Genomic DNA, 62,557 nt, shown 5'->3' with positions numbered 1-62,557 from the left:
GAGAGGGAGGGAGAGAGGGAGAGAGAGGGAGAGAGATAAGGAGGGAGAGAGGGAGAGAGATAAGGAGGGAGAGAGGGAGAGAGAAGCTGCAGGGTCTCTTAAGGGCCTGCCCAGAACTAGCACGAGGTTGCTTCTACCACATTCTATTGACCAAAGCAACACCCAAGGCCAACCCATCTTTGAGGGAAATAAAATCTACTTTTTGAATGGAGGAGCTAGGTCAAAGTCACATTGCAAAGGGGCGTAGGAACAGTGAGGGATGGAGAATTGGGCCCACTTTCCTAACCAGTCTCTCAAAAAGACCTTGCTTCCCTTGCAAGGGAAGCTGGGAAAGGTAGGCCAGCTGCAAGTCCAGAAAGAAGAAGCGGGTCACCGGTTCTGCCGTACCCGCCCCCTCCTCTGCTGGTGCATTTCTAGGCACCTGCCTACCGTGCTCAGCCCAGCAGGGTGGCTTAGCGAGAGCCTCTATTCTCAGATATGGATATTCTCAGCCTCTATTCTCCTGACTTCCCATTTGTGTGACCACACACTTCTGCTCTCAGGAGCTCCATTTTCTCATCTGGAAAATAGGAATATAACAATAATAATTGCCTCCCATTGACATGAGGATGATGAAAGCACTCTTCAATTCATGAAAGCCTCAGACTTTGCAAAGAACCGGCTGACACTGTGCTTTCAAAAGTGTTAGGTAACTAGAGGACACACGAAATCAAGATATGTGTGCAGACCTGGGGAGATGTGTTAACAGTGGGGGTGGGGGGAGCAATCAGAGGAGCTGTGGCAGGAGAGGTTCCTGCAGCCAAACTTTGACAGGTGATGAGCAAAATCGGAATAGACCCAGGAGACAGGGAAAAGCACGGTAGGGAGAAAGAATAGCACATGCAAAGGTGTGGAGGCTGGAACACACGTGGCATGTTGAAAGGTCCCATGCCTCACTATTTAAAGCAGAAATTCCCCAAGGGTGGGATGCTGGCTGGGCTAGGGGCTGGCGCACACTAACATGCTTGTTCCTTGGCAGGGCAGGTTCTAAAAAGGGGGGGGGGTGAAGAATGAGAAATTGAAAACAGATCATTGGGGAGAAAAGTATTTCAGGCTCGAGACAACTGTCTTTGCAGCCTCTGGCTCCTATCCCACCCATTCCCTGGCCCTGACGCAAGGCTGGCTGGAAGAAGGTGTTTCTCCTGGGATTGTTCAAGCTGAGGGCCTCGTCGGCAGGAGGCTAAAGCCTACCCCGTTCCTGTCTGGGTGCCAAACTCTACACCAGGCTTAAATGGACCCACAGCCTGACAGCATACCTGAAGCCATGTGAAATGCTCCCTTGATTCTCCCCTCAAGATACGTTCTGTTATTGTCCCCATTTCCCAGATGAGTAAACTGAGGCTTAGAGAAGTTAACTGGCTTACCCACAGCCACATGCCCAGCCAAGGGTGAATCTGACCGATTCCATTGCCTTATCCTGGGCCTAGGGTGCAGGTAGAGTAGGGAGATGTTTAGAACAGCAAGGAAGAGCATTCCATGGGGTACAGGATTTAGTGTGTGAGGTGGTACAGTGCAGGGAGCAAGTGTTTGACTCAGAAGTCAGATTTTGGGGGCTGTTTGTTACAGCAGTATGACTTAGCCTATCCTGACTGATACAAGTCATGAGAAACAAAGTTACACGTCCTTTAAAAGGTTACAGCTTACTGTCTTCCTCTCAGAAGCAGCAATTAAAAAAAAAATAGCAACTAATTTTAAACTTTGACAAAGTACATGTAACATAAAATTTGCCACCTTAACATTTGAAAATGTACAGCTCTGTGGCATTAAGCCCATTCACATGGTTATGCTGCCATCACCACCATCCATCCCCAGAGCTCTTGTCATCCTGTGAGGTTCAAACTCTGTTTTGAATCTGTTTCCATCAAACATGAACTTCTCCTTCCCCTTCCCCAGCCCCAGGCCACCACGCTTGTACTTTCTGTCTCTATGCACCTGATTACTCCAAGTACCTGAACGTCCTCATGGTTCATCCATGTTGTAGCCTGGGTCAAAACGTCCTTCCTTATCAAGGCTGAGTAATATTCCGTTGCACGTACATTTGTCATTCACTCACTCAACCATCTCCCATGGACACCTGGGTTACTTCCACCTTTTGACTGTTGGGAATAATGTTATACATAGGGGAGCACAAAAATCCAGAGCCGCATTATAAAGCAAAGTTGTCGGGGGAGATACGTGCACTGACCAAGACGCCAGGAGACTCCAGGCCTCCGGATCCACCACTAACTTGCCGTGTCGCTTTGGGCACATGGCTTTCTGCATCCGATTCAAACTCTCCTTGCTTCGCTGCCTACCTCACGGTAGCGTGCGGAGACCCAGTGGGACCGTGCCGTATGAACGCTCCCTGCAAAGAGAAGCCACGAGAGACTGTTATTGCTGTTACTTAGTGGGCTGAGGGTGATGATTTCCCAAAGGCATGAGTCACTAATGGTGGAATTCTAGGCATCAGGAGACACAGTTCTGGGCAACAGAGACCAGATTCCACACAGAGCAGTGACCCTGACCCTGAGCCTGCTAGGGAGCCACACCCTCTCTCCTTGGCCACTGGCTGTTGTGAAGAAGCAGTCAGTGAATGTCATATCACATGGTCCTTAGGGTGGAGCCTGCAGCTCTTATTGCCTCACATGATTGTTAAGGAGGCCCAGAAAGGGTGATACACTTGCCTGGAGCCACACAGCCAGAGAGCAGTGGAAGCCAGACTAGAACTCAAAGCTCCAGACTCCCAGACCTGCACCACCCTGCCTACCATGCAACTCTAGGAAGAGGGTCTAGGGACTGAGCTCTGGAAGAGCAGTTGGGGCAGGGAGAGAATGGGGGCCCAAGTGGCCTCACAGGGAAGGGGGAACTTTCTTCTTTGGTATCATGGAGATTGACCTAAGAACCTCTCAACTTACAGCCCTCTCCGTACTTTCCAAAATCCCGAGAGCACTCGTGATAACAATACTTGCTACTATTAATTGAACCCTTCCTAAGTCCCAGGCTTAGAGCTGAGTACCTCACGTGCTGGTCTCCTTCATCCCTCCAGTGAGCTAGGAACCAGTGTTATACCATCCAAAAGCCCCCAAACCTGAATTCAATGGCATTTTCCAGGTCATAAAATGCGAAAAGCCCAGAGCTGGCTTTGAACCCAGGGCAGCGTGCCTGTGGTATCTGTGTACTGAAGCGCAATGATTTACTGCTTCGGCTGAATTCTGTAACAGTTGTGAGGTCAGGGGTGGGGGTGGGGGAGGGCTGACTTCACCCATTGCTCAAGCGGGAAAACTGAGGCTTGGAGCAGATTAGTGGCATGTGGACAAGAGGAGGAGTCAGGGCTGGGTCAGGGCAGGCTTCTGTCCAGCACATCTGCTCCGGGGAGGACAAAGCTCTTCTAGGAGTGCTGCGGCCCCTGTCAGACCTAAGCAGGATGGGGAGGGGGTAGCGATGGAACCTATGTGGGCCCCCTCAACCCAGCAATAACGACAGCCAGCACTTAAGGAGCGCTAACCAGGCTCACGGTCTTCAGCTTGACACCTCCTCTGGATTATTTCATTTCGTCTCCACCCACGTTGAAGGAACTCACCTTCCTCTCCTCCCTTTGTAGATGGGAACGTTCAGGTTCAGGGAGGTGATCTCACTTGTCCAGCTGGCCAGGCTAGAAGGTTGTGGAACTGATATGTGAAAGTCTGGCCTTTTACCCACCCTGCAAGATCCCCTCCCCAAGGAGAGGAGAGAACAGCAGCCCGAGTAAGCCCTGCACAGCCCGCCAGGACTGAGGCTCGGGAGATTCCATTTGCCAAGGGTCCCCAGGTACGCTGTTCTCAGAAACCCATATTCCTCAAGCGGAGCTATCATGCATGGTGATTCAACAGCCCCCCTTCCCCGCTGATTCTCCGCCGTCCACAGGATAGAGGATCCACGGGGTGTGGGCCCGAGGGCTGAGCCAACAGAGGGGCTGGTGACAGCAGGTCGGCCCAGGCAAATTTGGCTACCTACAGAAGCCTTCCCCTCCCTGTATGTGCCGCTCTCAGCACTGGCCAGGGAGGAAGGCAGCGTCTCCCAGGCCCCATCCTTTCGGGGCCCTTGATCCAGCTCAGATCCAGAAACGACTGCCCATTCTCTTTCCTGCCTCCGGCCTTCTCTCTAGAGCCTTGCCTTTGCTCTGGGATAGGGGTGGGCAATGTGTTCAAGAAGTCTCTTCTCCAGCCCCAGGGGCTAAGCCATTCAAGATTCTCCAGTCCCCGTGGCTCGTTTTCAGGGACGGGCTTGTGTATCGGCTGGGTTAAGTCATGCTAGCCGCTGTAACAAATACCTCCAAGATTTCAGTGGCTTTCCACCATGTTTGGTTCTTTCTCACATGCCCGTATGGGAAGTCTTAACAGAAACATTTGATCTGTACAGCCATTTAGGGACAGAGACCCTCCCTTCCTAGCTTGTGATTTGGCCTTCCTCGTCCTTATTCAGCAGGCAGATGGGGAAAGACGGCAAGGATCGTAGGCCAGACCTGAAAACGATGCATTTATTTCTGCTCATATCCCATTGGCCAGACTCGGTCACATGGCCACACCTAACTGCACAGGGGGCTGGGAACTGTAGCCTGGCCGTGCACCTAGAAAGATGGCTATCAGTGAGCCCTAGCGGACTTCCATGGGAATATGACCCCGTTCTCATGGAGGAGACACAAAGTCTGCCAGGGGGTTCTGAGGAGGGCTTGCCTCGATTATAAGAAGCCGTGTAGGGAGACGTTCCTCTCTTCTTCCCTTTAGGTGGTTGCATGAGGGTATGATGTCTGAAACTTTGGCAGCCATGTTGAGACCATGGGGAGCCATGCCTGAGCCCTAAAGCCAACACATGGAAGACGCTGGCGCTGAAGTACGGGTCCCGGATGACATCACTGAGCCTCTGAACTAACCACTCCTGGAACGACCCAGCCTGCAGAGTGCTTGACCACAGAGGTCTCTACTGTGGAATTCAGGAGCATCAGGGTATTCTACTATTTGCAGTCAAACCTCCTGACTGACACTCAGGAGTGAATGCTGGAAACAGCCGGCCCGTCGCACAGGCTGTTGTGCTTATTTTAGGGGAAAGGGTGGGGAAGGTGCGGCAGTTTGAACACAAAATGAGCAACTACTTATGTGCCAGGACCCTGACATATGTAGGGTCTATGTGGGGATAAACTGCCCGGATTCAAATCTTGGCTCCATCACCTCAGCAGCCCGTGACCTTGAGTAAGTCACTGAACCTCTCTGCCACAGTTACTCCATTCCTAACATTGGGGTGCTTCTAAATATTCCACCTACTCGGTAGAGGATTAAATGTCCAGTTCATGTAACCAGTCTAGCACATTATCAGTAAACGTGAGCTTAAAAATCCTGACCAGACCCTGAGGGGTATGAGGAATATTAACCCCATTTAAGAGATGGGGAATCTGAAGTTCAAGGAAGTGAAGTCTAAGAGCATACAAATAAGGAGAGACAGAACCTGGATTTGAACCCAGGTCGAGTTGAGCACCTACAATGTGCCAGGCATTGTGGCAGGTGTTTAGTTACATTAGCCCATCGGATTTGCACAGCAGCCCTGCATAGGAGGTGGTGCTGTTATTATTTATTCCTACTATTTATTCCCATATCACAGAGGTAATGAAAGTTGCCTACAAGTAGGGTCAGGATGTCAGCATTTGAACCTAGGCCTGGGTCCAAGCCCTTATTCTCTCTACCTTTTATCAACCTCCCTCACAGGGACCCACAGACTATGATAGTAGACCCTCAGGCATCGGAGGAATAAGACACTTGGCCCCCACGGCTGTTCAGGGTCTCCTGAACTCATTCCCCAAAGCTGGCTGCCAGTTCAGCCTATCTCCAAGGTTGTCCCAGTGATGGCTATACCCTTGCTCTGCCAGGAAAACCAGGACCTGAAGCAGAAAATCCTGAGAGAGGCAATGCTTGGCTCAGTTTATAAAGCAGAACTTTAGGAGCTGAACCGTAACGGAGTAGGCTGCCTTGGGGTGAGCTCCTTGGTCCTGGGAGAATACAAGGAAAGATTGGTGGTCAGTCTTCTCCTGTGAAGGTTTTAGAGGCAGTTCCTGCATGGAAAGATACTGATTCGAAGACCTTCCAGTTTTGAAAATCTGTGATCGTGAGACTCCCAGATTCTGATCTAAGACCACACAATACTCAGAATCTAGGGATCTAAGATTGTGTGCCTTTGCCCCCCTGCGTTTTCTGTCCCCACTTCAGGCTGTTGGACTGTGACTCAGGGAAGGGATATTCCAGTGAAAGCAGAGAATAACAACTTTTTAGGTTTCAAAAGCCCCCCTTCCTCCCCAAAAGACCATTCCTAAAGGGACTTGGGGCATAGTGAGTACATCATGAGTCAGAGAAGGGCAGGCTTCCCTGCTTTCTCCAACCTTTGGGATGGTGGCTGTTCCATCCATCTGGGTCCTGGAGTGAGGGGACATGAAGCCGGCGGCCGGGGGCCTGAGTGCAAACAAAACCTGAGAAACAAGGTTTTGGGGGTGGTTGTTACTGCACTGTGACCTGGCTGACCCTGACCGATGCACATTCCTTCCCCTCCCCCTTCGCCTCCTCCCAAATAAGAGAGCTGGGAAGGGAGCCAGAGAAAAAGCTACGAGTGAACATTTTTTTAATTTCTTGGGTCAACGTGACCCCAGACGGTTCTGAGGAATCCAAAAGTAGAGCGAGGAAGGTATCAAAAGATGAAACGATCACGTGGCCTGTGTAAGCCAAGGGGGCCTGAGACACCCTCACACTGAGACACAACCACAGGGAAAATGCACACACACGTGTGTGTGTGTGTGTGTGTGTGAGAGAGAGAAGAGCTGGGGAAGAAAACAAACGGATCAAGATTGATTTTCTGCCCACTTGTGAAGTGGGATGTCCTAACAAACATTCAGGATAGATTAATTTCCTGCTCATCTGAATTAACTGAGATTTGTACCTGCTACCCATACTCCTAAAATTTCATAATCCCCAGAGTCTTGGATTCTGGGCTTTTACCATGACTCCTTCCCCAGGTGGGAGGTTGTAGGTACATGGACAGGACAGCAGCCAGAAGACCTGAGATCTGCTCTCAAACGTCACCCTCCCAGGGATGCCTCCTCCGGCTCAAAAACGGAACTCTCTCTGACACCTGGGCATTCCCCATGCTGCTTCCTTTTTCTCCAAAGCACTAGCATCAACTGACACACTGTATATTTTACTTATTCGTTTATTGTCTATTTCCTCCACTTGACTGTAAGTTTCAAAAGGGCAGAGAGATTCCTTCCTTCCTTCTGTTCTTTTTTCTATCTTTCTTTTTTTCTTTCTCTCCTCCTTCCTATGTGTCTATAAAATACTTCAAACCTACAGAAAAGCATAGAAAACATATCATGAACACTCATTTGCTATTTGCCCATCCCCTAGGTTTAACAACTGTTAAAATTTTACTCTATTTGCCTCATTTTTGTTTTGGTACCAGCGTTTCCTAAGTAAACACTATTCATCATGATACTTCCTTTTTAAAAGCTTGAAACCAGAGGGTTTTTTCTCTTGTATTCATTGCTTTATGATTTACTGCCTGGAAGTTGGTAGGCCTTCAGTAAATAGCTGTTGAATCCTCATGCAAGGAGGTATTATTATCTCCATTTTTGGAAGAGGAAACAGGCACAGAGAAGTCAAATAACTTGTCCAAGGCCACACAGCTAGGAGGCGGTGAAAGGGGAACGAGAGTTCAGGCAGGCTGAGGCTAGAACCCAGGCATTTCCTGCACTAGAGTCCTCTAGGAGACTTCTTCAACTGGGATGTTCCTTCATCTTCTCTGCCCACCTGTCCCATCCCACCACCATCCAAGAGGAGACCCAGGGCAGGGAGACGGTTCACAGGCTAGCCAGAAGCAGGCCATGCCCTATCTGGGCACCTGGGTGGTCTCTATAAAAGCTGGGGCCCTCTCTCTTGCCCAGGGGTGGAGACAGAACGCTCCTTTCCAGTTGAGTGACCTTTGGGGTTTGTTATGAGTAGAGATTCCTTCTGGGGAACGTGATGGCTGATGCTGGAAGGCCGAGTCCCCAGACTTAACCCACAGGAATGTGGGGAGGAATCTCCAGGCCTCTGCCCTGCAGGCCAGCTCTCTGGGCCGCCTTGGGCCAGCCAGAGGAGGGCGGTTCTAGGCAGCTGTCCCGGTTGCTGGGCCTTCTGGGGAGGCAGATTGGGACCTTTTATTCCTGGACTGGGAGGCAGCTCCATAAAAAGAGGTCCAGGTTTCAAAACCAAAGAATCCTGAGGTCTGCATCTTCCTAGCCATGTGATGCTGGACAGGTGCCCAGGCTGGCAAAGCCTCGGTTTGCACATCTATCAAATGGGGAGAATTATCGTCCCAACTCACAGCAGATCTGGGACTAGGACGGGGCAGGCCAGGTGCCCAAGACACAACATTTAAGGAGGCGCTGGCTCTCAGGCAGGAGAGAGTACGTACCCCTTAAATTATGTACCCGTCACCTCACTGCTAACCCTGGTCCCCGCCCTTCTTCCCAGGGTTGTTGTAGGCAAGAAATGAGATATTTTGTGCAGGGCACATTAACACAGTGCCTGGCACATGCCTCACTCTTTGGGAAAGGCTGTTGTTGTTATTCTTACCGACTGCTTTTCAGAAGTAGGCCGGGCCCTTGCCCAGCCACGGTCCCATTTCCGGTCTCTCTCATTGGCCTGCGTCTCTTCCACCTGGGTAGACTGCGCCGTTTTCATGATTTATCCCCTTCTCGCAGGATTTGACCCCTACAAATTTCATGACTTTCCTTGGCCTATGGCTCCTGCTCCACATTGACGGCACACGAACAGGGATTGCCCATATTGACCGTGGGCTTTGAGTGTGCCGGGCACTGTGCTAAGCACGTAGCTGCCACCTCCCATCTAATCCTTACCGTGACCCTATGAGGTAGGAACTATGATGTGCCCATTTTGCAAATGAGGAAACTGAGACACTGAAACAGTAAGTGACTTGTCCTATGATGGGAGGGCCAGAGCTCAGGGCAGGCCAAGGTGGTCTGACCCCACAGCCCGCATGATGGAGCCCAGACATGGCTCCTTCTGCCTTTCACCGGCCTGTGCCCCACAAGGTGCAGACACAGGACTCAAGGCAGGGGCCCCAATGCCAATTGGAGAAGACTGACCTCCCTGAGCTAAATCAGGTGCCAGGCACCTGGGGACAGGGGGATGGCCCAGATGCCCTGTGGGCATTTCCAGGCCACAGCGGGTGGTTTCTGAGTTCTTCCCAGACCAGACAGCTTTCTGCTTTCAGGCTCTGGCGGTAATGACATTGAGCTCTTATTTGTGGAGCATTCACCCTGAACAAGCCCCATGCTCCGTGCCCCACATTCAAAACCCCAAGCAATCCTCACAGTGTTCCTCTCGTTCATGATTGTCTATGTTATGAATGAGGGAGACCTCAAGGCACCCAGCGGGGGGCACGGCCCAAGTATAGGACAGGTCCAACGTCTGAACTCCCATTTGTCTGAATGCCAGGTGGGCTGGGGGTGAAGACGGAGCTGCTGAGGGCCTTGTGGGCACCTCCCCACCCCCACCCCGCCCGTCTCTGCTACCTTCTGTGTCTCCTCCTGCTGCTGGCAGCCACTGTGGTCAAAATGGGATCCACCCCCAAAGTAGGTCACTGAGGGGACTGGGGCTGAGGAAGAAGGCACGTTTCTGGGCTCCAAGGACTCCAAGCCTGGCCACTCCATGACCACGCCCTGTGCCCCAAAGGCACACATACATTGCTTTGGATGAAGTGGAATCTGGGGCAGGTAAATTTCGATCTGGGGGAGATAGCTCAGCGCCAGGAGCCACGCTGGGGTTTGTCATTTATACAAATTGGTCCGGTCTCATACAAACACTGCTCGGGATTGTTCAGGGCTTCTGTACCCCACAGGACAGTCTAAGCCTTTTCTTGGCATTCAAGGCTGTTTGCAGACGTCCCTCAGTCTTGCCACCTGTCACTCTCATCACTCATGCACCTCAGCCCTGCAGGCCGCAGCCCTTGCTATTCCACAAACAGGTCGTGCTGCTGAGACTAGGAGGTGGCCTGGCTCTCTGTCTTTGCCTTTCCACAGGCGAGGCTCTCTGCCTAGAGGGTCTTCCCTCCCCCAAGATCCTTCTGGATCTTCTCAAGCAGGGCTGGGCACAACTCTGAACTCCCAGGGTTGCTGGCAAAAAACCTACATGGACAATGGGTAGCTTAGTGGTTAAAAATGCAGGCTTTGAACTGAGGCATGGGTTCAGTCCTGGCTTCGCCACTCACCAGCTGGGAGACGTCGGGCTGGCCTCTCTGAGCCTCGGTTTGCTTCTCTGAACACAGAAAGAATGACACGACCGACTCCATGCTGGGGAATCAGAAGGATGTCATGCACTTGAAGCATTGCGCTCAGTGCCCATGGCCTCTCTGCGTTCAGAAAGCATCGGGTGTTCCTCTGCTGGCCCCGCCCCCAGGTTTAAACCCTGAGTTGCTGGCAGTCTCCTTGCTGGGTGCTGGGATAGAGCAGTGACTGGGATCGTGTGGCCCCTGCTCCCACAGAGACACTGGAGAGCCACATGTTCACCAATTCATTTCCATTGTGACTACAGTAATTAGGTACATCACAGCCCGACCTCCTAACCCCCCAAACCCTCACCTTGATCTTGAAGCTCCCTGGGGCAGGAACCAAATCTGATTTATCTGCATAACCTCAGCTCCTCAGTCATGGTGTGGATGCCCCGCAAATATTTCAGTTGAAAAGATTTCCATAGCAAACAGGGCACTGAGTATGTGAGAGCAACTCTGTGGTACATTTTACACGAATGAGATCATTTCATTATATCAATGTCTCCTTGTAGTGGGTACTATTATCATCACCCTCATTTTACAGACGGGGAAACCAAGGCACAGAAAAACTGAGCAAACTATCCAGAGTTATACAGCCAGTGAGGGGCGATGTCAGGATTTGAACCCAGGCAGCCTAGCTCCAGAATCCACTGGCTACTTGCTTCTTGTGAGTTGATGCCATTTTCCAGGGTGTCCAGAAAGGGCCTTGTCCCCTGACCCAGCTCAGGAAGCTCGACCAGGGGGCCCAGAGCCAGCCTGAAGACCTCACCCATCTCTACCACCCCCTGTTCTCTGGGGGGTGGGGGGGTGGGTCCTCTGCTCTCCACTCTCCAGGTGGGCCATGAGGAAAACAAGGCTTCAGCTGCAGCTTTGATGTCCTCTGCCAAGCTGGCACTTGGAGGCCTGGGGGGCCTCAGGGGATCCCAGCCCGGCAGCTGGGCCGGCCTCAGGGCCAGGGTTTCCGTAAACACCCCCAGTGAGCCAGCCCCATGTGGCCAGTCCGTGGGCTGCTGCTGGCCTCGAAGGCCGAGGTTTGGCTGACCCTGTGAGGCTTCCTGTAGCACAACCACTTCCAGCCCCTCTGCCTGGCTGGGCTTCCAGTAATGAAGTGTTTTCTGTGGGGCAGGCTGGATGGGGCACTGGGGGCCTCTCTGTCCCACGTGCTGCACTGGGCTCCTGGAAGCCGGTCTGGGTGCCCCTTGCTGCAGCCCGGACGGCCCATCTGGTGTCTGAGGGTGAAATCACCTCTACGGAGGCAGGTCTTGGGTTCCTGAGAGTGGGGGCTATGCCCAGAGGGAGGGTGTGGCTGGTCCTTTTGGAAGGGCTGTGGGGTGAGAGAAACTGCCAGGCAGCTTGGAGATGGAAGGGCAAGTCTCAGCTGTGGCTACGGCCTCCTCGCCGCCCGGAACAAGCAGCTGCGAGGGGCTGTGGGGCAGGGGGCAGAGACTGAGGGGGCACGAGTCACAAGGAGCGTGCCATCTCCTGAATGCCGCTATGCCCAGCCCTTTAATTCTCATGACAGCTCTGCTTGGAAACTGAGGCCCAGAGAGGTGAAGTGACTCACCCAAGGTCACGCAGTGAGTGACAGAGCCAGGACGTGATCGGGTCTCTCCCTGCCCCCTGAATCGCTTCTATCTTATTGTCTGAATCCCAGACAGTAGGAGCTGGGAGATGCTTCCAGGCCATCTTTTAAGAGGAAGTAAATCACAGTGGTCAGGACTTGGGGACTGCTGGTGGGTGGGAGAGGGCCCGGAGCCCCAGCTGAGGGCCCCCTCCCTCTGCTTCATCCCAAACCATCTTCCCTGGGCCGGTTTTAAAAATGTTAGTTTTAGGGCGCCTGGGTGGCGCAGTCGGTTGAGCGTCCGACTTCAGCCAGGTCACGATCTCGCGGTCCGTGAGTTCGAGCCCCGCATCAGGCTCTGGGCTGATGGCTCGGATCCTGGAGCCTGTTTCCGATTCTGTGTCTCCCTCTCTCTCTGACCCTCCCCCGTTCATGCTCTGTCTCTCTCTGTCCCAAAAATAAAAAAAAATAAAATAAAATAAAAAAAAAACGTTAAAAATGTTAGTTTTGTGTGGGAGTTTGTTCTGAACAGGGGTCTGCTGTCTTGAGAAGGGGGTTCTGAGGCAACTAGGAGTCAGGAGTGGGGCTCCCCTCCCCCTACCTGGGGACCCTGGGGCCCAAACTGACGCCTGGCTGGTGACTCACTCCCTTCTTAGCACATCCTCCTGTCCCATGACTGAGAGCCCTGTGGGGGCGGCTCCCAACCAGGGTCCCCCTAACAAATGCCCTCCCCACCCCCAACACACATAAGGACTGGGAACAATTAACTCATGGCTCAGGCCAGGCCAGATGTTCACGTGGGTATTGGGTTTGCTAACCACATGCGACTCAAGGGCTCCCTCAGAGCTGGAAGTCTCCCAAGAGGCCACAGAGGGCCACCTTGTCATGTCACAGCAGGGGAACTAAGGCCCAGAGAGGGCAGGTGACTGCCCTACGGCCACTTAGGGGTAGAGAGGAGGAAGGAAGCTGGCATCCTGATGCCTGATCCAGAGCTTTTCTGCATCTCCAGACAGTCCCTGGATTTCCCAAGGCAATCCCTCTTCCCAGCCCCAGCCACAAACGTCCCCCGCCAACCGACACAGGGCCCTCCATGACCATGACCCACAATGTCCCCCCGAACTGACACAGGGCCCTCCATGACCAGGCCTCTCCAGCTGCATTTCGGCCTGCCCCTCACTTAGCCCTCCAGGATTTATCCAGGCTCAGCCACTCACAGCTCCTGCCCTCGTGCTACTCCCAGGCCTTTGTTCTCTCCCAGCCTCTATTTTAATGGACTTTTTGCCTGGACAACTCCTACTCTTGCCTCAAGACTCGGCTCAGATGTCACCTCCTCCAGTAAGACTTCCAAAGCCACCTCTCCCACCTCCCAGACTGGGCTGGGTCCTCTTCTCTCATTGCCTTCCCAGTTACTGTGCTTTAATCACCTCTGCTCGTCTCTCTCTTCCCCTATAATCTGTGAGCCCACTGGACAGAGACCTTATTTAAACATTTTTTTTTAATGTTTATTTACTTTTGAGAGACAGAGTGTGAGTGGGGGAGGGGCAGAGAGAGAGAAAGAGAAAGACACAGAATCTGAAGAGGTTCCAGGCTCTGTGCTGTCAGCACAGAGCCCGATGTGGGGCTCGAACTCACAAGTCGTGAAATCATAACCTGAGCCGAAGTCGGACGCTTAGCCAACTGAGCCACCCAGGCACCCCTTAATTAAAGTTTTCCTTTTAAGTTTATTTTGACAAAGAACAGAGCACATGAGTGGGGGAGGGGCAGAGAGCAAGAGGGAGAGAGAGAATCTCAAAGCAGGCTTTGCCTGCTGTCAGCACACTGCCTGATGTGGGGCTCGAACTCACAAACCGTGAGATCACGATCTGAGCCGAAGTCAAGAGCTGACGCTTAACTGACTGAGCCACCCAGGCGCCCCTTGAGACCTTATTTTAATTCTTTATGTACTCATAGGGCATGGCCCACTACATTCAGTGCTTGTTGAATGAATGCATGGGTGGATGGATATACAGATGAACAGCTGGACTGAAGGACAAATGGATGGATGGATTAGGTATGGATATGAACATGTAATGCCACCTTTAGGGACTCAGTGAGAGGTAAGTCCCTGGAGACCGAACGTCCTGAAGGATGGAGGGGCTCTTTGATGGGGAGGGAATAACCTATTATCTGCATCCTCCAAGAGATGTCTAGCAAAGAGCAAATCCACCTGTCCTGGCACCCAGTCCCTCGTGAACAACGACTGGTTCCAACTCAACGTGGTCTCCTGAACTCTGACTAGTCAGACATCAGTGAGTCTACAGGAACCACCTCTGCCTCCTGACATTCTAGAATTCTATACTCCTGAGGTCCCTCCCTCCATGCTTCCCTCTGGATCAGACCTGACACTCATGCTTCCAGACACAGAAACAGATTCCTAGAGCCAAGAGGCCCTAGAAAATATGGAGTTTGCCCCAGTCCCATTTAACAAATGAGGAAACTAAGGCCAAGCAAGGGCAAGGAATTTTCCCAAGAATGTCTAGCCATAGAGCTGGCATTAGAGCTTGGGTCCCCCAATTCACTCATGCTTGCAACAAATATGTAAGCAGCACCTAACATATGCCAGGTTCAGTGCCTTCTCCCTGGCAGACTAGGTCTGTAAATAAACCCTCATGCCAATTTCCAAAGCCCTTTCCATGTCCCATCATGACTTCCTCCCAGCTCCCCAGCAGGCTTATCAATGCTTCACCAGCTGCACCCTTGGCACAGCCCCGGGTGCCAACCCCCTCACCCAGCAAGTGAGGACCAGTTCACTGCCAGGCCTCCCAGTTCACACTGCTGCATGAGGCCGTGTGCAGAGGCGGTCACGTGCGTGGGCTGAGAGCTCCGCATTCCAGCCCCTTTGGACCCTGTGTGTCCCTGCACACAGAACCTTGCCAGCTCAGACTGAAGCCAAGTGTTAAACTGTTCAAGCCCCACAGCTGTCCTAAGGGGTGGGAGAAGGAGCTCATCATGGCACCTGGGATCTCAGGCCAGAAGCACACCTCTGAACTCCGGCCCAGACCGGGGAGTGTGTGGAAGGAGAGGCCGGGAGAGGTGCCTGGGGGCTGGGTATTTGCGGACCAGCTGAACTGGCAGGAGGCAGAAATTCCATTGGCACACAAATCACCTGTGGGTCTCATTAAAATGCAGGTTGATTCTGGGCGGGGCTTGGGATTCCTCCTTTCAAACAAGCACCGGGGCGCTGCTGATCTCGGAGCACACACGTGGGGAGGGAAGGGCCAGACAATCAGGCCCAAGATGAAGAAGACCTACCTGACTCCATTGGACTCTTCGTGAGCAAAGATAAACCTTCGTTGGGTCAAGCCACTGAGCTTTAGGGATTTGTGACGTCAGCATAGCCTAATGTCCCCGAGTGACACATTAGGATAGGGGACTGTCCTATGTAGTCAGGCCACCAATATTTACTGAGTTGCTGCCATAAACTCATTTTGTGCCCCAGGGGCCTCCCTCTTCAAGAGGCGCCCACTCTCCGGTGACGCAGTGCAAGGCGGGCACCTGAGAGGGAGAGTCCCTTAAAGTTTGCTCCCTTGGGGCATCTAGGAGCACCCCTTAGTGCACCTTAATCCCAGCACTGTGAGTCATGGGGGAGCCGGATTTGAAGCCAGGACCTTTTGACTTACGAGGCTATGTTTCCTTCCGGTAACGCAAAGGGGAGACTGGCTCATTCTGGGATCTTATCTAGGGGGGTGGCTACAGCAGCAGCCAAGAGACTCATGGGTTCCTTGGACTGTCCCATCCCTCCAGCACCAAACTCAGCGGTTTGGAGCCCAGCCCACTCGCACCCGGTCAGCAAAGTGGCAGTTCCCGCCGCAGGCTTTCAACACTCTGAACTGCGTGTGGAAGGCTGGTCTCTGACACTTTCATCACCAAATGCCCCGATGCCAGCCTGCGTGCTTCCAGAACTGGCCAGGCCCCAGGGCCTCCCCTCCCTGTCCACATGCTGCCATCCTCAGTTATTAGAATAAGTTCCAAGCAAACAGCCACACTTTGACTCAGAGGGGCCCGCCGGGGGAGGGGTGGGTGGCAGGATTTCCACTCATCTCTTGTCGCCTACCTGGCTGGCGCTGGCCCATGCCTTCTTCACTCCCCCAGGACCCCACGGCGGCCTCACCTCCCCACTGCCTGTGGAGGCTCCCCCTCAGATGTTGCCATGAGCAGCTCCTCCCCACACGGAAATCCTCCCGTCTTCCTTCTTGCCTCAACGAGAGAAGTGGTTCCACGCCGCTCCTCCCAGGGAAAACTAATCAATGCTGATAGAGGTCAGAATAGTGAGTACCTGGAAGGGGCATGAGGAACCTTCTGGAAATGTATCTTGCTCTGGGTGGTGGTTACATGGGCGTGCACACATGCAAAGAGTTGTCGAGATGTACACTTCACACTAGCACGTTGCCCCTCGATCTAAAAAACATATGCCACAGAGAGCTCTAGGAGCCGTAGCCAAAATAAATAACACAAACCACAACGGAAGGTTCTGGAGTCAGATGGACCAGTAACTGAAAACCTGGCTCTAGTGTCTAGCTGTGTAACCTTAGAGAAGTTACTTATCCTCTCTGAACCTCACCTTTCTTACTGAGGCATACATTGTGAGGATTAGAAACACTACTTTTTATAAAAAAAAAAAAAATACTTAGCACCCAGCTGGCTCCCTCTGAGGGCCCTTTTCTTTCATTGTTGTTAAAACCAGTGGTCTCAGCAAAGACAGAGCATGGGAGTGGTCTTCCCTGGGTGCAGGCAATAAGAGGGGCACATCGTCTGAGAGAATTTAAAGGTAAAATTGATGAGGGGCACCTGGGTGGCTCAGGTGGTTGTGTTCAACTCGTGATTTCGGCTCAGATCCCGATCTCATGGTTCGTGAGATCAAGCCCCAAATCGGACTCTGTGCTGACAGGGCAGAGCCTGCCTGGGATTCTCTCTCTTCCTCTCTCTGCCCCTCCCCACACTTGGGTGCTCTCTCTCTCTCTCAAAATAAATAAAATAAACATTAGAAAAAGATAAAATTGATGAGAAGTCAGTATATAAATATAAATCACATCAATCATAAATTCATGATAAAGTACTTTGTCCTGAAAATATCTTTTTTTTGGTCCAAGTTCTAAACAATTGATGCCGTAGCTGTTGAATTTTAATAATGCGTATGTAAGCTTCAAATTAGCACATTTTAATTTCTTATCCTTTAAAAAACCTACGTGGAAGTGAACTTGGAGAAGTCTAGGAAGACAGTTGCCCAGTGCACATGAGCCCAGGAGCACACGTTCACCGAGAGCAGAAGTGCCTGACAGTTTGGAATCTTGCGCAGCACCTGTCTCTAACCCTGGGGGGTGACAGTTCTGCACCCCGACAGTAGATGAAAAGCATCAGTGGATGCTGAGTGACAGTGAAGACGGAGATAGAGGTCTTTCAATTCTCTCATTCTATGTGACTCCTTGGAATTTGGGTCTGTGCTAAAAATTTAAAACGGTGAGGGGTGCCTGGGTTGTTCAGTCGGTTAAGCATCTGACTTCAGCTTATGTCATGATCTCAGGGTCCATGAGTTTGAGCCCTGCGCTGGGCTCTGTGCTGACAGCTCAGAGCCTGGAGCCTGCTTCAGGTTCTGTCTTCCTCTCTCTCTACTCCTCCCCTGCCCACATTCTCTCTGTCTGTCGCTCTCTCTCTCTCTCAAAAATAAATAAACATTAAAACTGTGACACAGTGTGAGCTGTGGAGGGTGGTGTTTTTGTTTGGTAAGTGCAAACCTTAGGTCATACATGAAAAGTATTTGTTTCATTTTATGATTATTATGGAAAATAATTCTGTCGTGCGAAGGAGGGGGTGCTCAGCAAGGATCCGCTCCGTGTGTAGAGTCCCCTAGGCATGCCTCTGACTGAAATAGAAGCATTTATAAACAAAGACCGCATCCCCTTCCCTGCAGGCCAAGGGACCCCCTGCCCTCGCCCTCCAGCCAGAACCCACAGAGACGAGCTGGGGTCGTGCATTTCAACCTTTATCTCCCCTCCCCATCGCCTCCTTCCCCAGGACCGCAGCCGGGAGGGCGTTTCCCCCTAGGAAATCCACTCAGTCTGACCCCTATATCAGCTCACTCTTCTTCCTCACCAACCACCCATTCTGGAACCCAGCGCCTTCACTTCAAGTTTTGGGGTACTGGTGGAGATTATGGGGGCCAAAGCCCTCCACAGCCCCCCCTTGACACCACCGGTGATTATCTTTGCCAAATGCCACAACCCAAGCACTTGCCCACGTCCGGCAGCCCCGGTGGCTGGATTGTTGGAGATGCCCCCAGACACTGGCGGTATGAATTTGGTGTCCTGCTCCCCATGTAGAACACCCCTCCCCACCTCCGCCAGCTCCGGCCACACCTTTGGCTCCTAGAGTAGGCATGTTATCACGCTCACTCCTGCTGTGTTTGCCTCTGCCTGCAACATTCTCCTCACACCTCCTTTTCCTGTGGTTCTCTGTGAAGGCGCCTCCCCCAGGCAGCCACCCCTTCCCTTCCGTCTGAACAAGGACCCCCTCCTCAGTATGCCCAGAAATTCCACCTGTTTTCCCTCTGTCGTCACCCACTCAGGGCTTTGTCCCAAGGTCACTCTTGTGTCTCCAGCTCCTACAGAGGGGGCCTCAGAGATGGCTGAATTAAACGAAATGGATTTGCTTCTTCTAGATCATCTGGCAGGGGCCCGGCAAGCACCGGCACACAATAGGTCCAGCCTGCATGGGCTCACCCACTGTGGGCCACCTCCCGGAGCCCGGGGAAGCAGGCATTGGGGAGGCCCCTTGTTGCCAAAAGCAAACAGGCCGCCCAGGGAAGTTTTGCTCTGGGTCACACCCGCCTCTGGATGGCCGCCAATCTTCCTGCCAGAAACCACAGGCCCAGCTAAAACTGCCCAGAGTCCGGGCCACGGGGCTTCGGAGGATTTGGGTCGGCGCGGCAAAGGGGGTATCTGCTGAGCTCTTTCTGGATCCACAGCCCCCAGGGGGGCGGGCGGGGGGCGGGCCAGGGCTCATCAGCAAGAGCAGCAGCCCAGGAAGGTCCCCTTCCCTTCCTGGGCTGGGAGGAGCCAGAGAGGCCCCTGCCAGCCTGTCACAGGCTCCTGGCACTGGCATTGGCTCTGGCTTTCACACACGGGGGTGTGCACGCACGCACACACACACACACACACACGCTCACACTGGTAGGCACCTTCTTGGTGGCCTCGCCGTCTCATCCTCAGGTAAATGGGCTCATCAGTGGGAGCATGAGGATGGGGAGAGGAGCAGGAATGCAGAGACCAGCGTGCGTGTGCAACTGTGTGTGCGTGTGCATCTGTGTGTGTGTGTGTGAGCCTGTGTGCCTGGCAGTGACCTCACAGCTGCCGGAACATAAAGACTTACAGGTCCTGCCTCCCAGGCTGAAAGCCGGCTCCGTGGGGGACACAGTGACATGAGAGTCACACTACAGACCCACCTTCTGGCCTTCTCCCTCCTCTGCCTCCTCTCAAAGGTAAGGGGGCCCTGGGCCCCAAAACATCCTGCTGACTTCCTTGGTGTGTTGGGGAGGTGTGAAATCACTGCCAAGGACCCCCTAAAAGAATTCCTGCAGGTCTTCTATGTTGGGCACAGCCGGGCTTCCCTCCCTGGCACCCAGAGAGTTGCCCCTGGCCAGCTCTGCTGTGTGATCTCAGGCAAGTCCCTTCTCCTCTCCGAGCCTCAGCTGCTTCCTTGGATAAATGCGCATAATGATCATGAGGCTTTTGTGAAGATCATTTATGGTAATTCATCAAAAGTACTCAGCGCAGCACCTGGAACGTGGCAGGTGTTCAGAAGCAGAGGGTCGTGACTATTAGCAGTCCCCAGAGCCCTACAAAGCTGAAGTGGGCGTCCTCATTACAAATAAGGAGATGCCACATATACCCTGCTTTGCCTGATTGTGAGCCAAGGTTTGAAAGGATGTTGGTGTCTAACTGATCGGAAAAGTTCATGCTGCAAGGGCGTTAATGTCGTTGGCAGTGAGTGACCTAGTGACCTGCAGACCTGGCTGAAAGGGGACAGGGAGACACCTTGTGGAATGATGATCTTCTCTTATGGGACATTTTTTCAGAAGGTCTGTGAAACATCTACCTTGCGTAACATATCCAACAACCTCGTAAGGATTTATTATCCTCTGTTTTTAGTCAAGCAGGACTCAGAGAGGGCAAGCAACTTGACTAACATCACACAGCAAAGAAACATCAGAGCAATAGAGGAAGTGGAGCCCAGGATAGGCTTGAGTGTGTGGAGGGTGGGGAAGGGGCGCTTCTACTTGTGCCTCTCCTGCCTGGGCCTCTCCCCTACCTGGACCGAGGCCACAGCTGCTGATCCCTGTGATTCCCTCAGCAAATGCTGAGTTCCCGACGCCTTGGAGATTGGCCCCACCGCGAGCCATGATCTCACTGGGCTTTCATGCTCCGCTGAGGAGCACAGCAGAAGTTTTGCTCTCCTGGGTCCTGAGCAGCAGTGGGGCAAGGCCCAGAACTCTGCCAGCGTCCCAGTCCCACTGTTTGTTCTCCCGAAGGCGCCCGGCAGAACATCATGCTTAGGTGGGTGGCTTGGGGGCTTGGGGTTCTGGGCCCAGGATTATATAAAAGACCAAAATGAAGCCATCCTGGGCTCACTGTCCTCACCTCCATTCTTCCTGGTCCCAGGGAGCCAGGCAGCATCCTGCACAGGACTCAGGGACCTGGTCATCATGAACACGGAAAGCTACAACAATCCTCAGAACGAGAATCCCGAGCCTTCCGGCGGGCTGTGGGCTCCTGGGCTCAGGCCTGTGAACAGGGGCAGGTGGCAGAGACCTGGAAACAGACAGAGTCACGGTGATCGAGAGCTGGCAGTGACCTTTTATCCCTGTCACAATTTCAAGATAGGTGGTCTCTACCCTGTTTTACTGAGAAGGAAACAGCTCCCTCCCCGACAAAGCGGTTCAGCGGCGTGGTGTTGAAAGTCACACAGCCAGTCAGTGGTAGAACTTGGATTTCAACTCTTCCTAGAATATTCTGTGTCCGGGGCTCTTCCCCCTTGGTGACCGCAGCAAGGGTCTGGAAAAACCGTGTGTGCAGGGGGTGGTTTGGAAGGGCATGGAGATAGAGGGAGACCAGAGAGGGCCTACCTCCCCTTGGTGTGCTCCCTTGACCTGTCACTGACCGTCCTGAACAAATGGGTAAACTGAGGCAGAGGCTAAGCTGGCAAACAGCTCCCCAAGGTAGGTGTGATAATTACGACCTGGGCCTTGGATTCACGTGAACCCAGATTCCGGTCCTGGCTCTGCCTCTTACTGGTGACGTGGCCACACTGTTTTGAGCTTCTACAGTGGGCACAGTGCTGGCACCTCACCTCGCAGGGCTAAGTCAGATGACGCATTACGGCTGCCCGTGGTAACTGTTAGCCATAATCACTGATATTATTAGCGGCCCCTCCTGCGTATCAGGACCTGCACGTCTGGCCCTGGCCACGCTTGCTCATGGAGAGCCAAAGTGGGAGCCTGGGTGCAAGCCAGACGGTCTGTGGCCTGGCACCCCGGCTTTCAGGTGGGAGGGACCCGAGAGCCAGTTCTGGTCAGAGTCCCCACTTCCCACTCACCGAGGGAGCCCACCCTCTGGTTTGAAAGGGAACCCCAGAGTCCGGCTGATTGCTCGCTGGGTCAATTCCATGAGAATAATTTCTAGGTTTGTCAAAAGGCAGAGTCAGACTCATAAAGCGGGGCCCCAGATACTGCAACAGACTTCCGGGTGACTCTGCTCCTGCTGCTGGTCCAGACCACGCTTTGAGGAGCGAGCCTAGGCCATCTTCTCTAGAATCTCTTTGGTATCACCCAGTCTCCTGCTTGGAATTCCTGCAGAGGCGGGAACTCTCTCCCCTGTGAGGCTGCACGCTTGAACCTGTTACCAGTGCTGTCCTAGCCTGGAACCTGGGAGTACCTCCTGGTCTGTGACACCCCCTCCCACCCAAGGCTGGTTGGCCAGTTTGGGGCGGCCCCTGGTGGCCAGGGTGTGAGCTGCAGGCCACTGAAGGCAGGTTTGCAGGACTGGAGGGTGGTAGGATTGGGGCAAAGTGGGGATTAGGGCAAAGAGGTCATTGCCTGCTTTGGGGCCACACCAAAGATAGGAGGTTATTAGTTCGATCTCTGTAAACTGTAAGTCTTCCATTCTCCAGGTAAAACCCTCTGGTCCTCCAAGGATCCTACTGAACTAAAGATTGGTCCCTCACGGAGGGGGCCACTGGGAACATCTTGAGTTACGCCTGCCTCTTGGTCCCCACCTCCAAATGGACGTATGGGGAGACCATGGCATCCGGTTTCTGGTTTGGTTGTTTCTCTGTCCTGAGTGGGAAGAAACAGCCAGGACACTTGGGTCGATACCCACCTGGGGGGTGGGTCCCTGGCTCAGGCTTTTCCCTACTATAGCATCCTTAAGGAGGAAGCAGGCTCCCAGCTCTGTGGCTAACACACTGTGACTTTTGGCAAGACCCTTGTTCTCTCTGGAGCCGAGGGTCCCCATCTCTCCATGGCCAGGGGCTGGGGGTTAGAACTGGAGCAGAGGTGCCAAAATCCTAGCTGTGTATCAGAAGCTCCTGTACAAATACAGATTCCGGGGCCCTGCCTCTGGAGGTTCTATTTGGTAAGTCCCAGGGGAGGTCTGGGGTTCAGTATTTTCCCAAGTTTCCTGGCTGATTTAATAAGTATCCAGAAATATATTCTGGGTTATTCCAACAATCAAAAACATCTATGATACTGTTTGATTTATTCAGCTGTCGAGATAAAGATTTGCAATCTATGTGCTAGAAAACATATAGTGCCCTGTTATTTTATTTTTTATTAAAAAAAATTTTAATGTTTATTTATTTTTAACAGAGAGAGAGAGACAGAGACAGAGACAGAGCATGAGCAGGGGAGGGGCAGAGAGAGGGGGGGGGGACACAGAATCTGAAGCAGGTTTCAGTCTCTGAGCTGTCAGCACAGAGCCAGACACGGTGCTCGAACTCATGAATCGCGAGATCATGACCTGAGCCGAAGTCAGACTCTCAACCGACTGAGCCACCCAGGCGCCCCAGTGCCCCGTCATTGTAATCCTTTGTTTTGTGGCGTTTGCCTTACTATAGTGTCTAAAGGGCGGGGCCTCAGCCCTTCCTTGTCATTCCCAACAGTGATCATCATTTGCTAAATGCACTGAGCACCTACCCCATGCCTGGCTGCCTGCTCAGGGTTTAACATGCATCACTTTATGTACTCTTCAAAACAATCCTCTGAGCTAAACACTGCTATTGCCCCCTTTTTACAGATAGGGAAACTGAGGCTAAGAGAGCTTAAGTAACTTGCCCAAGGTCACTCAGCTAATAAGAGGCAGAGTCAGGACTGGAGTTCTAGTCCAAAGTTCTAGCTCATGACCACAATGCCAACTGTCTCTTAGGGAGGAGTGTCACGAGGTTCAAGGCCAGGTCTGTGTGACCCTGGGGCCAAAGTGTGGATCTCTCACTGCCCCCCTTGAACGGCCATGGCTGAGTGACGTCTCTGTCTCTGCAGGTATGTGCCCAGCTGTGCCCAACACCATGTGTCTGCCCCTGGCCGCCACCCCGATGCCCACCGGGGGCGCCCCTGGTGCTGGACGGCTGCAACTGTTGCCGGGTATGTGCACGGCGGCTGGGGGAGCCCTGCGACCATCTCCACGTCTGCGACCCCAGCCAGGGCCTGATCTGCCAGCCCAGGGCGGGCCCTGGTGGCCGAGGGGCCATGTGCCTCTGTAAGCAGGTTTGCGGGACTGACGGTGGATGTATTTGGGAGGGTCAAGGCTGAGGGGACCTGAGTCAAAGAGAAGCTCTTCTCTCTCTACCTCCTTACATCAGGTGCACCATCCGTTCCAGCCAAACCCGGTGACCCGCGGTTCCCTGGGCCCTCCCTCTGCCCGCCCCCCCACCTTGTCTTTGATCCAACCATGCCCTCCACCTGAGCAGCCTCCCCCCATTCCTACCTGTCCAAATCACAACCCACTGTCAAAGGTGAGCTCAAACACTCCTCCCCTGGAAGTCCTCCCAGATTATTCAAACCAGATGTTACTATCCTTTCTTGGGACCTTCACACCTTTTTGGGAAAATAAAAGCATTGCTGCTTATTTAGGGCATAATACGTCTCAGGCAGTGTGCTGAAACTTGCCACATAATCCTCACAACGATCCTATGTGGCAAGTACTTTCAGACCCACTTTATAGATGAGCAAACTGAGCCTTAGTAACAGTAATGGGCATGATTACTCTTACACAGCTTGGGACCAGATCACACAGATTCTAAAGCAACGTTTTGTTCTGTCTTCCTCCTAGATTGGGAGCCTTGGGCTATCGTTTGAGTCCTGAGTCTGCCATTTACTAGTGACCTTGAGCATGTTATATCTCTCAGCATTTTAGGCCTTGGTGCCTTCTGGCACTTTAGATCAGGGTTTCTCAACTTTACTCTTTGGGGCCAGATAATTGTTGTAATTCTTTGTAGGGGGGCTGTCCTACACACGGTAGGACTTTTAGCAGCATCCCTGGTCTCTACTCACTGGATGCAGTAGCATGACTCAGGTCATGACAATCTGTCTCAGACATTGCCACGTGTCCCCTGGGGGAGCAAAATCATCTCTATTTGAGGACCACTGCCTTAGAGAAACAGCAAAATGTGACAGTGTTCTCTTTTTTCTTTTTTAAATGAGTCTTGTAGAGCAATCTACCTCTTTCATCTATTTGCATGTGTCATTTTAAGAAAATAAGAACAAGAGAGGGGCTCATGAATCATTGACAATGAATCCGCTTATAGAAAAAAACAAGGCTTAAAGACTAATAACAACAAGACTAATAGACATAAGGTTATCAACACTAAATCCTTGTTAAATGTTTTTTTTATGATCAGGGGAGTATAATCATGAGAAAGTAGTGATTTGTTTTATAAACTCATAGATGATTGCTAAAGGGAAAAATGAGAGAAGTAACATTTAGCTCACCAGGCCATTGTTTTAATTAGCCAGAACACATGTAAAGCACACGGCAAAGCTTTATTTGTTGAACACTTGCATGGCACTTACTGCATGCGAGGCACTAAGGGTTTCACAAATATTATCTCATTTAATCTCACAACACCGTGGGGCGCCTGGGTGGCTCAGTCGGTTAAGCGGCCTACTTCGGCTCAGGTCATGATCTCGCGGTCCGTGAGTTCGAGCCCCACGTCGGGCTCTGTGCTGACAGCTCGGAGCCTGGAGCCTGTTTCAGATTCTGTGTCTCCCTCTCTCTCTGACCCTCCCCCGTTCATGCTCTGTCTCTCTCTGTCTCAAAAATAAATAAACATTAAAAAAAATTAAAAAAAAAAACAAAAACAACCTTATGAGGTTGGTCCTGATGTCATTCGCATTTTATAAATGGGAAAAAACAAAAAGAGGCACAGAGAGGTTAGGCAACTTGCCCAGGGTCACACAGCTCATAAGGAGCTGGGCTGGGATTTGAACTCAGGGAGCTGGCTCCACGATCCTCCTTTCCATCACTCTTCTGCCTGACACTCAGCATATGATTAGTACACATTGGCTGTTATTGCCACTAAGTTTATTAAAGGGCTTTTCCTAGTCCGTCTTGATTCAGACTTCAAACAACTGGAGGTCAAAAATGTATTTAGTCTTTGCTTCTTCCTACAACTCCCAGTGCTGGTCAGGCAACATAGTGGGTGTTCATGAACCAAATCTGGAGGCTGGTGAACCCCACAGATGAGCCAGAGCCAGCTAAGACCTCACAGAGGCTGGGTCTAGGTCTTAGCTCTGGAGGGAATGTGCTGCCCCAAAACTCTCCTGTCAGTTCCTGTTGGACAGACCTCTGACGGCCGGCTCCACTCTGTGTGCGTGTCCATCGTAAACCTCTGGGCCCTCATACCCCAAGCGTGCAGCCTCCGCACTCAGCTGAGGGCATCCCCACCCTTCCTGTGGCTTGAGTTTCAAACTTTACAGTCATTCTTGACCTCTCTCATTTTTGCACATCCCACATACTTCCCACAAGCAAAGTCTTCAAGATATTTCTAGAACCTTCCGTTCCCAGTCCAGCCCCTGCTACCAGCCTGGTCTGAGCCCCATCATCACGTGATGGATGTTGCGGTGGCTGCATAACTGTCTCCCTGCTTCTATCCTTGCCTTTCGCCTGTTTCCAACACAGCAGCCACAGGGCCCTTTCAATACATACATCAGACCACATCCATCCTCGGCCTCAAGGCCTCCAAGAGCTTCCTACCACCTCCAAATACAAGCCAAAGTCCTCCTGGTGGCTACAGGGCCCCACAGGGTCCTGCTCCTACTTTCTCTCTGACCCCATTGAACCCCCTCTCTCCCTCCCACTCTCTGCTTCAGCCACACTGGCCTATTTTGTTCCTTAAATATCCCAGGGAGGCTCCTACCTCAGGGCCTTTGCACTGGCTGCTTGTCTACCAGCATTCTTTCCCCCAGATACATGCATGGCAAGTTCCTACACCTCCTTCCCATCTTTACTCAAATATCACCCTCTTAGTGAGGCCTTCCGCGATCACCATTTTCAACACCCCTCTCTTAAAACCCTTCCCTCCATTATTTTTCTGGCTCTAATCACCGTCTGACATCATAAACTCTATTTGCTTATCGTGCTTATTTCTGCTAGGGCGAAAGCTCCAATGAGGGCAGGATGTTCGCCTGTTTTAGTCATTGCTATACCACAAGTACCCAGAACAGTGCCTGATGCATAGTAGGTACCCAATAAATAAGCATTGAATGAATGAATGAATGAATGATAGTAAGAGTTCTAGAGAAGCTAGCAGGAAGAGGCACAGGAACAGGCATTTATTGAGCATGTCCTGTGAACAAGCCCCTTACACACATGATTTCACTTTACCCTTAATGAGGTAGGTCCTATTATTAAACTTATTTTGCAGATGAAGGAAGTGGGGGTCAGAGAGGTTAAATCACCTGCCTACGGTCACACAGTGTGCAAGTGGCTAAAGGTAAACAAACAAACAAACAAACAAACAAAAAACAAATACCCTGTCGTTCCCTCTCCTGTAAGGGACTCTCAGAGGGAAAGAAGGATGTAGAAATCACCAGATAACAAGACTGGGCTCTGAAGTTTCTTTTTTTAATTTTTTAATGTTTGCTTGTTGTTTGTTTGTTTATTTATTTAGAGAGAAAGAGCATGAGAGGGGTGGGGGGATGGAAGGGGGGAAGGGCAGAGAGCAAGGGGGAGAGAATCCCAAGCAGGCTCCATGCTGGGCTCCATCTCACAAACCATGAGATCATGATCTGAGCCCAAATCAAGAGTCGGCTGTTTAACTGACTGAGCCACCCAGGAGCCCCTGGGCTCTAAAGTTATTTGAGGGAGGTTGCTGGACAAGAAGGTATTGGAAGGGCCCGGAAGAGGCAACTATATGTGTATGTCGGGGTTGGGGATCCAAGGATGAGTAAGTTTGGAGGTACCTCATGTGTTTGGGACCACGCACAAGGGTGCACGCAGACCCCAGCGTAGGGAGTGACTGCCCAAGGACCATTGCTCCCACTCCCAACCAGCCTGAGCTGTAGGACCCAGGAGGGGTGCCAGGAAACCTTGCTAAAATTATCACCACTCCAGCTGACTTTCCTAAACAATCCCTCTGTTTACCAGTCATCCCAGTGACCAGGAGGCCCCAGGGCTGTGACATCAGGAGTCTGGTGGGAGACCCAGGCTCGGCCAGGCTTAGGGTGCAGATTAAGGCACAGCTGCCCCCTACAGTTTCCAGGAAACCAGCGGCCACATGATCCAGGCCAGAAGGCCAGGGATTTGGAGCCAAAGGGCTGCGGCCTGGAAGGAGTGGGGAGACCGCTAGTGCCCGCCTGTGCCTCTCAGAGGAACAGGCATCACCCGCTCCCACTCACCTGCTATGTTCCAGACTCGGGGCGAAATCCTTTAAGTACACTGGCTCCTTCAATCCTTGGTGGCCCTGTGAGCGGGTATCGTGGCTCAGTTTCCACAGCTAGCAAGTGGGAACAGGGACTGCCCTCCACATCTGTGTGGTTCCCAAATTCCTGCATGTGTATAGGCTTGCTAGAGGTTTCTCTCTGAAATCCTGGGAAAATCTGCCTTCCAGCAAATCCATCCCCAAAACCTCCTGACCCCTCCTAGCTCTCTGCATTTCCCAGGCGGCTCACACGCACCTCTCCACGGCTCTTCACTCTGTCTTGGAGACAGTGACATCTGTCCCTTGCCTGGGCATCAATCCCTCATGGCAAGGACTGTGTCTTAGTCCTGCCTAGGAGCCCAGTGGATGGCACACAGGAGGGGCACACTACATATCTCTGGAATTTATAAGAAGTCGGAACTCTTTTATCAGTGTCTCTCACATGCTGGGCCTTGCACCAGGCATTGCAAAGGGCATTTCTCCAGGGTCTGTGTGTCCCATCCATGCTCTGAGCCGGCCTGGGGGATGGGGGTGTGCCGGCAGGAGCACTCCCAGCCCCAGCCCTCAAGCAGTGCTTTTCCAGTGGAGGAAGTGGGGATAGCGTCCATATCTTGAGGGCTCTGTTCAAAGAGTGTTTCTTGAACACCTACTATATGCCTAGCACTGTGCCAGATGTTTTGTACATATTATCTCGTGTAACTGAAGGTACCGAGCTGTTCTCATCAATGCTATTGTTAAGGGGACTCAGAGAAGTTAAGTAACTTATCCAAAGTCACACAGCCAGCAAGTTAAGCCCTGGCCTAATAGGGACAACTACCACACAGCAGATGTACAATGAAATTTTGTTGCAGAAACCCTCATTGTGTACGTTGTTATATATTATTAATATATAGTACTTATATTCATAGTAACAACAGAGCAGCTAGGATCTATCGAAGATCTCTTTTATGTTGGATTCATTACATATATCATTTCATTTTGTCTATACCACAACCCTGTGAAATAAGTATCATTATAACCCACTTTGCAGGTGAGGAAACTGAGGCAAGAAGTGAAGTCGCTTGGCCAAGGTCCAGAGCTAATAAAGCAGAGTGGGGCTCCGACCAGGCCAGCATCTCCCCATCCCTTGTGTCAGGATGCAGTGTGCCACGCTGTGTTCCTGCTGGCTCCAGGGCAGGCTGGCAGTGGGGACGGGGTGCATACGATGGGCTGGAGCCCTTTGGCCCAGTGTCCTGACCCTGTAAGGGCACCGCTCCCCAGCAGGATCTGGGCCAGCTCTGCAGAGAGACCACGTGGGGGATGTGGCTGGCACAGGCTTGCCCAGGGAAAAGTTGGGAGTCACGGATGGGGGTGTGGTTTCTCCTCTGCAGGGGGAGAGGATGACGGGAGCTGTGAGGTGAACGGCCGCGTGTACCGAGATGGGGAGACCTTCCAGCCCCACTGCAGGGTTCGCTGCCACTGTGAGGATGGTGGCTTCACCTGCGTGCCACTGTGCAGTGAGGACGTCCGGCTGCCCACCTGGGACTGCCCGTATCCCAGGAGGGTTGAGGTCCCGGGCAAGTGCTGCCCTGAGTGGGTGTGCGACCAGGGAGGGGGGCTGGGGGTCCAGCCCCTCCCAGCCCAAGGTGAGTGCAGGGTTGGCCCAGGCCAGGGGCTGGGCCACCTGGGGGCGGGGCGAGGGCGGGGCTTCTCAGGAGCCAGGACACTGGACTGGTCAAAGCCAGGGGCAGGGCCACCGGGGAGGGGGGCGGGGCGAGGGCGGGGCTTCTCGGGAGCCAGGAGGCTGGACAGGTCACAGCCCAGGTTTCCCTGACAGGACCTGGGAGGGGGTGCGGGCTGAGAAGACTAGGTGAGCAGAGTGGGGAGTCACAAGACCTCTTTGAAACTGGCAAAACGAGAAGTAATATAATTTTAAGTCATAAATAATGAAAAATGAAAATTAGTGGCAGAGTGGAGAAGGGAAAGGAGGGCTAGGATCCTTGAGCCAAAGGCTCACATTTCATAGCGGAAGTACTGTTACGACATACTACTATTATAATTCTAATATACTAATACGCATTATAATATATTTATATAATTTAAATATTATATACTATTATTAATATGTAATTATTTGGATGTACCCAAAGAGGAACTCAAAACTGAATCAGGCAAGGTGGTTGCCTCTGGGATGTGACTTAGGGGCCGAGGTGGAGGAAAGACAGTTACCTCATGCTATAAACTCTTTAGTTTTAGAGATTTGGTTCTTGCTACATCACTGAGTTATTATGATTATCATATGAATGTGATTTTTCTAGAGAAAGGCAGCTGGAAAGAAGGCATGGGTCCATGGGTGATGGACCACATTGGGAGTAGGGCATGGTGGGTTCAGCATGGAGTCTGCCCGGGGTTCTAAGCCCGGCTTCACTACTTCTAGCGGTGGGACTCTGAGAAAGTTGCTTAACTTCTCCGGGCCTCAGTGCCTCCAACTGTTCCAAAATGAGAATAAGGGCATCCACCTCGCAGAGTTGTTGTGAGACTGGGTGAGTAAACACAAGGAAAGTACTCACGGCAGTGCCTGGAACATAGCGCTCCGTCCGTGGTGGCTGTAGTTATCCCCATGACGGAACGGGACACATCCGCTTCAATGCACAGCAGGATGCCAGCGAGTTCATCTTATGTGTAAAAAGCAGGAGAGGGCACTGTCTATGCAATTTGGCCTCCGGTGTGTGAGTACATGTGCGTGTACATACAGACCGCACACAAGTCACGTCACGCAGGGTTTCTCAACTTTGGCCCTAGTGACACGTGGGGCCGGGTAATCCTCTGTCGCGTGGGAGCTCATAGGATGCTTAGCAGCATCCCGGCTAGACTCCAGTACCCCCACTCCCAGTGTGACCACCAAAAGGTCTCTGGACATTGCCAAATGTCCCGGGGTGGGGGGGGGGGGAGCAAAATCACCCCCAGTTGAGAACCAGTTGGTTAAAAAGGACCAGAAGAAAGGACACCAAAACATCAGGGCAGAATCGGGTGTGAGAGGAGGAAAACCTAGATGGTGGTGAACCCCCACGTCTTGTTCCGGGCACAGCCTCAGAACCTCTAGCATCTTTGCGGCCGGGTCACGGTACCGCTACCCACACAACCTCCTTCCTGTAAGAGGCCGTGGGGGGAGGGGTGCAGAAATGAGAAACGTGCCACTTCCTGGGGGACCGTCCCGGCCGGCACCATCCTAGCTGCCTAGTAACCCACACATACGAGGTGCTTACAAGTAGGAGTACTGTGCTAAGCACCTCCCCTCCATTATTTTATTCAGCCCTAACAATCGACCAGTAGAAAATTTACATGGGAAGAGACCAAGGTCCAGAGAGGTTAAGCAACGCGACCAAGAGGGCACCGCTAGCAGTTGGGTTGACTTAGCCGCCAAGCCCTGACCTCGCAGTGCTGACCTCTTTTTCTTCCCCCCTCCCAGGACCCCAGTTTTCTGGCCTTGTCGCTCCCCCACCCCCTGGCATCCCCTGCCCAGAATGGAGCACGGCCTGGGGCCCCTGCTCAACCACCTGCGGGCTGGGCGTGGCCACTCGGGTGTCCAACCAGAACCGCCTCTGCCGACTGGAGACCCAGCACCACCTGTGCCTGACTAGGCCCTGTCCACCTGCCAGGGGCCAAAGCCCACGGAACAGTGCCTTTTAGAGCAGAGCTGGGAAGGGGGGTTCGGTGCCCACCCTAATCCAGCAGGCAGCCCCGTGCCTGGGCCCTCCCCACACCCTTGACTGGGGCAACGCCATGCAGGCCCTGGAGGACAAGAATGTTCACAAGCCGTCTGGTCCATCTGGATCCTGAGATAGAGCTGGGTTGCGTGCCCCAGTCTCCCTTCCTCTACCTCACAGCCTAGGGGGCTGGCCAAGGTTTCCAGGGTCTTCTGGTCCATTACCAGCCTCCACACAGCCTTTATCAAACACACACATGGGCAAGCTTTCCAGCAGATAAGGCAACCAGCCGTCCCTTAATCATTAGGCCAAGGCAGGTGCTGGGCTGGACTGGCTATTTTCCCGGGGGTGTGGTGAAGAGGGGCGCACAGATATTCTGAATCTCTTGCTCCCTTTCCTGGAGTTGACATAAAAACGTCCCAGGTACATGCCTAGGCAAGAGCTTGTAGGTCAAGCTTATGCTGTCTGAGAAAGCGCTCCCCATCCAAGGGCAGCATGCAGAGGCTGCATCCTTTGTGAAAATCACAAGGTGAAATCACACTGTCTTGAAGAAAGTCAGAAAACAGGCCTGAAAGGGATCTGTTAAAACCAACTCGTGTTAATAAAAATGAACCTTTCGCGCACACCTGCAACGTGCCAGGCACTGAGCTAGACGCTTTATATAGAGCTTGGTGCTTCGCAACATTTAAGACCAGAGAAAATCAGGGGGAAAATGAAGGCTTGTCCCCAGCGACTGGGGAACACAGCCTGAAATAAACCCACCCAAGTGTGCAATTGTTTGAAGTCTCATGTTTTATTGTTTTTTTTTTTAAACCTACATATAAATTTTCTTTCCTCCTCTGTGATCTACATCTGTGTGTTTAAAAAGGAAAACTGTGTTCTCATCACACTCCAGTCAGGAAATTAGAAAACACTGAGTATTTAAACAGGGATTTCTTTTCATTAAGCTAATTTTATTGAGGCATGGTTTACACACAGTGAAACACACAGGTCTTAACATATGGTTTACCGAGTCTTTACAAATGTATACGCCTGTGTAATCAACACCACCATCAAGGTACAAAACATTTCCATCTTCTCAGGAAGTTTCCTACGGCGCCTTCCCGGTCATCTCCTCCACCCCTGAAGGCAACCACGGTTGAGTTCCAGCACCTTAGATGACGGATAGCTAGCTGCCTGTTCTTAACATAAAGAGCATCACGCAGGAGGTATTGTTTTGTGAATGGCTTCTTTCACTTGGCACCAGCTGTTGGGATGCAGGGTTTGAGGGAGAGCAGAGCCCAGAAGCCGCGATCAACCAGCAGAAGGTGGAATCACAGCAGGGCCGGCTGCGGGGAGCAGGAGCCCCCAAGGACACGCAGCCTTGCAGACCTAGCAAAAAGCCGATGGAGATGGGGAGGCAGACCTGGCTTCTGCTTCTCCTACCCCCGGTTTCTGTTAGTGCCTTCCATTGGTCACGTCACCCCCTCCCCCAGAAGGTGAGAGGCAAGGGAGCCTGGGAGTCTAGGGCCCTGAGATACTCTGCAGAGGAGGCGAAGGGTGGCCCCAGCTCACAGAAGGCACATGACCTGCCCCTGGGGACAGCTGCCTCCAGCACTTTACTCAGGTAATACCTCCTCCAAAAACCCCAGACAGAGAATCACAGGCAGTGTCTGGGCCACTTATTCCTCACAAAACTCTAGTTCACAGATGAGAAAGCTGCTTGGACGCCCAGTTTACCTGACTCAAGGCTGAGTTGATGCTCTCTTACAGGATGAGAGTTTCAGTGGGTCAGGCTCCACAGGGGTAAACTCTGAACACATTGCCGGGGAAAATTCGGAGAATATCCCTAGAAACAGTGAGTGCGAGGATGAGGACAACAGACCTGTGTCCAATGATTCCTGCATGTGGGGCCCTTGCTTCCGGGCACTTTACCCACAATTGCATGTTGCCCTTGGGACATCCCTAAAGGAAAGCGCTATCGATATTCCCATTTTAGAGATGGGTAAACTGAGACCCAGAGTAACGGGTTGTCCTAGGATTGTGGTGCTGGGCCCTGGGCCATCTGGCTACAAGGCCTGTGACCTCACTATCAAGCAGCTGTGAACAGAGCTGCACAGAGTGGGCTTGGCCATCCGGCCCAACCCAGCTCTGCTGTTTCCTGCTGTGATCTTAGGCGGGTACCTAACTTCTTTGTGCCTCAGGGTCCTTTTCTCTAAAGTGGGCTGAACAGCAGCGCTCTACACAGAGGGTTGTTGAGTATTCTGAGACTGAAATAACAATTTTAATTTTTTTTAACGTTTATTTATTTTTGAGACAGAGAGAGAGCATGAATGGGGGAGGGTGAGAGAGAGGGAGACACAGAATCTGAAACAGGCTCCAGGCTCTGAGCGGTCAGCACAGACCCCGACGCGGGGCTTGAACTCACGGACCGCGAGATCACGACCTGAGCCGAAGTCGGACGCTTAACCGACTGAGCCACCCAGGCGCCCCTGAAATAACAATTTTAGCTATCATCCTCTTGACTTGACCTTTTAGTGCTTTAGTTTTTTCATCTGTAAAATGGGCATAAAGAGCAGTACCCACCCTAAAGGATCACTGTGTTGATGAGTTCCCATATTAGGTCGCGGTAATTCCTCTGTGTTCACCCGAAATACAGGCTATTATTATTGTCCTGCCTTCACGGTTCTTTGGCAAGTCAGGGAAAGATATGAGGCAAAGGCTGGGAATTTTGTTTGTAAAGAAGAGGAGGTCATTTTGGGGGCACAGGTCAGGTGAAAATCAGACTACCCCCCACTGAAACCCACAGCTGGAGGTGCTGGGCCCAGCCATTCCCCATTACATTTATACTTGTTAAATATCCATGTCGTTGCAGGTAACAATCGTGCATTCCTTCTCATCACCATGGTATTATTCCTTTGCACGAATAGACTACATTTTCTCTACCCGTTCTATGCCTGATGGGTAGTTTCCGGATGGGGGCTATTATGAATAGGGTGTCATTCTAGCCCGTGTCTTCTGCTGGATATTGATGAACACTTCTGTTGGATCAACATTCAAGAGTGGAATTGCTGGGGTCTGCACTCTTCTTCCTGGGTTCGATTATCTTCCAGTAGATGGAGGTCTCTATACAATAAGTACTCAATAAAGACTTATTGCATAAATAATAAGAGAGCTGGGGCCCCTGGGTGGCTCAGTCAGTTAAGTGTCGGACTCTTGATTTTGGTTCAGGTCATGATCTCACGGTTTGTGAGTTTGAGTCCCGCATCGGGCTCTGCACTGACAGTGTGGAGCCTGCTTGGGATTCTCTCTCTCTCTTCTCCTCTCTCTGTTCCTCCTCTGCTTGTGTTCTCTCTCTCTCTCTCTCAAAATAATGAACTTTAAAAATTAATGCTAAAAGAGCTAGTATTTATTGAGTTCTAACCACATACAAGACTCTGCTCCAAGCATCTTCTATGTAATCTCTCACTTGACCCTCATAATAACATTTGAAGTATAATTATGCCCATTTCACTGACAGAGAAACTGAGATGGAAAATTGAGGAAACAGCCCCAAGTTCACAGGGGCAGAACCAGGATTCAAACCCAGAGAATCCTGCTCGAGAGCCCGTGCCCCTGGCCACCAGGCTCCCCTGTGAGCAGTCGCTGCAGTGTTCAGGGGTGAGGCCCACGGGCCTGGACAGGTGGCTGTGGGCATGGGAAAGAGGGAACAGATGGAGAATCAGCAGAGCCTGACATTGCCTGTGAGATCTGGTTTGAAGGATGCACGTGAGCAGCAGGGGAACTAAGATACCCAATACGGCCCTGGGCTTTGGGCTGGAGGGCGGCAGAGTGGAGGGGCCACCAACAGAAACCCGGGAGAGTGGTGGAGGCTCTACAGGTGGCAGATGAGGGGGTGTCCTCGATGCCTTGAGTTCGAGGATGCAGTGGTCACCTAGGACAGTGTGGCCAGGGGCAGCTGGAGATCAAAGACGATCAAAGATCATAGACTGACATAGAGACATGAGTTAAGGTCGGGAATTTGAGTCGCTGCACAGAGGAGTAGATTATCACATTGACCCGGCCATTTAGTTATGGAAATACAGACAAGTATGGGGTTTGCTGGTGTGTATAAACTCTTACCACCCTGTCCTCTCCACCGCTCCCCAGCCAGGGCTACCATCATCTCTGCCCCGATGACCTCACACCCTCTTCTTGCTCTCCTGACTTCCACCCTGCTCCTTGCCGTGGGTGCAGAGGGATCCTGTTCAAGCCAAGCCAGACCACGCCGCTCCTGCACCTGAGAACATCTAAAGGCCTCCACACAACCTACAGCGCCCCTCACTGTGCCCCAGTCACCTGTCTGCCCTCATCCTCAATTATTCTCCCCCTTGCTCGTGCTGCTCTGACCTCATGGTCCTCCTGGCTGTCTCTTGAACATGCCAGACATTCTCCCACCTCAGGACCTTTGCACTGGCTGTTCCCTTTGCCTGGCATAATCTTCCCCCAAGTTTCCCCATGGCTAATCCCCTCACTTTCTTTCAAGTTTGACTCACAAAGTAAACACTTCACAGAGAACCTGCCTCAGCCACCCTGTTCCGTCCCTCTGATGCACGTAGCACGTACCATGTTTTAACACACTACCTGACTTGTTTGAAACATTTATTATTTGTTGCCTGACTCCACAAGTGCTGGCTGGGACCTATTTTTTCTGCTTTGTTTCCTGGATTCCCAGGACTTAGAACAACACCGAGGACAGAACCAGGCTTGGTCCTTATTGAATGAATGAAATGATATACTTTCATTCAGCATTTTGAAAAAGGGATTTAATGGGGGCTTAGAAAAGTAAATACGCCATCGTTGTCCAATGGGAGTGGCTGCCCGGTTGGCAGTGATTTCCCAGTGGCCATGTTTGGGTGGGTCAGAGCTCACCCCATCCCCACCCAACACTCAACCTCAGTAGTTCTCAGAGTGGGGTCCCCGGACCCGAAGCATCAGCATCATCTGGGAACTGGTTAGAAATGCAAATATCTTGTGTCCCATTCCAGATTCACAGAAACTCTTGAGACGGGGCCCAGAAGTCTGTGTTTTAATAAGTCGTCCGCCTCATTAAAACTGTAAGGTTAATCAGGAGTGTGGCTCCAGAGAGAATGGGAGAGGACGGTGGTGCACTGCTGCCCCCTTGTGGCACTCGCGCGCATGAACGGCCGAGATGCCCAGCGGGGAGGAGCCCTGAGAGGCAGGCGGGCAGGGCGTCTCCGCCCGGAAGGGCCTTGCCCAAAGGCAGGGAAGAAGCGGGTTCCTTTACTGTTTGTACCAGCGCCACAGTTTTCTTGACTCCAAACACTACACGGATGCCTCTGAGGACCCCTGCATCGCCCTGAGCGAGAGCACCTTAATGTGGCCCACCCCCTCCACGACTCCGAGTCCCTCGTCCACAATCCAGCTCCCTCCTCCCAGTGGCCAGACTATGCAGCGGGGAGCTGCTTCTGGAGCCCAGTTATGGTTATGTCACTCTGCTTAAACCCCTCCGAGGCTCAGAGCTGCCCTCTGGCTTGGGTCCAGACTCCGTCCAGGACTCACGGGGTCCTGCTTTGTCTTCCCGCCTCCTCTGCGCCCCACCACACTGGACGGCTTGGGCTCCCCACCCCCCGCCAGGAGCACTCTTTCCCCCACGTCTTCACTTGGATGACCCCCAGATTATTCTCCATTAGTCGCAGCTGCCATGTCTACCTGAGGTCAACCTTCCCCTTGTGCCCTGGCTCCCACCACTCTCACCTCCTCGGGTGACTTACCGGGAAGTCCCCCTTTCCACTCCCACATCTTCCCATTTCTCCCTCTCTTCCCGATCACTCCCGCACACATACACACGTGTTGGCTGCTCCACTAACAAGAGGCTGGGTGCCCTCTTCAAGGGGCAGCTCCAGCAGCCTCACTGTCACATGCCTCTCCGTGGCTACAACGTGGTCTGGGATGTCAGCCACATCCTCAGCAACAGGGTCGTGATTTAGCTGATTCTCAAGAACTTTGTCCTCTTCTGCTTTGATTGATTATAACATCAGGGGGACCCCAAGGGCAGGAGCCCGGGCCTCTTGGACACCCTGAGGTTGGCCAATGAACATAGTTGGGAGTGGTCCCATCATACTGGTCTGATTCTTATCTGTGGCCTATTCAGTGCCTCCTGGCCCCTCACCACTGGCTTTCATAAAAGCGTTCTGAATCCCACCGCTGGGCTAGGTCTTTTCATCCACTCTTGGTGAGAAGGGGACATTAACATGAGCTGCCTCAGCAGCTTCTCCCCAGCCCTGAAGCCAGCAGGCAGCCAAGCACTGGCGGTTGACTTTGACTTTCACCCTCTCCTCGCTTCAAGGACTGGACCTCCAGGTCCTGATAACGCTCTTGCATCCCCCAGGCTTGGAGACATCCCATTCATATCCCGTTGCCCTCCTGTCCTCTCTCGATCCCTGCTCCGTGCCCCACTCGCACCCCACTCAAAGCCCAAGGTTTGGGAACCGTGGCATCCACACTGTGTCACCGCTCACTCCAGGTGGCCAGTCTGGGGGCCTAATGGGAAGTCCCCCCAAGGCCGTTCGCTCAGATTTCTCAGCTATCTCAATTCGATCTCCCAAAGAAATCTACATGTATTTTAAAATCTCCTGTCAACAGTCATATTTGTAATGTGTCCTTAATCACTGTGGTGCACGTATGGGTCTTCATCATATTTTTTTTGCCGTTTATTTATTTTTGAGAGACAGAGAGATGCAAAGCGTGAGCAGGGGAGGGGCAGAGAGAGGGGGAGACACAGAATCCGAAGCAGGCTCCAGGCTCCGAGCTGTCAGCGCAGAGCCCGACACGGGGCTTGAACCCACGAACCGCGAGATCATGACCTGAGCTGAAGTTGGTTGCCCCACCAACTGAGCCACCCAGGCTCCCCAGGAAGGACTATTTTACCGCTGACCATGTTTAGATTTACTGGCATGTGTGATAATAAAGAGCAGATCAAATTTAGCCAGTTTTATACGAGTTTTAAAAGTCTTTAAAAACAATGCACCCCTTTATCACCTGCCTCTGGGGGTACACCACTCCAACACCATGACCCCGCCTTGCCACATCACTGCTTACTAGCTAAACCCCAAAGTCTATTTCTCAGTTACATAACACTCCTAACAGGTGCTTCTGGGTGATAGTCTCCTCCACAAAATGATTAAGAGACTCAGGCTCCTTCAGTCTTATGGCTCCACCCCATCCCCACCTTATCGGCATCCAGAATAGCACACACAGGTCAGGTAGGCAGGTCAGCCATCCCTTGCAACGCCTCAAGAATGTTTCTGGAACAACTGGGATCAGTGGCGAACAATTACCATCATTTTGACTCAAGTAGCCAAATGGTCACTGGCTAAGCTTTCAGTTGCCAGAGGCTACGTCTGCCACCCTGAGAAGAGACTGCCTGAAAAAATGAAGTCACACAGAGCCAAGTAATTAAGAGAGACAGATGCCAGGCAATAGGGTATGAGCTGCTGGGTCCAGCCATGCCTGAAGTTATACCTCCCTAAACCTTTCAGTTATGTGAACCTATAAATTCCGTTTCTATTTAAACCAGTCTGAGTTGGGTTTCTATCACTTGAATTAAAAGAGTCTTGACAAATATAATTGTATATGGTAGTGTAATTACCAGTCTATTCTTGGCTTTTCTGTTGGGCTCTGCTCCCTAGAAGCCAAGTAGATTTCTGATTCATCCTTGTGTCCCTGAAGCCAGCACAGGACCTGGCACACGGTAGGTATTTACCACATGCCTGCTGAATGGTGACAGACTTGGGTTCCAGCCCTGATTCCACCTCCGGTTTGTGACCTTGAGCATTGAATTCTCCTTTCCGAGCCCAGTTTTCAACTGTAATGAACACGGTCATCTTTGCCCTTCCCTGCTTGAGGGCTGTGGTGAGGACCAGAGAAGTCCAGGCTGATGGAAGTGCTTGGCAAACTCTAAAGCCCTACATACATTGGAGCTATAATTATATTTTCAAGGATGTACATTTTGTCCTAATTTCACCAGCCCCCGACAGACTGTGGGTTCTCGGGACACAAAGCAGACAGCATGTTGGAAGAACAGAAGGATCTGAGAAGATCATACTCAGCTGCCCCCAGCACCACCTCCATCAACACCAGCCTTGATGACCCTGCAGATGAGACGAGCAAGATGGACCCCTGGTGGCCGGCACCTGCCCCCCATGGAAATTGGCGAGACCAGGCATCTCAGTGTCTCCTTAAATTTGAGTCCTTATAAGTGATATGACAATGGGGCAGAGGGTGGCTGGTTGTTCTCCAAACTGTCTCTCTCTTCCTCCTGGGCACCCAGAGAGAGACCCCACCTTCTGGCCAGGGGACTGAAGTCTGGCCGTGGGATAGGATTTCAGATCTGAACCATAAGCACCCCACTTACATTCCTCCACACTTGTTCTTTGCCTTTGTCCACTGGTCCCATCCAGAGGACCCAATAGAGGGCTCCAAGGTTTTTTGTTTTTTTTTTTTTATGTGTATTTATTTTGAGAGACAGAGAGCAAGCAGGGAAAGGGCAGAGAGAGGGGGAGAAAGAGAATCCCAAGCAGGCTCTGTGTCGTCAGCACAGAGCCGGTGTGGGGCTTGAACCCACGAACCATGAGATCATGACCTGAGCCGAAACCAAGAGTCAGACGCTTCACTGACTGAGCCACCCAGGCGCCCCTAGAACATTATTCTTAACTGTTCTCTGTGAGCCTAGGTCCCCTCACATAGCTGTTTGTTGGGGACCACGATCAAAAAGACACGACTAACGATTGACCCCTGAGCTGGACCCAGTACTCAGAGGCTCCTCAGCCTCTCCCCTGCCCTTGGAATGTGGGTTCCACTTGCCTTTCCTGTTCCCAGAGCCTGCTCCAAGGACACAGCCGTGAGATGGTGATGTGGTGTTGAAAACACCCGCAGAGTGTATGTGACTGAGCCCAGTTAGGGCCCTCTTCATGAACCCTTAAGATTTGGTGGGCAGGTGCAGGGGTCCATTCATCTTCCTGCTGCCTGGGACAAGCCTCATATGGGAGTTCCCTTTGCCATTATTAAAACTGCTACCTACCAACCTGGAGTGGCCCATCTCTCTCTTGGGTCTCTCCCTGTGCTCCTCAAGTGGGGGCTGGTTTCAGACTATACCCGGGAAGCTCAAGAGAGGGTTGTGAGCCTATACTGGTAAAATCTATGATCTCCTTCTCCGATTAGTAATATTAAATACATAAAATAACATATATGGGGTTACAAAGGAAACAAATTACTGAAATATGGTCACTAAAATTAAAAAAAAAAAGTGAGATAGTTACATATGTGCTTCATTTTAACACAGTAAACAAGATCGAGTCTAATTACCGTCATTTCAATGTGGTGATTGTCTGCAATTAACTGCAACGTGATGCGACAATACCTGTGACTTCGATCGGCAACAAGTAGGTACAGCTAATGCCACTTTGTTGTCCACGTTCCTAATCGAAGGACGTGCTAAGAGTCAGCTAGAGGTGAGTGTAAATAAAGATGCAATTCTCTTCCCTCTCAAGTCCATAAATCCCTAAATTCCATCCATAGATCCCTTGACTCCGGGGTAAGAGTCTCTGATTTAGGGCAGGACAGAACCACGAAAAAAAGGCCTGTGTCCTTGAGTGACCACATAGAGCGGAGACCCCTGCAACACGTATGCAACCCAGAGGAAAAGGCAAATTTTTTCCAGGAACGTCAAGACTCTGGGGCCAGGCTTGATTTACTGCGCCAGCTGGGTGAACCTGAACAGGCCATCCAACCTTTCTGGACTTCCACAGCCTCGTGGAGAAAATGCAGACCATGATCCCAGGCTTACAGGGCGGCCATGAGGACAGGAGACAATAGCTCGAGAGGTTTGCAAACTCTATGTAATGTATGTCTGAGGTCTTCAGACACCAGCCGGTGAACTGGTACTGAAAATAAGGGCAACGCAGTGGAACTTCATCAAGTTAAATGAATACCATCTGTAGGACTGGCCTTTACCCTGAACTTATGACCTCTCTAATTTGAGGGGTTATGAAATTGATTCTTTTATAAAATGAGGATGCCTATAAATAACGCTTGTGGATTTCCCCCATTGTTCTCACTTTGCAAAGGGAGTTGGCGGTGTTATTCGGACTCACAAATAATTTCATGTAATTTGGTGGTTTACGAAGACCAAAAAGTGGGAGACCACACAAATAGCCATTCTTATCACTCCAGACTAATAAAGCTTAGAGAGGATTTGATCCCTGACCTGGCAGAAGTCTGAATAACAATAATACTTAATACGTACTGAGGGTTTCAACGTGTCCCCAAGTGATCGGAAATATTTGACCTGCATCACTGGTTTATTGAATAATCCGAACTTAGTGAGGAGACACACAAGCGGGGTTTAGTTTTTCTTCAGCTGTTGTCTTTGAACACATTGCATCAAACCTCTCCTTGCCCATGCTTTTTAGTCGGGCTGAGATACCTCATCATATCCTACTGAACACTTCTGCTAAGTCAGGACTGACCCTTCACTTCAAGAATGCATTGTTATTTAATGTAACAAACTGTTAAGTAGCCTAAGTAGGTGCACCTTGTTACACTAGGTGGTAGGTACTATTATTAAAAGCATCTTACAGCGCTCGCTTCGGCAGCACATATACTAAAAGCATCTGACAGATACTAAGGCCCAGAGAGGTGAGGTAACTTGCCTGAGGCCACACAGCTAGTAAGTTATAGACACAGGATTCAAACCCAGAATGTCTGGCTCTAGAATCTTGCTTTTAATCTCTGCAGCACTGAAAGCAGTGTGAGGGTCCCTTTAACACCTTTCCCACCCCACCCCTTCTAAGTTCTAGCTTCTCCTGTTGCGAGGCCTGGAGGGAGCAGTACAGGAAAGGGGGCAAAAATCAAGCTGGTGTTGCTTGAGATCATCTCAGGGGAATGGATTCCTTCTGTGTGTCCAGTGTCCGAAGGCTGGTATCCTTGGGCCACGTGAGTAGCTTATTCAGGGAAATCTAGGACCCATGGACCTCTCTGAGACCCTGTCCCCAGAAGTACACTTCATAGCCTCTTTCTGCCAGAGTCCTCTTTCCTGGAAAGCAAAACGATCATCCCTTTTGGGCAGGATACTGAGCAGATGGCCCAGCACCTACTCAGCTCACGGGAAGCTCTCCCATCCTTGCATGGCCAAATGGCTGGGGGTGCGGGATGCCCTCCGCCCTGCCATCTCTCTTGAACCACTTTCTTCCAGCTCAGACTCTGCGGGCAGATGTGCAAGCAGTTGGAGAATCAGATACCACTCACCGCTTCTGGCAGGAACCCCAAGTCTCTACAAGCAGGATCTATGAGGACAAGGGGAGTATCCCTTTGTTCTTTCCCCAAGAAAGCAGAGAAGAAAAGGCATGTCGTTTCTCCCTGTTCTAGAAAATCATTCTCAAATTCTAATCTTCTGCTTATGGAGGCTGAGGGGGTGGGGATGGGGTAGGAGAAAACCTGGTATGATGTCCCTAAGAAGGTCCTACAGACATGTGTCTCGTGGCTTTTTGGAAATAGGGGGTATCTAGCACCTTGTGGTTTTAAGTGGAAATAGGAGGCAACAGAAGCCCCATTTAAAGAGTCTGTTACGTGTATGTCATCGAATTTAACCCTCACAACAGCCCTATAAGGTAAGTTCATTAATTAGGGTAACGGCAGTTGCTATAACAAGCAAACCCCCAAATTCAGCCGCTTAATGCAATAGAAGTTTATTTCTTACTCACGTAATAGTCCAAAGCAGGTGTTCCTGGCTGGAGTTCCTTCATGTGGTGAGCCAGGTAGCTTACAGGTTATGGCTCCACCAAACTCCGGGACCTTGGGAGCCTTCTGCAGCTAGATTGCCCTCAGGGTGGAGAAGTTCACCTGCTCTTTAAAGGCCCCACCTAGAGATGACACTCACCACGCCCACTCACATTCCATTGGTGCGGGCTAGTCATGTGGTCACGCTAGGAAGCAAAGGAGGCTGGGAAGTGTAGTCTCCATCTGGGCAGATGTCTTTCAGAGATGATTCCACACTAGGTAGAAGCTTTCTTTACCAATGTCTGTTTAATCAGCCCACCAGGTTAACCAGTGCTCTGCATTTCATTGGAACATGACACTCCTGCCCCAGGCACAATGAAAGCTCACAGCTAGTGGGCCGCTGCCTGGCATTCCATTCTGCTGCCTCCCACAGAATGGTGTTGTGGGCTGAAAGTCTGTGCACCTCCCGTCCCCAACTTCATATGTTGAAATCCTAATCCTCAATATGAAAGTATCGGGAGATAAGGTCAGGAGTGGGGAGCGCTTATGAATGGGATTAGTGCCCTTGTAGGAAGAAATAGGAGAGAACTTGCTTCCTCTCTCCCCTCTCTGCCATACGAGGAGAAAACAAGAAGACGGCCATCTGTAAACCAGAAAGAGGACTTTCACCAGCCGCGCCGGCCCCCTGATCTCAGACTTCCAGCCTCTGTCACCGTGAGAAATAAAAGTTTCCTGTTTAAGCCACCTCATCTCTGGGATTCTGTTTTGGCAGCCTGAGCTAAGACAAATGGCACGTTTGCCAAGAATCTGCTGGGCCTGTTCCCAAACCAGTTTGCACCGGCCACACTTGTTATTGTAACGATATTCCACAGGCTGATGAAATACGAGTGCAAAAAGGAAGAGATTTGTTTTTATGAAAATTCGATAGAGACGAGTTGCTAAAAAACACTGTCAATTTAGGCGTGGAAGAAACAATGACAAGAGATCCAGAAAAAACCTGCCACGAGAGAGAGATTCTGCACTTGAGTTGCTACACAGTATCTTCAAATCCTTGTTCTGCTTGAAATAACCCCCCCCCCCCTGTCAGAAATCAGAAGATAGATCCTGTAGCTGCTGTAAGGAGGACAATGCTAAAAGCCAATTAGCAGCTCAAGAATGGCAAATGTTCTAGGTGTTTATCATTTAAAATAATTCTGTGCGGGGCGCCTGGGTGGCTCAGTCGGTTGAGCGGCCGACTTCGGCTCAGGTCATGATCTCGGGGTCCGTGAGTTGAGTTCGAGCCCCGCATCAGGCTCTGTGCTGACAGCTCAGAGCCCAGAGCCTGCTTCCGATTCTGTGTCTCCCTCTCTCTCTGCCCCTCCCCCGCTCTCGCTCTCTCTCTCTCTCTCTCTCAAACAGAAATAAACATTTTAAAAAAATAATAAATGAAAAACCATTTTATTGTGAAAATTCTCAGGCAAACACTAAAGGACACAGAATGGTTTCACAACTCTCCATTCCCCCTTCAGGTAGTTTTCTTACTGTGTATTTATTTATTTTTATTTTTGAGAGCGACAGAGAAAGAGCGGGGGAGGGGCAGAGAGAGAGATGGACACAGAAAATTCCAAGCAGGCTCCGCGCTGTCAGCACAGAGCCCGATGCGGGGCTCGACCTGACGAGTCATGAGATCGTGACGTGAGCTGACATCGAGTTGAGCATTTTACTGACTGAGCCAGGCAGTGTCCCACCCCCGTCAGTTAGTTTTTTAAATTATTAACCAGAACAAAAGTTTTAATATCTCCACTAGCCCAAACTCCCAATGGCTCAGACCGAATGGCCGCAGACTCCGTGTCAGGAGTCCTTTGAGCAGCTCTGGCGGGTCCCGACAGTCAGGGACAGGGTCATGCTCAGCTGCCACTTGTCCCCTGACCAGTATCTGCATCAGCCTAGGGACAATGGTGCCCCCCCCCCAACACACACTGGGTACAGCTATGGTGTTTCCGGTAGGTTCCATCTCTCTGGGCCCCTCGAACCAGTGCCTGGAAGATTCTGCAAGACCCCCAAATCCTACCTATAACCTTCTTTAAATTAGCGAGAGGCAGCTTTTTAACATCTTGCAGCCCAGATCCCTCAATGATCCTCCAGCTGCAGAAAGGTCACAGCTGCCACCTCCAAGAAGCTGGTACCTGAGGCCCAAATGATCCGTTCTTTAAGGACGGAGACAAGAGACAGAGATCTTATCAGGAAAAATGCCTGAGCCCTCCAGGCTTCTGGAAAATTACTGAACTATATTCTAACTACAAAAATCAATCCTTTGAGATCCCAGGAGGCCTGGGGAATAATTGGGGTGGAAAAGGAAAAGACAACATTAATTGGGTGTAAGGGGTACTCACATGTGCTGGGACCAGTACAGAACTACTGGTACTCCCATGTCACAGATGAGGAAACTGAGGCTCAAAGGTGACGTCATTTGTCGAAGACAGAACAGAGATCTGACTCACTCAGAAACTCCTGTTCTTTCTGGGTTATTGCCCTACCATGTGCCACCTTGGATGACAGTCCCTTCTCCCTGATCCTGGGTCTTCCCTCTGACATGAATGGCATGGCCTGCCTGGCTCACAAAGTTTTCAGAAAGCTCTAGACTCATAAGGGATGTGAAGTGCTCTGAAAGGCACCCAGGGTCCAGCTGGGGACTGGGATCACCCTTCTTGTTGTCCTCAGAGCTGGCAACCCTGGGGCTCTGGAAGAAGATCAGTGGCCTCACTGAGGGGCCATGCGTGGGACTCCGGCATGAAGGGACAGAGGAAAATCACTGGGTCCCCTCAAGTTCCCAGAGTGGGAAGAAGGGGAGCAGGTGGGGGGGGCAGCTGAAGGGGGTGCCTCGGAGTGTTGCTGTTTTTGGTGACGGCTCAGCTGACGGTTTTGCAAGCTGAGAAATACACACACACAAACTCTAACCTCCTCTGGCTTAAAATAGAGCTGCTGAACCAAAAATGCCAAGCACAGGGCACAGTCACCTGCCCGGCGGGGCCAGACAGCTCCAGCATGGCCCCAATAATACCCACCCTCAGTGGGCACATCTGACAAACCAGCTGGGTGTCACAGGGTCCTCACGATGACGGTGGGGGCAGGCGGCCAGCCAGTTCTCCTCAGCTCCATCTTCGGAAGAGGAAGGTGGAATCCAGAGAGGCAATGGGGGCGGGGGGGGGGTGATAAAGCCGGTGGCATCTTGCCTGACGAAGCACCATGGTGTATTGGAAGGATCATGACCTTGGGGACCGCGCAGCCCCGAGTTCGAGTCCTGGCTCAGCCCCTGCCTGGCTGTGAGGATGGGACAAGCAGGGCGCCTTCCCTGTGCCATGGTTTCCTGCACTAGAAAGGGAGGGCCCCGTCAGTAATGTGGGAGAATGTGCCTGGCACACACACGCACTTCCAGAAAAAGAATTCCTGACATCTGCAGGCAGACAGTTGTAAAAAGGGAGGAAAAGCAGTGAGCTGCTACTGGGCACCTGGAAAATGGCACACAACATCTTCTATAATCCTCGATGCGGTCCCATGAAGGGGGCGTTATTATCACTTTCATTTCTCACATGGGAGAAGCGAGGCCAGAGAAGTGTTCTACCCACACTCACCCACCGGGAAAGTGGAAGAGCTGGAATTTGAACCCAAGCCTCGTTGACTCCAGCTGTGTCAATGACCAGGATCGTGAATTGTCCCCGGAAAGTTCTTCTCAGGCCCTTCTCAGGCTGTAAATCCACAGTGCTTCCCCATCCCCCCAAGACTGTGGCCCCGGGTCTTGCCCCTCTGAAGTCTGGGCAGGAATCAAAAAAGTTACAGGGGTGCCTGGGTGGCTCAGTCGGTTAAGTGTCCGATTCTTGGTTTCGACTCAGGTCATGATCTCGCAGTTCGTGAGTTCAAGCCGTGCTGACAGCTCAGATTCTGGAGCTTGCTTCGGATTCTGTGTCTCCCTCTCTCTCTGCCCCTCCCCTGCTCGCACTCTGTCTCTCAAAAATAAATAAACATTTAAAAAAATTTAAGGGGCGTCTGGGTGGCTCAGGCGGTTAAGCGTCCCACTCGACTCAGGTCACGATCTCGCAGTTCGTGGGTTCGAGCCCCGCATCGGGCTCTGGGCTGACAGCTCAGAGCCTGGAGCCTGCTTAGGATTCTGTGTCTCCCTCTCTCTGCCCCTCCCCTGCTCATGTTCTGTCTCTCTCTCTCAAAAATAAATAAACACTAAAAAAAATTTTTTTAAGATTTTTTTTGAATAAAAAATAAAAAAAGAATAGAAAAGCTACAAATAAGGCTGCAGCGCCAGAATCCTGCTTCTGGGTCTCTGAGCCACGGTCTGGCTCCTCAGGAAGAGAAGTGAGTCAGAGCACACGCCACAACGTCTCTATGGGCCTAGGCGTTCGCTCACTTGTGACGTCTGAGGCAGTGCCTAACACTTCCAGATGGTCCTCAGGGGCAGATGCTGCTCTTGGTGCCTCCGGCTTATGGGCTCCTTCGATGCTCACATCAGTGAAGCCGTCCCTGCTGCTGCTCCCAGAAATGGTCACAGACGTGGCGGCTCGAACAACACCAACGTGCCATCTTCCACTTCCGTAGGGTGGAGGGCTACCCGGGTCACACAGATGAACTGCGCTGAAACTGAGATGCTGGCAGGACTGCATTCCCTTCCGGAGGTTCTAGGGAGGAACTTCCTTGCCTTTACCAGATTCTGGAAGCCACCTGCTCTCTTTGGCTTGTGGCCCCTTTCTCCATCTTCAAAGCCAGCGACGTCAGGCCAATTTCTTCTAACGGTTGTCCCTCTTCTGCCTCCCGTGTCCACGTGTAGGGACCCTTTTGAGGACACTGGGCTCACCCAGACTGTCCAGGATCCAGGATCACCTCCCGTCTCCAGGTCAGCTGATTAGCAACCTTCCTTCCACCTGCAACCGCCCCCTCCTCTCTGCCACGTACCCTAACCTATTTACAGGTGCCAGGGAAAGAATGTGTGCATCTTTGGGGGGCCATTCTGTCGAGCACAGCACCTTATGAGATAGGAGCTTTTCCAAACCCCTTTTACTGGGGGTGGGGAGACTGAGGCATCCCAGGTCCACACACTGGTAAGCAGCAGAACTGGGATATGAACCCAGGCAGTCATGGTGCAGAGTGCATGCTCTTAACTTCTACAGGCGGCTGTGGCTCCTCCGTCCGCAGCCACCAGGTGTGCGCTGTGCCAGATCCGGGTGCTGAGGACAGAGAGGGGACCAAGGTAGGATTCCTGTCCTCAGGGGGAGCATAGATATGGAATGTGAGGATCCCAATGCACTGGAAAGAAGGGAAGACGGCAGGAACTCAGAGGCCTCTGGCGGCACAGAGAAGGCCGCCCGTGGAGGGGTCAGGGAAGGAGATGTCCAATGAACTGGGAGCTGAGGCTGAACAGGGCATCGGCCATCCAGGCCTACGGCGTAGGAGATCGCGATGACAATATGCATGAATACTTGCCAAGCGCTTCACCCGGGGTCTGGCCCACCGGCAGGCATTCGATACATGTGGGCTGCGGAGTGTAATGGAGAGAAGACCGTTTCAAGCAAAGCAAGAGTTTGTGCAAGGAACTGAAAGTTCTGTGTGCCTGAAACAAACAAAAAACCGCAAAGGGGCTGCTGGAGTAGAGATGGGGGGTGGGGGGGACAGGGGATGCATGCCAAGGCTGCAGCAGAGACCAGGCCATGCAGATGCTCTGGACACCTGCAAGAGAGGCTGCCCGTGCTCGCCCAGAATCTCCACGAAGACCCACCCATTTCAGAGTGAAATGAATGGGTCTCACCTCAGCGCTGGGCGGCAGGAGTGGATTCCTAGGGAGTGAGGTCAACGGAAGGCTCTCCGAGCACCCAGCCGGTCAGGCGAAAGACCCAGGGGTCATCCGGAGCGCCCCCTTGCCCTCCATATCCAGCCCGTCGGCAGGTGCTGCTGTTCCGTGCGTCAGGGTAACACCAGCTGCAGTAACAGGCTGGCCCCACAGCTCAGGGCCTTAATGCAACAGAAGTTCAGAACAGGTGCTCCTGGCGTGGGGCAGCCTTGGGCTGCGTAGTCAGGCACCCAGTCCCCTTCCACCCTGCGGCTGTGCTCTCTCCTAAAGCCTTTGCCTCTCTGCATTCAGCCTGCAGGTGGGGGAAGAGAGGTGGAGTGCGGCACGGGGAGGGGTCACTTCTGCCCACATTCCATTGGCGGCAGTTCTAAGTGCAAAGGAGGCTGGGAAATGTGGCTATAGCTGTGTGCGCCCAACTCCAGCCCACCACCCTATCCCAGATCCAGCCCCCCACCTTCTCTGCACCTCCAGGGCCCTGCCCCTGGTCCAGGCCAACCCCCACCACGCGTGGGGACTACGAAACTCTCCTAACTGGCCTCCACTCTTAGCCACCACCCCTTTTCCACAGGACAGCCAGGATGCTCTTTTTTTTCTTTTTAATGTTTATTTACTTCTTTTTCTTTTTTTTTTCTTTTTTTTTTTAATGTTTATTTATTTTTGAGAGAGAGAGAGACAGAGCTTGAGCGGGGGAGGGGCAGAGAGAGGGAGACACAGAATCCGAAGCAGGCTCCAGGCTCTGAACTGTCAGCACAGAGCCCCACACGGGGCTCGAACTCACAGACCGCAAGATCATGACCCGAGCCAAAGACGGACACCCAACCCACTGAGCCACCCAGGCGCCCCAGGATGCTCTTTTTTAAAAATGCTAATCAGAGGGGTGCCTGGGTGGCTCAGTCCGTTAAGCACCTGACTCTTGATTTCAGCTTCGGATTCTCTCTCTCCCTTTCTCTCTGACCTCCCACCCCTGGCTCATGTTATCTCAAAATAAATAAAATTTTTAAAATTATTTAAAAACATACAAATGTCTATCAGATCACTGGTGTGGGCATCCTGCTTACAGCCTTTCCAGCTGTAACGAATAGACCTGCATAAGGACTTGTAAGACCCTGTGTGAAATCGCCTGTTTTCCTTCTGCTGCCTGCCCCTCCACCCCCCAGCTCCCCAATCCCCCTGGTTCCAGCCACACTGCTTCTCTGCTTAAAGGACTTGCACTGGCTGCCTAGATGCTGCCTCCCCAGTCACTCCTCAGAGAGGCCTGTCCCGCCACCTCAGCTGGTGGCGCCCACCTCCCCCCCCCGAAACTGTCTCCCTTCTGTCCCACACTTGTCTTCAATGATCTTCGTGTGTCTGTGCTGTCGCCAACCCTCTTTCCTAGAGTATCAGCTCTATTTACCCCCAGGAAGCTTGTTTGCACCAGTAGGTGCTCAGTAAAGATCTGATGGATGACTGACTGACTGAACGAACGAGTGAATGACTGGCCCAAGGTCACAGGACCACAGTGGTGGACGGGACATCTGCACGGCCGGGCTTTGGGCGCTTTGCTCCAGCTGTCACCGTTGGCAGACACCTGCGCCGTTGGGTAAACAAAGGCAGGTGTTGGCAGGGGGCGGGGCGGCAGGAGGAGTCCTCTCGGTCCTCCTCGGCCCCCCCCCCCCGGGGCCCCCCCCCCCCCCCCCCCCCCCAGCTCCCCCCTCCAACGCCCGGCCGCCCGCAGCCCGCTCCCCGCCGCGCGGGGCGGAGGGCGCAGCGCGGGGCGGCCGTCGGGGCGCATGGACGGGCCCGGGGCGCGGGGCCCGCGGCGCCGCCATGAGGAAGCAGAGCGTGCGCACGGCCGCGCTCATCCTGTGCATCCTGTCCTACCTGCTGGTGGGCGCCGCGGTCTTCGACGCGCTCGAGTCCGAGGCGGAGCGCGGCCGCCAGCGGCTGCTGGCCCAGAAGCGCGGCGAGTTCCGGAGGAAGTACCGCTTCTCGGCCGAGGACTACCGCGAGCTGGAGCGCCTGGCGCTGCAGGCCGAGCCGCACCGCGCCGGCCGCCAGTGGAAGTTCGCCGGCTCCTTCTACTTCGCCATCACCGTCATCACCACCATCGGTGAGCGGGCCCCGCGGCGCCCCCCGCCCCGGGCTCGAACCCCTCCTCTGCCCCCGCCCGGGCCCGGTGGCTGTGGACCAGTCGTTTCAGCCGCCCTCCGCCGAAAGGGGACGGCGTCCCACGCGGGCGGGGCTGGGAGGAGTCGGGAGCTCAAGTTCGCCCAGAGGTGGCACGCGGGAGTGCTCGGGGGAAGCCTCCAGGGGCCGGGAGACAGGTGGAGCGGGGCGAAGCGCGAGTGGCTGGAGACCGAGGCTTCCTTGCCTGGCTGCATCACACTAGCTGTGTGACCTCAGACAAGTTGCTTAACCTCTCTGAGCCTCCGTTTTCTCCTTTGTAAAATAGGGCTGCTAATAGGCCCTATCTCAGGGCTGTACCGAGATAATTATTGTCAAGGAGATAATGTGTGCAGAAAGTTTTAGCGCAGGGCATGACACATACAAAGCACTAAAAAAGAGAGAGAGATTGATTTTTGTATTATAATTATTATGCCGTTACTCCATGACAATGGGATCTAGTCTGTCTTAGTCACTGCAGTGTACCCAGCCGAGCGCATAGTAGACACTCAATAAATATTTGTTGAAGGAATGACTGATTACCACAAGCTTTGGACCTCACCCTCGGGGATCCAGAGCAGTTTCTCTGCAGCATCTGGACCGTCAGTCGTTGCCATGGCTACCGTCTGGCTGGTACCTGCTGAGCAGAAGCCTGGGGAAGCAGGAAAGGAGAGAAGCAGGCTCTGCAGGGCTCCAGGCTGGGTGTCCGCTGCTTCTCGGGCCCCAGCTGTGGATGTCCAGGCACCCCCTAGAGCTTGGATCACCACTGTGGAAGCCTGAGCTTTGGAGAAAGTTTTTTCCTAATGCTCTTGGCGAACGAATGTGAGCTGTGGGTTAAAAGCCCGAGTTCTGCAATTACATAGCCCAGAGTTCTGTTCTCATCTCTGCTGCCTCCTGTCTGTCTTCTCTGGCAATTGAACGTACCTCCCGGAGTCCTGGTTTTCTCGACTGCAAATGCAGTGCTTGCTACCTCGCTGGGTGGTTGCCAGGTTTAAATGAGGTCGTGTGTAAAATGCTTGGCAAGGTGCCTGAGGCTAAATAGGCACTATTAATTGGTCATAATAACAATATAACAATTCATTGTTTGCCAGCTGTGGGCCCAGCTCCCGCTCAGCCCATTATGACCCCCCCTGTGAACATGGGCACCCCTGCTTCCCTACCCAGGCTCAGCCCAAGACACTCCCTGTTGCCATGCCCAGTGGTGTGGGACCCCACCCACCTTTTCTGCCCTCCCCCACGTTATCTGGAAGGCTCACAGCTGGTTTTGGCCTTTTCTGTGGGCTGTTCCTCACTGGCACCTTGGGGAGCTGGGGGAAAGAGACCCAGTTTGGAAACAGCTGGAGCTTTGCCTTTTCCGGCCACCTGGGGGCGCCAGCTGGGGCTGTGTGGTCCCGGCTGCAAAAGCCAGCCTTGCAGAGAGCCCAGCGCCAGAACCCAGGAGCTAGAGCTCTCTGCAAGAGGCACTGAGGCGCAATGGAGGAGAGTGGTTAATGGCTCAGGCCCTGTGATGTTTGGGCAGCTTCCTTGCTCTGAGCCTAGTTACCTTGTCTGCAAAAACGGGAGACTAATATTGCATACAGTAATTAGGAGGGTAAAATAAAATAATCTATGTAGAGTACCTAGCATGTTTAGTTATTATCATTGTTCGTTTCACTCTGTCAAAGCCTGACCTAGCCCCAACCAGCTGGAAACAGCACTGCTTCGCATCTTACTGCTAAAAAGGTTCCCCTGTGTCGCACTCAGCACCCCCTTCAGTTTGATTTGATTATTGATGATGAGCATTATCGATATTAAACTTTCATTGGGCCTTTTGTCTGTGTCAGGCTCTGTGCAGGGCACTGGTGACTAGGGACACACAGAAGTGATTGGCATGGTCTCTGGCCTCAAGGAGCTCACAGTCTCGTGGGCGGAGCTCCCCCCAAAAACAGGGGGCAAACTGATGGGGCCACGCAATAGAAATGTGGACGTGGAGCCACAGATCTTTAATAACATGTATCGTGTCGATATTCTGAATAAAAGATGTGTGCACGCAGCATACACAAAAGGGTAGAGAATGAAAAGGAAGTCTCCCTCTCACCCTGTCCCTCAACCCATAAATCTCTTTCCCTGGGTCAAATACAGTTACTGGTTTTTTGTGCATCCTTCCACATATATTCTCTACCTGTGTATTCCTTTAAAGCACACACACATATAGAGACATTAGGTTATACACACTGTTTTGTCTCGCACTTTCTTTTTTCACTTAATATATTTTGGCGATTTTGAAAAAATCAATCCCTAAAAAGCTGTGTCATCTTTTTCTTGGCCGTATAGCAGCATTTCTCAACCCTAGCACTACTCACATGTCGGACCGGATAACTCTGTTGTGGAGGGAGGGCTGGCCTGTGCATCACAGGATGTTTAGCATCCCTGGCCTCTACGCACAAGACGCCAGGAGCACACAACCATCCCAGTTGTGACACCCAAAATGTCTCCAGACATTGCCAAATGTCCCCCTCAGGGGCAAAATGACCCTTGGTCGGAACCATTGCTGCGTAGGGCTCTGTCATTTGGTTGGCACCATGATTTATTTCACCAGGCCCCTACCGATGGACACTTAGGTTGCCTAGTTTTCACCACGAGCCACGATGCTTCCCTGATGCCCCCCATGCACACCTCACTTTGCACACACATGTATTTTGGAGGACTAACTTCCTAACTGTGGAAATGCACGGGCCAAGCGTTTGTGTGTTTACATTTTGGCAGATGGTGTCCGTTTGCTAGAGGGGGCACCTTCTTTGGACTTTTCCTGGGTTATGGGCCTCTGTGAGAATACCCTGAAAGCTTTCGCTCCTCTCTCCAGGAATGCTCGGTCCCTGGGGATGGCATGGTGGTCCAGGACTCCAGGAGGCCCACTCGTGTGTAGGTCCCCGACAGCAGTCGAGGGGACCTGATGAAGAATTACTACATCAGACTGAAGAAGTGCTTAGCGAGGGCTGGCTTGGAGCAGGATGTGGGAAGTCGTGGACTAGGGCAGCAGGGAAAGGGCTATCCAGGGGAGGAAAAAAACCATGAGAAGAGGCATGTGGAGGTGGGAATGCTGGTTGGGGGCACAACACGGGGTGGGGCTGGACAGGTGCGGGGTGGTAGGGGGAGTCAGATCACCAAGGAGCTCCGACACCAAGTGAGAACTGGTAGGTGCTTTACCCTGTGGGTCCTGGGGCACCATGGAAGATTTTGCTTGATGTTTAAATCAAGGCATTCTTCACACACGGTGAAACACACATTTTTCAGTGTCGCAGCCCTCGGCGAGTTCTCACGGGTGAGGACCTGTCCTGCAGCCACCACCGAGACTTAGCAGGCTCCCATCACCCCCAGATTTGTCATGCCCCTTTCTGGTTAATCCCCTCCTCCAACCACAACGACTGGCGACCGCAGATGTGCTCTCTGTCCCCATAGTTTTGCCAGAATGGTTCCAGAATGCCATTTCAATGGAACCATGGAGTGTGTAGTCTTTTGCGCTTGGCTTCTTTCGCTCCCCGTAATGCAGCTGAGACCCATCCTTTGTTGGCGCAGGTAACCCCAGTTCATTCCTTTCTGTTCCGGAACGGAATTGCATTGTACGTGCGTACCGCAGGTTGTTTACGCGTTCCCCAGCCGAGGGACGCTGGGTTGTTTACAATTTGGGGCGGTTAGGGATAGCCACACAAGGTTTCAAAGGCGGGGAATGACCTAGTTAGAAGCAGCAATTCAAGACGCTGCGCAGGCTCCGGGGGGGCAGGGGAGGGAGCCCGGACAGGGCGGCTGCGGCCGGTGCTCACCATCCCTCCCCTCCGCTCTCCCTGCAGGGTACGGCCACGCCGCGCCGGGCACGGACTCGGGCAAGGTCTTCTGCATGTTCTATGCGCTCCTGGGCATCCCCCTGACGCTGGTCACCTTCCAGAGCCTGGGCGAGCGCCTGAACGCGCTGGTGCGGCGCCTCCTGCTGGCGGCCAAGCGCTGCCTGGGCCTGCGGCGGCCGCGCGTGTCCACCGAGAACATGGTGGTGGCCGGGCTGCTGGTGTGCGCCGCCACCCTGGCCCTCGGGGCCGCCGCCTTCGCGCACTTCGAGGGCTGGACCTTCTTCCACGCCTACTACTACTGCTTCATCACCCTCACCACCATCGGCTTCGGTGACTTCGTGGCGCTGCAGAGAGACGAGGCGCTTCAGAGGAAGCCGCCCTACGTGGCCTTCAGCTTCCTCTACATCCTCCTGGGGCTCACGGTCATCGGCGCCTTCCTCAACCTCGTGGTCCTGCGCTTTCTGGCGGCCAGCACCGACGCGCCCGAGCGCGCCACCCGCCGCGCCAGCCCGCTCCGCCTGGGGGCGCCCGAGAGCCGCGGCCGCCCTCCGCCCCGCCGCCCTGCCCGCGCCGGGGGCTCCGCCTCCATCTCGTCCCGCGTGCACCGGCTGCAGCTGGGAGCCCGCGACAACCTGGCCTTCTCACCCCCCTCGAGCCCTGGGGCTGTGGGCGGCGGCACGGTGGGCAGGCCCCCGGCCCGGCGGAAGTCCATCTGACAGCCCTGTCCCGGGCCCCGGAGGGTGGGGGTTGGGGGAGGTCGAGGGAACAGGAGGGGCTAGGGTCACCTGTCAGGGCATGCTCCCCAGAGCTTGGAGAGGGTAGAGGGGCTGTGGCCTCAGGGCCGTCTTCTGCCACGAGCAGTGTGTCTTTCCCTTCTGTGGCCAGCCCCTCCCTCCTCTCCAAAAATCCATTAAAGCCGCACCTTAAGCACAAGCACGTCCTGTAGGTGCAAATCCCCGTGGTCCGAACTGTTTTAGGAAGGCGCGGCCACATCAGCCACCCAGGAGAGGCTCTCCACAGGCCCATGTCATCAGCTAGCCCTCCCGAGTGGAAACAGGTGGCTGTTTCTCTGCTGAGAGAGGAGGCAGGTTTTCCGTGTTGTAAGGGAAAATGCGGGACTTTCAACCCTGGGAGGCAGGCAGTGAGGCCAGCTGCTCACACCAGGAGAGGCATGGGGATCGGATGCACTGAAGGGAAACAGCTCCTGTCCCCGAGTGGAGGGGCGGACAAATCTGCACTATTTAAACGATCGCTCATCCTCTTGCTCAATGTGTAGAGTGGAATTGACCCCCGTGTGAATGAAACACACCCTCCGCCCGACACCCCCCCCCATGTTCTTTGTCCTTGGCGAGCGCCATCTGAGGACGAGGGGGGCCTTGTTGACACCCACCACATCACTGGAGCACCTGGACGCAGTCAAATGCTGTGGGAAGACCCCTCTTCTGGAAGCCGTGAGATCTGGGTCCTGCCAACTGCCCTCAGCGTGACCTTGGGGAATGTCATCCCCTACCTGGGCCTCAGTTTCCACATCTGTAATGACTGAGTTCACCTGGAATCCTGTCCCCACCCCCCACCCCCTGCATCTCTGGAAGGGTTCCTGGGATGCACCCTGCCCCCTAAGGTGTCCGTGGGATCCTGCAGCGCTCGGCTTCCTCAAACACCAACTACCCGTGGCTTCCCAGATAGAACTCTCAACACAAAGCAGAGCGAGCCAGGTTAGAAAAGCCAAAAACTTTAATTTTCAACATGAGCTACATGGTCATGAACACAATGCAACGTGACCCACTCCAACCCAGGGGCCCCGGAAACCCTCCCTCCCCAAAGTCCCGAGTGGCTCCTGCTCCCAGAGGGGGAGTGAGAGAAAAGCGGGTGGATGGAGAGGCCCCCAGCCTGAGGACCCGGGGTCCGGCCTCCCAGCCACCCCCTTCGGAGGCAGGCATAGAATGAAAGGGCTCCAGATGTGATGCCTGAGGCCCCGGGTTCAAGTCTCCACTTTGCCCTCACAGAAGCTAGGAGTACATGGGCACAGTCAGCCTCCCCCACAGGGTTTGAGTCCGATGCGCTCATGGACATGGCAGCCTTCTGTCCACTCTGAGGCGCTGCTATACAGACAAGGGGCCCTCCCACGGAGCCAGGGGAATCACTGCGGGGGAACGGGAGAGGGCTCGGTCCCCTGGGCCGGGCACAGTGCTGCTGCTCAATAAATAAATGCAGGTGGCCTTGCCTGACGCAACAGCTGTGCTCCAAAGGGAGGGGGCTCGGCGCCGCTTCTGAACACCGAAGTGCGCGCAGGAGCTCCTGGTTTAAGGAACCGGATGGTGAATCAGCTCGTAAAGTACGTAGCCACCCCCTAAGCTGTCTGCTTCACCTCCTCTTAGAGCTCTGAGCTGTGGGAGAACTGAGTTCCAGTCCGGACCCCGCCGGGAACCCACAGTGGGACCTTAGCCGGTACTTTCCCTCCCAGGGCCTCAGCTTCCTCCTCCGTAAAGTGGGCTGACAATACACGCCCCCTCTACCCCCCAGGGGCTCTTGTGAGGGTATACTCGACGTAAAAGCACTTGGAAAGCACAAGTTTGAAAAGCACTACGGGAAGGTCAGATCTTGTTACATCGGAAAGTTTTGTGAGGCTTTCCTTAAGATGACGTGTGTCACAGCCGTCTCACTCCCACACAGCCCCCGGGCAGGAACCGGCACTTACCTCCCTCAGGTTGGTCCTACGGGGGTTCTGACCCACCCTCAGCAGGAACCCCTACCCAGACACCGAGGTCTGGACCAAATGCTGGGCACCCTCAGTCCGCTGGGCCAGACCCCAGGGCAGCTAGGGCTCTATGGTAACTCTCTCCACCAAACCGGGGTCCGCAGAGATGGAACCAAGCAGGGCCCCGTGGCCCAGGGCTGAAAGGCCACAAATGCTTATCATGGCATACATGCCTGGGCAGTGGCTTCCGGTCCCATGGAGGGAAGCACAACAGAGCCCCATCGCGCATCTGCTGAGGGGTCTTGGGCAAGTCACTTCCTGACTCTGGGCCTTAGTTTCCTCCCCTCTCAGATGGGCTACAATTTGCTCTTCCCATCTTTTCTGGGAGGCTCTACGGAGAGAAGGGAGGAAGAAGTGTCGTGGGCAACGGTGGCCCCACCTGGCCCTGCTCTGGTTCCAGCTCAGCCTCGGGTGGGAGGAGGCCAGGATGGAGGCGCCACCGAACTCACAGGTGACCCCAGAGGCGAGCGTTCCCCTCGCCAGGCCTCAGTCTTCATCAGTAAAATGGACTTCATGAATGGTCCCAAAGGTCTGTTCCCAGCTGTATGGAAAGTGGACTCTGGAGAAGGGAAGTGGAGAAGACTCCCTCCCACAGTACCCCTGCATGTGACTTTTGGCCCAGAGATTGAAAAAAGAATCAGCCCCTCTATAAACCCTAGCCTCCCACTCCCAAATCCCACAATTCCACCTCTCTGCTCCTCTCCAGATGGAGCTTGAGCTGGCAAGGATCAGACAGCAGTAGGGACAGGCTGGCCTTGAAGGTTCCCCAAAGCTAATACTGAGAATAGTCACCCCCTCCCCAAACCCCCATCTCTTGGTGAGGACAGACAGTGGTTCCGCACCAAATGGTCAGAGCCCCCTTGGAAGCGGGGCACGTGCTCACAACAATGATACGAAGAAACAGGGCTCCAGCCCCCACCCCACCCCACCAGGAGGTGAACTGAGATTTCACAGAACAAACAAGAAAGTCACTGAGGGGGGCCCTCGGTGACCACCCCCAGGATGTTGTTATTGCTTTGGAGCGTGCTCTCTCCCTTTATAAAGGCTGTGCAGACACCAGAGGGTAGGCTCGGGCTGGGGGGCTCCGAGCCCTCTCTCCCTCTGTTTGGGACAGCCTGGCTCTGCCCCGTCTTTGAAAAGCTACCCCTGAACAACCAGAGCAGTGACGGCTGGAGAGAGAAGGCGCTCTCCTGGCTCAAAATATTCCAAATGGTGAGTAATAAACGAACAGCAGAGAAATCACACTGGTTAAAAAAAACAAACAGGGGAGGGGCTGATTCTGGGCCTCAGATTAGAGGCCACCCAGAGCCCTGCTGCCTCCTGCCCCAGCCTTGGGATTCCACCCAGCACAATCCCAGGAAGCTCGGAAGAGCTCATCGATAAAAGAAAGGGGCATCTCTGTCTCCCCTTCCCAGTGCAGCATGGGAAGCTCTATGGAGGCGATATAACTCATCGGGGACTTTAAGGGCTCCCCAGGGCTTAAGGAGGCAGAGGGGAGGGGAGGGAAGGATAGAGGAGGAGAGGGATTCCAGGTGGAAGAAATTGCCAGATCAATAGCCTAGAGTGAGGCCAAGGACAAGGCAGGGCTGAACACAGCTGGGCATCCTCGGTGGAAAATGACCTCCTCCAATGGAGCCCAGGCCTCTCCACCAAGGCCCACAACCCTCAGGAGTGCTTCACAAATAAAACCAGTACCAAGGATAAGACGTCAGAACATCTGAGTATAAGGGGCAGCTCCAGCTACAACCGGGTCAGAGGGGTGGGGAGGGAGGAGGAGGGGCGAGAAGAGGAAGAAGAAGGGCTGGCCTCCCATGAATCAGGCTCCAGGCTCAGACCCAGACCAGTGAGGAGACAGCCGCCTCCTGGAATGTTCTGGTGTGCCTCCTCTCTACCCATCCTGGAACTCTGTAAAGACTATATGCAAGCTAAGAAGAGGCCCCAGGGCTTGGAACGCTAACTCTACCCAGCTAACCTGGACTACGCCCTACACAGCAGGGACTGGGTAATGAGGGGTGGTGGGCTGCTGGGTGCCTCCCAGGGGAGGTGGCAGAAATGTGCTTCTATAAAGAGGGGCCAGCCTGTGTCCTCCCAGCATGCAAAAGGGCTTCCGTGGGCCTCGGGGAGGGCCGGGCCAGGAAGGCAGCTACCCAGGCTTGCTTGAGAAGGAATCTCCTGATTCTTACACTCATGAGCCAAGGTAGTTGAGGCAGGGGCAGTGGGTTCTGCCCTTAGTACAGGATGGTTTGTTTAAAAAGACTAAAATAGGGAAGCTCTGTTGCCTCCCCATACCCCTAGCCTGGAGGCAGAGGGGTAGACAAGAAGACCTTTGACCTCACCCAACGAGGAGGGATTCTCCTATGTGGGAAACCCTCGCCTTGGCACCACTGGTCCCAACCCCAACTTTGCTTAGACTCCCTCTCCAATCCAGCGTCCCCAAATTCAGAGACGGTGAGCTCCCTGGACTTGGGGTTCTCGAAAATCAGGGTCCCGTGGCTCCTTCACCAAAACACAGACGACCCAGTTCTTTCCAGTCCATTTCCACACTATCTCGTTGCAATCCCACGGAGCTAGGCACCCTGGGGGTCTGTGCCAGGTCCAGGGCACCGCCTCCTCTCCTTTGGCCCCTGCTGGACCCCAATTCCTAGAGCCACCGGAAGAGGGGCAGGCAGGAAGGGACAGACAGATGGACTCGGACAGGCTGCGGCAAAGCTCCTTCCACGGGCAGGCGGAGGGAGGCCGAGCTCCTCGTCATGTGGGAGGCTCTGGACCCCCCGGAGCTGGCTCCGGATCCTTGCAAAGCTGCCCCATCAGCTCTGGGGCAGGAGTAGCTGCCTGAACCCGGTGCCGCAGGAAAGACACTTGCTGGTAATTGGCACCATGGAGATGGCCGCTGGGTTCTGGACTTGGCTCCGGGCAGCGAGCTTCCGAGGAGGCAAAAAGGGGGAGCAGTCGGACAGTGTCTGGGACAGGAGGATGGTATGCTCTGCCACCTCAGTCTTTCCTTTCTCCGGATTGCAGCCACATCCACCAGGTCAAGAACCGGCCAAGTCAAAAGTGCAGCCAATCCCGTTGGGAGAGGGAAGGTCTTAGGGGGTAGGAGGCAAAAAGGGGGTGAGGAGGGGCCCTGGGGGTCAGGTCTCCCCGTTCTGCTTCCCCACTGTAGGGGAGAACCCCATCCTCCTCTGTTCAATGTGCCCCTGGGCCTGGGGTCCCAGGTTGGGGCTGGGCATTCTCCACGCCTTCTCGGGGAGCCCCTCCCCACCCCGGCCCTAAGATCGCTCGCCACAGGGGCCCACGGTGCTCTCGAGGGACAACTGGGACGCCTGCCGGAGCAGGGGGCCCGCGGCTGGGTCCACCATGGAGGAGGTGGGGAAGAGCTTGTACCAGCCCACGGCCAGGGTGGTCAAGTCCAACTCCTCCAGTAGCACTCGGGCCACACCCATGAACTGCTTCCGCTCCATGCGCCCATAGTTGCCCCACACGATCACCTGCGGGGCGAGAGACACGGCGGTTCAAATCTTGCCATTCACGGGCCCAGAACCAGAGCTCAGGTCACCCTCATGCCCACTTCACCTCTGAGTCCTGTAGATGCTCCCGCCTTAAAATTGCTCAAGCCTGGGGTGCCTGGGGGAGCTCAGTCGGTTAAGCATCCGACTTCAGCTCAGGTCATGATCTCAGGGTTCATGAGTTTGAGCCCCGCGTCGGGCTCTGTGCTGACAGCTCAGAGCCTGGAGCCTGCTTCGGATTCTGTGTCTCCCTCTCTCTCTCTCTCTCTGCCCCTTCCCCACCTGCACGCTCTCTCTCTCAAGAATAAACAAACATCTAACTCTCTCCCATCTAACTCTCTCCATTCCACCCTCCACACCCTCCACCTTTGAAGCTGAGCCTTGAGGGCTGGCCCTACAATGTGAGTCCCCTGCCTGGTACCCCCCCCCTGCAATCCCCACCAGGCCCTCTGCTTCCAGATTCTCGGAAGCCCCCCATGAGAAACAAAACAAAGTTTTAAAAGTGGCTGATGGATGTGTGGTATACAAGCTAGCCTCCTTCCTTTTTCCAACAGACTCTTTTCTGTAGTGCCTGCCCCATTTCTTGGTCACCACTCTCCCTTGGAGCAGCTAGTCGGGTGGTTTCTGTGGCTGCAGGACCCTCATTTGCTCTTCTGGAGCTCAGGGTCTAACTCTGTCCCCTTTGGGGTTAGCCAAAGGTGGGCTGGCTCAGTCACTCCGTGGAGCCCGCTGACTCTAATGCACAGCCTCTGGGGTCAGACACAGGTGGGTTCAAATCCCAGTCCTGGCTGGGTGGTTTGGGTTAAGTCATCCAACCTCACGGGCTCTCAGAGTGGTTTCTAAGTGAAATTATCCCCAGTTTCCCTCGCAGGCAAGGATCAAAGGAGTGGACGTCCAAGCTCACTATGAACTGTCAGCTGCTTCTCGAGCACACAGGGCAAGATGACAACAGCGTGAGCCACTACTGCATACAGTGTTGGACGCTGCTCCAAGGCTCCACTGGCCTTAGATTCAACCCTCCCAACAACCCTACAAAATGTTTTGATTTCACAGCTGTTTCAACTGAGCCTCAGAGAAGTTCAATCATGTGCCTGAGATGGTTCACCTGACCAGTCTTCGATGCTCCTTGGGCAGCTGATCAGAAGTCCGCCTCTGGTGCATGGATGGATTCATTTTAAACTGGGGTTAT

At 53.1% G+C, this 62,557-nt stretch overlaps 3 protein-coding genes across 4 annotated transcripts in view; 2 read left to right on the top strand and 1 right to left on the bottom strand.

Moving 5' to 3' along the window:
- Window positions 1–18,819: 18,819 nt before the first annotated feature.
- CCN5 (cellular communication network factor 5) lies at window positions 18,820–32,328 on the top strand. 2 transcript variants are annotated; one of them, XM_049650722.1, is made up of 5 exons: window positions 18,820–19,167; window positions 19,344–19,436; window positions 23,490–23,706; window positions 29,239–29,493; window positions 31,317–32,328. In XM_049650722.1, exons 2-5 carry the CDS (start codon window positions 19,377–19,379, stop codon window positions 31,535–31,537), a joined length of 753 nt encoding a protein of 250 aa, XP_049506679.1. In that variant the 5' UTR covers window positions 18,820–19,167; window positions 19,344–19,376; the 3' UTR covers window positions 31,538–32,328. The 2 variants fall into 2 exon arrangements, with proteins under 2 accessions (XP_049506679.1, XP_049506678.1); XM_049650721.1 differs by having other exon boundaries at window positions 19,322–19,436.
- Window positions 32,329–50,872: 18,544 nt separating this feature from the next.
- Window positions 50,873–56,369, top strand: KCNK15 (potassium two pore domain channel subfamily K member 15). The gene is made up of 2 exons (XM_049650720.1): window positions 50,873–51,230; window positions 55,111–56,369. Exons 1-2 carry the CDS (start codon window positions 50,948–50,950, stop codon window positions 55,818–55,820), a joined length of 993 nt encoding a protein of 330 aa, XP_049506677.1. The 5' UTR covers window positions 50,873–50,947; the 3' UTR covers window positions 55,821–56,369.
- A 2,503-nt stretch (window positions 56,370–58,872) lies between these two features.
- The window catches only part of RIMS4 (regulating synaptic membrane exocytosis 4), a 6,717-nt gene continuing 3,032 nt past the window's right edge, over window positions 58,873–62,557 (bottom strand). Inside the window, exon 4 of the mRNA XM_049650723.1 lies at window positions 58,873–61,350. Coding sequence (XP_049506680.1) covers window positions 61,132–61,350 — 219 coding nt within the window. The 3' untranslated portion in view covers window positions 58,873–61,131. The remainder of the gene's footprint in view (window positions 61,351–62,557) is intronic.

Source organism: Panthera uncia, assembly GCF_023721935.1.
Source record: "Panthera uncia isolate 11264 chromosome A3 unlocalized genomic scaffold, Puncia_PCG_1.0 HiC_scaffold_11, whole genome shotgun sequence".
NCBI classification, from domain to species: Eukaryota; Metazoa; Chordata; class Mammalia; order Carnivora; family Felidae; genus Panthera; species Panthera uncia.
Note: the sequence above shows the minus strand (reverse complement) of the source record. Positions and strands in the feature narration are given on the sequence as shown.

Coding starts and splice junctions, on each gene's coding strand:
- CCN5 (XM_049650722.1), top strand. CDS start 19,377: ATGAGAGTCACACTACAGACCCACCTTCTGGCCTTCTCCCTCCTCTGC. Junction 19,437..23,489: donor TCCTCTGCCTCCTCTCAAAG/GTAAGGGGGCCC, acceptor CTGTCTCTGCAG/GTATGTGCCCAGCTGTGCCC. Junction 29,494..31,316: donor CCAGCCCCTCCCAGCCCAAG/GTGAGTGCAGGG, acceptor CCCCCCTCCCAG/GACCCCAGTTTTCTGGCCTT.
- KCNK15 (XM_049650720.1), top strand. CDS start 50,948: ATGAGGAAGCAGAGCGTGCGCACGGCCGCGCTCATCCTGTGCATCCTG. Junction 51,231..55,110: donor CACCGTCATCACCACCATCG/GTGAGCGGGCCC, acceptor CTCTCCCTGCAG/GGTACGGCCACGCCGCGCCG.